At 37.7% G+C, this 72,089-nt stretch overlaps 3 pseudogenes; 2 read left to right on the top strand and 1 right to left on the bottom strand.

The window, feature by feature from the left end:
- The first annotated feature begins 35,465 nt into the window (after positions 1-35,465).
- Positions 35,466-35,549, top strand: LOC135268239 (U4 spliceosomal RNA; annotated as a pseudogene).
- A 24,368-nt stretch (positions 35,550-59,917) lies between these two features.
- On the bottom strand, positions 59,918-61,635 carry LOC135268203 (tigger transposable element-derived protein 1-like; annotated as a pseudogene).
- Positions 61,636-63,583: 1,948 nt separating this feature from the next.
- LOC110569568 (heterogeneous nuclear ribonucleoprotein A3-like) lies at positions 63,584-66,639 on the top strand (annotated as a pseudogene).
- Positions 66,640-72,089: the final 5,450 nt, after the last annotated feature.

Below are 72,089 nucleotides of genomic sequence, written 5' to 3'. Positions count from 1 at the left end.
CTGGATCAAGTGTTCCATGATGCCATGGTGTCCCTCCAAATATCTTTTCTTCAGGGGAATTTAGTATCAATTCCTTTAAGCCTTTAATCTGCCATCCAGAATTTTAGCGATTGCTGTCTTCTCCCCAGGTTCCTTTTCAAGATTTCTACAAATTTCAGGACTCAGACTGGCATGATGCTCTCCTAACTCTCAGGTGACGTATGTTTTCAGTTTTCAGATGAACTCTGTGTTTAGTGGGATATGACTTCATAGTCTTGTTCTCTTGTTTACATTTCATATTTTATGCCTCACAGTCCCTTCCGTACACTATTTTTGTGACAATACTTTCTCCTATTTCATGTTTCAAAGTACGAAATTAAACTTTGTCATTTCATATTTTATATAGCAAATTTCCTTTAAAGGCCTTCTTTTTTGAGACCTGAAATGACAGCACGAGGGCCCTTATAGAAGCAGAGGCAAAGGGATAATGAATAATTTTCTCTGAAATTTGTTGAGTCCAGGTTCTACTGGGCAATGATGGTGAGCCTAGAGCAGCAGAGACTTGAGGTAAATTCCTAAATTCACATTCATGGTTGTAATACTCTGTTCTCACGTTGCTATAAAGAACTACCTGAGACTGGGTAACTTATGAAGAAAAGATGGTTGATGATTGACTCACAGTTCTGCGGCCTGTACAGGACGCATGGATGAGAGGCCTCAGGAAACTTACAATCATGTTGGAAGGTGAAGGGGAAGCAAGCATGTCTTACCATGGTGGAGCAGGAGAGAGAGACAATGAAGGGAAGTGCCACAGACTTTCAAATCATCGGAGTTCATGAGAACTCACTCACCATCATGAGAACAGCAAGGTGGAAATCTGTCCCCATGACACGATCACCTCCCACCACATTCCTTCCCAACACTGGGAATTATCATTCAACATGAGATTTGGGTGGGAATGTACAGCCAAACCACATAAATGGTCATGTGCTGAATCAACCTGTTTATACCTCAGCGTCCTCTATGAAGTAACGTTCATAACATTAGATGACACTTGGCTTCACACTGGGATTCACGAAAAGTAAAGACAAAGGCAAGCGTAACTGTGAAATATGTTGAGCTGCAAAATACCATCAGTAACTGACAATTTACCCGAAGCTGGTGTCACTAAATTAAAGTCAAAACAAATTCTGTCACTAGAATTCACTAGACTGTTTCTTGTTTTCACTCATGTATTCATCTCTTATGCCCCAAATATTTATTAAATGCAACACATATAAGTTAATGTTCTAGGCATCACACTAGCACACAAGATACATGTGATCTCCACCCTCATGGGACTTGAATTCTGGCATGTAAGGGCATTTTACATGTTGGGGAAAAGACAAAAATTGGTAAATAACTACAAATACAGCAGGTTATACATTGTGAACGTTATTGTGAAGGAAATAAAGTGATGTAATGGAAAACATTCAGGTGTGCAGAAAGAGGCTGTGTTGGTTTATTCTTGCACAGTTACAAAAAAAAGACCTGAAACTGGGGAATTTATAAAGTAAAGAGGTTTAATTGGCTCACAGTTTGGCAGGCTGTCCAGGAAGCATCTCTGGGGAGGCCTCAGGAAACTTACTACTATGGTGGATGGTGAAGGGGAAGTAGTTATGTCTTTTTTTTTTTCTTGAGACACAGTCTTTCTCTGTCACCCAGGCTGGAGTGTAGTGACATCATCTTGGCTCACTGCAATCTCCGCCTCCTGTGTTCAAGCGATTCTCCCACCTCAGCCTCCTGAGTAGCTGGGATTACAGGCGTGCACTACCACACCCGGCTAATTTTTGTAGTTTTAGTAGAGACGAGGTTTCACCATGTTGGCCAGGCGAATCTTGAACTCCTGACCTCAGGTCATCCACCTTGGCCTCTCAAAGTGCTGGAATTACAGGCATTAGCCACCGTGCCTGACCGGAAGCAGTTACATCTTACATGGTTGGAGCAAGAGGAAGAGAGGGAAGCGGGAGGTGCTACACATTTTTAAACAAATAGTTCTCGTGAGAACTCACTATCACGAGAATATCAACGGGGGAATCTGCCCCCATGATCCGATCATCCTCCCATCAGGTCCCTCCTCCAACACTGAGGATTACAATTTGACAAGAGATTTGGGAAGGGACGCAAGTCGAAACCGTATCAGAGGCCAATGGCCAAAGAGTAGTGGGGGAGGTAGTGAGCAGAACAAAATGAGAAGAGACTTCATCCGACGGGAAGGAAGGAGTTTGGTCTTATTTTAAGAGCCAGGGGAAGACACTCGATTCTGAATAACATCATTAATCAGTTTAAATTTAAAAAAATCACTCTGGTTGCTATTTAGAGAATCCATTATGGGAGGCAAAAGTGAAAGCAGGGAGACCAGTTCGAAGGCTGTTTTAAAGATGAGAGACAGCAATGGTTTGAACTAGGATGGTGTTCTGGGGATGCAGAGGAGTGGATGGATTCCAGATATAAACTGAAACCAGAACAACACGTCTTAGTGATAGGCTCGGGGAATAAAGGAAATGGGACAATCAAGGATAGAGTCCCTATTTTTGGCTTGAGGATGACGGTGTGTTTTATCAAGCTGGGAACATGTTGAATGGGGAGATCATCAGTCTGTCTTCAGGTTTTTTATGTATAGGCCTAGCAGGTATCCAATGGGAAGAGCTGCCAAGTAGGCAGTTGTATGTTTTGGTCTGTTTCACAAGGAAAAGGTCAGTTCGGGAGATATCTGTCTAGGTGTGTTTAAAGCATGGGGTTGGAGGAATTTCTCTAGGGGGAGTGCGTGAAGCCGAGGTAGCAGGAGTTAAGACTGAGCCAGGAATGGGGGATTTCTACACTTGTCAGTCAGCTGGAACAAGGGTCCGGAAACCACAGCCAATGGGCCAAATTCAGGCTGGGGCCTGTGCCTGTATGGCTAGCAGCTAAGAAAGGCTTTTTATATTTTAAAGGCTTATGTTGAAAACAAAGAATATGCAAGATTGCATGTGTCCCATACTGTTTAAAATATTTATGATCCAGCCTTTTAGAGAAAAAGCTTGTAGACCTCTGAAGTAGAGGATAGGAAGCCAGGAAATGAAACTGGGAAGGAATGCACAGAGATGTAGGAGGAAAATCAGAAGAGTCTGATGTCACGGAAGCTATGAGAAATATTTGAAGAAATTCTGAGAGGCCAAGTAAATTAAAGACAAAGAATGTCGTGAATATCATAGGTGATCATATTAGCTAATGTACATAATGTTACTTTCTGTAAAAAACAATTGCAGCATTTCAATAGCTTAACGCGAGTTTATTTTTTGTGTAATTTCCAGTTGGCTGTGGGTGAGGTGGTGGTTGTGTGTGTGTGTGTGTGTGTGTGTGTGTGTGTGTGTACATGTACACTGTGCTCCATATATTCACATAGGGACACTAGTCCTTTCAATCGGTGTCTCTGTAATACTTTCAGGCCTTGAACTATGAACCTGAATCCTCAGCATAAGGTCTGCATATGCAAGAAGAGAGGAATAATGTGAAACCTTTCAAAGGGCCAGATCGCCTTGACCCACATTCAGCTGGCTAGAGCTTAATCCTATGGAGACACCCAACAGCAAGGGAGGTTGGAAACTGTGGTCTGAATGTGTGCCTAGAAGATAAAGTAGATGAGCTTTGTTGAACACCTAAATGTCTCTGCCACAGTGTTCTCAACAAAAACACCTTCTGCAGTAAAAACCGTGAAACCACTGCTGAGTAGGAAACAGAGACAGCAAACATAAACACCTCTTTCAATAAGTGTAACTGTGATGGGGAACATGAAGTGAGACGGTAGCTTTAGAGGAAACAACGCAGGGTCAAGGGAAGTTTCATGTGGAGGGAAGCGTTGTTATTAACAGCCATCAATTTCTGATGCAATTTTTGAAGCACTTATTATGTACCAGTCATATTTCCAAACGCTTTTCCTATGTGAACTTATCAAATCCTAGCAAGACTCTTAGTTGGTAGGTGCTCTTGTTATTCCTGTTCTAACACATGAGGAAACTGAAGAAAAGAGAGGTTAAGTCACTAGCTCAGCATCACATAGTTATCTGCAGAGATGTGATTAAAACCAAGCTAATAGATTTCCTGAGTTTAATGCTGGGTGTAGTGCTTGGTAGAAAGAAAGAATTAGCTTTTAGAATCAAACAAGCTTGGATTTGAATTTTAGATGTGTTTCATACTAGCTATATGATTTTGGGGGAAGTCATTTAACCTCTCAGTTTTCTCATTTATAGAAAGAAGATAATTTCTACCACAGAATTACTGCTAGTATTAAATAATATACAGTATTTAAAGTACTTTGTATTATGACCAATACATAGTAGAGACATAATAAATGATAACAATATACTAATCAAGAAAGATATAAGTCTGAATATGTTTTTTCCATCTTACATATTATTATAAAAAATTTGTAGCTGGGTGTGGTGGCTCATGTCTATAATTGCAACACTTTGAGAGGCTGAGGAAGGAGGATTGCTTCAGTCCAGGAATTCATGACCAGTCTGGGCAACATGGTGAGACCCATCCCTACAAAAAATTAGAATATTAGCAGGGCATGGTGGTGCATGCCTGTAGTCCCAGCTACTCAGGAGGCTGAGGTGGGAGGATCACTTGAGCCTGGGGGGTCATGGCTACAAGCCATGATCATAGCACTGCACTCCAGCCTGAGTGACAGTGAGACCCCATCTCAAAAAAAAAAAAAAAAGAAAAAAAATCCAGCAACGAATTTAGAAAATTTGCTCTTGCTTTATAGTGCTGTAGATATAAGTGAAAATATCATTATGTATAAATATTTTAAGAGACTTGAACATTGAAAATTAAGTTGTATATGATTTTAAATGTGTACAGTACTTTATACAGTCTCTGTAGCATCTAAAGGGAAACTGAGACAAAGCCACCTGCCGTTTGACAGCAAATTGATGTTCCGTGCCTTTACTGTCACTTATCCCCTTATCTTGAATAAATGTCCCTTTGCTTTAAAAAATGCTAGATGTGGAAGGATAATCTACTAAAAGACCTTACCACCTTTTATATTCCAAAGGTCTTTTGCATTTTATAAACACAAGTGAGTTGATACGTCATGTAGTCGGACATTTCACCTATTAAACCAGGACTTCTGTCTAATAAAATGTGACACCTTCTAAATTCTCAGAGCTCTTTAGGACAAAATGATTCAGAGAAAAAAGCAAAAGATGGCGTAACTTCTGGAGAGTGTAGTGTAATAACACCCGTGGCACGTGGGGATTAAGGGCGCTACAATTCGAGATGAGATTTGGGTGGGGGAATATAGACAAACCATGTCAATGGGGAGCTATGACCAGGGTTTGACCGCAGACCCGAGAGATGAGGTTGCAAAAGCAGAAACTCAGGCTAAAAAGGCCAAGCCCCTGAAGGCAGAAACACGGTGGAAAAGGGATAAGAAAAGTGTCCCTAGCCATGGAGAGGAAGGATTGCAAAGGCAGAAAGATCAGTTGTGGAAAATGAAGGCTTCCAGGTGAGAGCCGAAACAATGAGCCAGACTGCTTGTTGGTTTTTTATTTTGAGACAGAGCCTTGATATGTTGCCCAGGCTGGAGTGCAGTGGCATGATCTTTGCTCACTGCAGCCTCCGCCTCCTGGGTTCAAGCGATTCTCCTGCCTCAGCCTCTCCAAGTAGCTGGGATTACATGTGTGCACCACCATGCCTAGTTAATTTTTGTATTTTTTGTAGAGATGGTGTTTTGCCGTGTTGGCTAGGCTGGTCTTGAACTCCTGACCTAAGGTAATTCACCTGCCTTGGCCTCCCAAAGTGCTGGGATTACAGGGGTGAGCCACCGTGCCTGGTCTCAGATTGCTTGTTATGCCTGGGAAGGTCACTTTATTGTTGTTCTTACCTACAGTTATGTATCCTAGAGAATGGGGCTGGACTGAGCCTGTGTTTGGGGTGCGAGTCAGATTCATAAATGGATGTAAAATCCACGGGGCAAGCCCCTAACAATTACTGGAATAATTTTTGTAAAACATGCAAATCTGATCAGAACTTTCCTCCTTATAAAGCCATTTGATGGCTTTCGTTGCTTAGGGAACAGAGCCCAAATTGCTTAGATTGGTTTTCAAGATCAAACTCCTTCCTTGATATGACCTTGCTTTTTCCCTCAGGTACACCCTGCACCCCATCCATACAGAACTACTCATCATTTTTAAAACATGGCTCTCTAGACTCCCGTGCCATAGGACCTCCTGTTTCCTACACATCCTACTCATATTTAAATATACAAAGAAGGCAAATTAAAAGAAAATTAGAGCAGTGCAAGCTCAGCCAGTGTTTTAAGTTTATTCTCCTAATATTAAATCTGTAAATGTAAGTACTTTAACACATTTGAATGTCTTTTCAAGATCCTTCTTTTTTTTTTTTTTTTTAAAGACGGGATTTCACCATGTTGGCCAGGATGGTCTCGATCTTCTGACCTTGTGATCTGCCCGCCTGGGCTTCCCAAAGTGCTGGGATTACAGGTGTGAGCCACCGTGCCTGGCTCAAGATCTTAATGTGTGTCTTTCACCTTGAGCCAGATACCCTTCTCTGTTTTTCTGTGGCATCTTTGCCTGTCTCTGCTATGGCAGTGGTCATAGTGTGGTATACCTTTGTTTCCTTCTTCATCTTTGTAATCCTGGTGGCAAGTGCTGCATCTGACACTGAGGTGCTCATTACGTAGGTATTGAGTGACTATTAGAGCATCTGTGGACAGTCCTTCCTCCACACTTCAATTGCACATTGAACATGCCCATATTATCACATTTACCTGATACGCCCAGATTGTTGGTTTTCATGTCTGTGTTATCTCTTAACTATAAGCATAGTGAGGGCAGGGGCTCTATTTTTCCTTTCTGTAGATCCTGTACGTGGCACACAGTAGAAGCTAAAAAAAAATGTGCTGAATGAACGAATGAGTGACTACTGTTGGGCACTATGAATAAAATCTCAAGTCAACTTTCAAGAGTTAGATGACCTTTGAACAGAACTTGTGAAGGTTTCAAAACCTGTTACTGTCCATTAAAAGCAAGTAGTCCCAGAAGGTTTTTAGCTGCATAAAAGTTTTCCCATTATTCTTTAATTGGTGTCCAATAGCTAAAACTCCTGCTGTTTTGTCTATTTCCCTGTACAGTAGATATGGATTCTCTTCTGGGTCTCCCTGAAGTGAACAGCAGCATGGAAACATCCTATAGCTTCAATATATTGATTGAAAAACTGAACACTTCATATGACTTTTATTTTTTTACTACTCATATTGTCTTAAAGGTTATGTTTATATGCAGGACATATTTGTAAACGTTTTGAACAGCATTATTCTTGGGCAGGGATGGAAGAGAAATTTCTTAACCCTCTAGGAAGTAATTCTAAAGAAATTATATTCTAATGTCATAAATCATTAAGTAATACTATTTTGAGTCAGTGTCTTGACTCTGGGAAAAAAGTTACAAGTTAAAAATATTATAAACAGGAAAATGTTGAGAAAAAAATCGCAAAAGTTCACATTCAGAAAAGCTACGTGGAAGGTTTTAGTGGTACTTTCTTCTTTCATTAATGGTCTAAAATTGTTTTAATGAATAAAAAAGATAATTGTTAGATACTTATAAGGAGATTATACATCTTAAACTCAAGGAAAATAATCTAGTTTTGACTTAGAAAGTGTGTCTTTATGCTGAAATGCTTCTAGTCATTTTAAGAATGAAATTCCTTGAAATATCTCTGAAAGTACACTCTTACTAAGAAGGCAAATTATAAGATAATTAAAGTGGAAATTCAATTACTCTTTTAAGTTTGTTCCCCCAAAGTTAAATCTGAAACTGCAAATACTTTAAGCATTTTTGCAGTTTTAGTAGGTAACAGTAAAACAGTGGTTGCCTTCAAGAAATTAAATAAAATTGAAAGATAAAACTAAATAAAAGTAAATAGCTGTTATATCCTGCCTGAAATAGAAAGCCTTTCTGTATTACTATGTCATGGATTTATTAGAATATTCCTTTAAAATGTAAATCAAAGATAGCAGTGTTATTAAATTAACATGTTTCATGCTATTCATATTTTTTTGTATCAAGAAAGTTAAGCAGCTCTTTAAAGTGTGGTCACAAGCAGGGGAAAGATACCTTTAGCAAGGTGGATGACAGACGTTGATGGTGGTCAGTGATAGATAAGTTTCAGATTACTGTGCCCTAGGCCGGAAACTTCAGGGTGGCCTCTTTGATGACATCCCAAGGGTGGAGTTGGGGGTGAATTCTTCATTCAACCTATGTGGTGTAGATTGGCCAATAAGGAAACCATGTAATCTAATGTATCTTTAAGAAAACCTCTTAGTAATTTTCAACATGATTATAAGAGCCATCTTAATCTTTAAAGATTTAATCTTTAATCTTTAAATGAGATAAAATTCTGTTTACTTGAATGATCATTTCTTATTACACACCTATTTAGTTCCTCCACACTTGCCTTTGCAACGGCCGGTAACTCTAACTTGGGTGCCTCCAGGGAAAAGAGGATGGCAACTTAAAATGCTTGCTTTGTGCCTAGCAAATGCTATACAGTTGGTTTAAAAGTGACTAAACCAGCTACTCAATTGATTGTTTTGTCTGTGTCGAAGGACCTCAAAGTGCTGTCTGTTGAGCAGGTGGTCCACAGGCTGGTTGGAGCCCAGGGGAAAGAAGTCGCCCGAGGTATGACTGGGCAGTACTGGAAGTTGTAAAGGCGAGAAATGGATCACATAGTTAGAGTGAATTTCCCCGTCAGAGAGGAGAGACTCACAAGCTTTGGAGTTTGTATATTTATCATTTACTAGGGTGGGTCTGTGTCTCTTGTCATTTCCTTACTGTGTTCCTTTAAAATTTTTCCCATTGATAGGTCAACGTGAAGAGGAATATTGTAAGAAACTAAGAAGATGTTATTTATAGGATATTTTATTTCCCACGCTTAATTTGTAGGCTCAAAAAAGAAAAGACAAGAATGAAAAATGTTGACTTATATGATGCCAGATAATTATCTAACTAATATTGTGTCAATTGGTGATTTCAGAATCACCTAGCAAAACAAGATTTGTGATCTTCATTTTGAATAACTGTTATTTTTTAAACTCTTCAGTAGTAATGATTGAGAAGAGCTTCTAGGAAATAGCAATTTATGTCTAGAAGAAAATGTACTGTTTGTGGAGGCAGGCATAAAAATTCTTCATCTTTTTTGTAGCTAAGGAGACATACGTCCTTAGGAAAGTGTCTTTACTATGATATTTGCTTCCTTCGTTTTGGAAATTAGGTGGTGTGCTAAATAATTACTAAGGTCTCTTCCATCTCTTTATAGTCTGTCGATATAATACCTTTTGACTACATTGAATTTTCTTTCTTTTCCCTGTTGGTCCCATCAAATGAACAAAGAAAAAGATTTTAGTGTCCGCTAGATAGTGAAACAAGACATTCAAAGACAAAACAATTTACAAAACTGAAAACTCCTGAATAACAGACTGTCTACACACAATTGCTTTGGTTGTTTTGAATAACTTTATTTGTCAGTGAGTTAATTGCTTTCTAATTCATTAGAGGGGTGGGAGTTGGGAACGAAAACCTCTGATATTTAACTGGGTTGGTGCAATCATGGTGCTGGTAGATCGTTCTGAAGAGACACTATGGAACGTGATTTCAATGAATGCCACATTCTTTATTTATAAATATCTGTCTGGAAATGGCTCTTCAGGCTAGAAGCTATCAAACACATTCTCTGTTAGGAGCAAGGAGTTTCCCTACATTTTCCCTCTTGATGGTCCCCCTCTATGGCTTAACCTCAGCCAGTCAAAATACCAATCGATGTCACTGTGACAGATATTTTTTCTACCATTATAGTGTCTATAAATCAAACGCCATCAGGGTATAACAGAAGATATCGTGACACTACATCATCTTTTGCAATTGCACCAGTGTCAAAGAACAATAAGCATTACTTTAAAGGAAAATATTTTTTTGAAAATAAATTGAGGCAGTATTTCAAAAAGCTGAATTTTGCAGGGCAAAATATGGTTGGAAATATAATCCCTTGTTAGTTGCTGTCATGGATGCTCTTCTCTTTTTTTGGTTATTACTGAGCATGAGAAAGAAGGCATAGTCCCCATATAACAAAGGTGCTCTGGGAAAGACAAGGAGGATAAAAAAAGATGTTTCTTCCCTGTTTACCAACAAGTAGGAAAAATAAGGTACGCACCTAAATAATCTAATACAAGGCAAACAGTGTGTGATAGGAGACTCACAATGCTGTTTGCCAGCCTATAGAAAAGAACAAATGATGGCAGCCGGAATGCCATAGGAGACTTCTTCCTCCCACAGAAGAAGAAGGCATTGAGTGGTAATTGTTGCTTGTGAACAGAGTTTTAATATAAAAGATTCTTGAAAAGAATCTATGAAATACCTAATGCAGATGATGGGTTGATGGGGGCAGCAAACCACTATGGCACATGTATACCTATGTAACAAACCAGCATGTTCTGCACGTGTATCTCAGAACTTAAAGTATAATAATAAAAAAATAAAGTGCCAGCAACAAAGATTCTGGAAAAATAAAAGATAAAAAAGAATATGAATGACCAAGAAGGGCTGAAGAGGGCGAAGAGAGTGAAGACATTGAGTTTGTTCATCGGCCCCCAGGATGCATGTGTGATGAGGAGCTCAGTGAGAGTTCACTTCTGAGTTTTAAGGCAGAAGTGGGATCTGCCAGAGATGCAGCTGAGCCATGAGCTGGTGCATTGTGGTGCCGCCCTGTCAGGAGAGAAAGATAACGTGATGTAGGATTTGAGGTGGCAGTGGGTGATGCTTTTTCTCCTGGCTTTGATGTCAGGTGACAGGATGGCATAACATAGAACCTTGGGTTCTGGGGCCTAGTGTCTGGGCTCAAGTTCCAGCTCTGCCATTTATTGATGAGCGAGCTTTTTTTAAAACATCTCTCTATCTCAGTTTTGCCATCTCTAAAATGGGGATAATGATTTATACCTACCTCATAAGGTTGTTGTGAGGAGTGAGCTACTGCTTACAAAATAAAGGATTCAGAACGGTGCTTGGCACAAAGTAAGCATCATTTAACTAACTGCAAGGTTCTAACGTGCATACTGCATTCAGTCAAATTTTAGGCACGACATCCAGGCCCCACCTTGCTTCAACTACCAGCAGCTGGAGAGAGGCATAGATAACAAAGTTTGAACTTCACACTCAAAAGGTGTCTGGATAACCGCTCAAAATACTTTGATGTTCACAGGAAAACCTTTTGCCTCAAGTCATTGCTAACGTTGGGGCAAGGAAATCTCTAGGGCACAGCTAGGAAAACCCCTTCTGTAGACCACGGAAGGGTCTGGGATGATTTAAATATCTCTGGTTGTGAAGAAGCACAGAGCCTTATATTAAAAAAAAAAAGAAAAGAAGAATCTATTAGAATTTGAGAGAAAGCTGATTACAGATGAATGCAGGAAGGGAATATTAAGAAGATTAAGGATGCCATGTCCAAGCCCCCTTTTCCATAGGGACATTCTAATACTGACACAATCCCAATCAGTAGTACCCAAAGGCTATCCTTACCTCGCTGTGCCTCTCCTGCCAAAGAGTAAACTCAGGCATTGGCCAAAGGTAACAATAAATATTAAAACCTTTATTATCAATGTTTGATAGCAGCATGAAACATTTATATTTATGTATTATTTCATTTTCTAGAAAGATGCAGGTGGTTTTAAAGATGCTATTGCTAGGTCATTTTTAAAAAGAAGGTCTAATTATCTTCTTACCAATTTCCCTTTGTTAGAGCTGAGCAGGGTGTACTAAACAAAGAAAAACTGCTCTGGAAGAAGGGCTGGGTAATTCTTGCTTACAGCTACATAATTTGTTCTGAACCAAGGTCGACAGCATAGAGGCTGTTGTGTTTTGCCTCTTGCTTAATTTTCTATTTAACTTCCTTCACAATCTTTCTGTGATTTAGAAACAAATGTGCGCAGACATTTTGGCAATTACAAAAGCCATTTTCAAATGATAGAAAGCATTAACACGAGAGCTAAGACATTAAGAATTCCTTCGGCGTGGCTGTGGTGAGACCTTGTTCCTTATGTAAATGTCTTTGTGTAATTTGAAAATAAAGAGAAACTGGAGCCCTCCATCTGCCACACTTGTCTATATCAACATAATTATGCTAGTCATTTAACATATTTTGTTATGATAAATGTTGGTCATACACAAATATTTTTAAAATGTGTACTACCATGAAATTAAGGAAAAAAAAATCCCCCTTGTGTTTGTAATCCTACATCCCTTACTGAGCCTGAAAAAGTGGCCAGACCTTAGAAAGAGCCTGGTTTTAGAGTACAACTCACCTGGATTCATTCCCACTCTTACCACTTACTACTGGGTGATTCTGGGCACAATACCTTTGGAGACTTAATTTCCCTGTCCACAGCATAGAGATAATGGCATGTACCTTCCTGTGTGATGGTGAAGATTAAATATGATAAAGTTTATAGAGGCTCTTAGCGTGTTTGGTGGATGGCAACCTGCTTGTTAAATGGTAGGCGTTTTGTAACTACTGACAGTACTCTTTTGAGTTTTAGAGATGGAAATAATAAATTACACTTGTTCAGCATATTTAATTATTCTGTCAGGTCATTTAAAAGTTGCATTTTTGGTATAAATAGGGTATTTAGCTTTTTGAAAGTGTCCAACTATTAAATATTTTTTAAAAATAAGGAATTTAGTCTCTCAAAAATTCCAGTTTTTTTGATTTGAAAATGTGGTATCGGAGAGCTACATAAAGATACAGTTTTAGAGTATACTGTGTGTGTGTGTGTGTGTGTCTGTGTCTTCATCTTCCAACCAGCTCTTTTTGTATTATGTTTAAGTGTTTTTATTCTTACCTGGCTACGCTTCAGTTAAACTCACTGTGGAAAAATGTTAGACATTGGCTTTAATCTGCTTAATAATCTCTCCCCCTGAGTGCCTGGAGGTCTGACACAATGTAAACCATACATATAATAAATAATTAAGTACATGTCTTTAAAGGAGCCGAAAATAACGCTCCTGATAATGACTTCTCAAAGTACAAAGGACCATTCAGCCATCCAGTTGAGACACATGTTAATTAAAAATTGAAAGTCATAAGTAATTGAATATTGATTTAGTGTTCTTGCCCTGAAGGGCATGTTGAGAACTCTGGCAAATTCATATAGGAAAGAAAGCCTTCTGCAGGCATCCAAGGGGAAGAACATGTCTCTGGAAAGCCCTTGTTGAACTGAGACTGGTTGGTGGTCTGCAAGGCTCCAATACTTGTCCTGAAAAAGGACATTTTCCAGAGTTTCTGTCTCTAAGCTTGGTCTTGTCTTTGTATGAAGCACTCATCGAGAGAGATCAAATGCTCATTCAAGGATCCTGGGGGCCAGCCTAATGATCTGGGTTGGTAGGGGGTGAAGGTGTCAGCAGAATGAGACGTGGAAAGTTAGGCTATCAGTGTTTCCATTGCATGGAAACATTTGTCATTGCGCTTCTTGAAGCACAAAGAATATAATTTCAACAATTTGTAATAATTTATTCTGATTTTAAAAGATAAATTCATTGTTTTAAATTTGGGAAAACCAAGGAAAGCATAAAGAAAATTATTTACTGTAAGGTCTGTTCTCGCGGAGGACGAAACGAAGAAACTGAGGCCAGCACGAAAATAATCCAATGCAAGGGAATTTATTCAGGCTCCCAGACGAGGTTCTGTGGCCCGACGGGAGGGGCCGGAGAAGTCGCGCGGACTCTTCTCAGGCACGGGGTTTTATAGGGAGTGGAGGCGTCCGATTGGCTGTGCCCAAGGTGAGTGGGACAAAATGGAGGGGAGTGGGACCCGGATGAAACAAAATGGAGGGGAGTGGGACCCAGATAGAGAGGAGTGGGGCCCAGATAGGACAAAATAGTAGGCAGGGAGTGGGGCCTGGATGGGACAAAATGGTATCAGGTATGTCCTGATGGGGCTTTTTTCCCGGGCTCCCAGAGGTGGGGAAGGAGGCGTGTCCGAGCTCCTGGCAAGGGAAAGAGGCGTGTCCGAGCTCCTGGCAAGGGAAAGAGGCGTGTCCGAGCTCCTGGCAAGGGAGGGGGCGTGTCCAAACGCCCCGCGAGGGGAGGGGGCGTGTCCGAAATCTCCGCGACGCAGCCAGTCTTACATTTACAACCTTACTATGCAGTAGCAATGTCACTTAATGTCTTAGTGAATTTCCTCCTAGTCTTTTTCTTTTCCTTTGCTTATCATTGTTTTACATAACTTTTAGATAATAGAATATATACAGAAAAAATGAGAAAAAGTTAACAGATACAGATGTTGAGTGATTCTTATATTCCACAAAATTATAATAAGAATATTGAAAAGTAATATACTATCCTCTATTTATATAATGTCTTTCATCCAAACCAAGAAACGTATCCATGAGTTGCTTGCTTTTTGACATGTGTGAGCCAGGGACAGATATTATTTACTTTTTTTTTTTTTTTCAACAAGTGTTCCAGGGATAGAAACTTCATCCCATGATTCACACATGATTCACATCTCAGAATTCTGTATTGCTTTCTGTATCATCTTTTTTTTTTTGGTTGGGGGAGGTTATCAGAGAAAAAGTAATTTCAACTGTCAAACAGTTGAACATTCAGGATGAAATATAAAATAAACGTTATATAGCATCATGAAAGTTCAGTGCTGTTGTCGATTGGAAGATTGTGTGTTAGTAGAATTTTGCATAGTTCAACACTTAGGGGATCTTAAAAGATTATGTTTAATAATTACTTTCTTGTAAAGGTAACTGTATAGAAAAGGAGGGGGAGGATGTTGAGAAGGTTAGTGTACATTTTTTCTTTTCTTTCAGTTTATCTGCTAGATTTTAAATTCTGTTTAAAAAAAGCAAAGAAGAAAATATTTTTTCTGATCATAGTGCTAACCCACTGTAGGAAAGCAATTCCTTTAAAATAAAACTGTTGTGGATAAAAACTAAAACTCAGTAAAAGGTGCAAAATTAAGTCTTCTGAGTCTTGAGTGAATTTCTTATATGTTTCAGGCTAGTAAAGGTTTTCCAACTGTACATAGCCTTACTTATTAAAAATTTAAACACCTTACATTAGAATGTTTTGCAGGTTTATGTAGAATATAGGGCATATACTCCCATACCTTCTTTTAAGAAAAATATGCTTTCTCACTATAGGTAAATCATGCTTAAGTTTCTGGTTAAATGAATCTTCAGAAATTGTCAATTTAATCTGAACAGCAAAGATAATATTTAATTCAAAACATCTTTAGAATTGGAATTTTTCTGAACTCTTGACTTCCTAGAAGCCAAAGTTGGTATGATTTCCCTGAAAACAAAATTTATTACAAATAGAACAAGTCAAACTCTGACTTTGCAGAATATCCTAGAATAAAAATGTAAATAATGTGAGAGGACAAAAAATCTCTTGGGTTCATATTACTTTGATTTTTAACCACTTCAGTGCTACGAGATCATAATGAAATAATTGTTTCTTGTTGAAAATTTGATGTACCATAAAAAATGTGTTGTTTTAAATAAAAATAAAGTTCAGGCTGGGTGCAGTGGCTTTCACCTGTAATCCCACCACTTTGGGAGGCCAAGGAGGGTGGATCACGAGATCAGGAGATTGAGACCATTCTGGCTAACATGGTGAAACTTCGTCTCTACTAAAAATAAAAAAACTAGCTGGTTGTGGTGGCACACACCTGTAGTCCCAGCTACTCAGAAGGCTGAGGCAGGAGAATCGCTTGAACCAGGGAGGCAGAGGTTGCAGTGAGCCGAGATCATGCCACTGCACTCCAGCCTGGATGACAGAGCGAGACTCCATCTCAAAATAAATAAATAAATAAGTAAATAAAAATAAGTGATAAGTGATTTAAGTTACAGGATTATTTAAGCTTTTATTTAGACATTCTTAAAAATTTTTTAAACTAATTCTCATTTTGTTGTAACTCTAGATGCAATTAACTCTGTAAGAGCATTTTCTTTCATTATATCTATTTTATTTTACATTAACAACTAAATAATAAATATTTGTTAAATACTTGCTATATGCAAGGTGTTGTGATAAGTGCTATAGAGTGTGCAAAATAAATAAAAGTTATCTATTTGGAGAACTTAAAAAAATTCCCTAAGGGTACAAGACATTAAAATAGGAAATTATTAGAAACAAAGATGTCTATAGTAAAATATTAGTCAAATAAAGTTCTGATAAGTATCACTGAAAATTACTAACATATACAAAAGTATATCTTTAATAAAGTTTTTTCATCTATTAAAAAATAAGCAAAATTTGATAATTTTGTGCCTGGTATAGGCAGCAAAACTATAGATATAGGTATGTGTGTATATGTACCTGGCATTGAGAAGGGATATATAAATTTATACATATATGAATATATATCTAAATCTGTATCTGTATGTCTATATCTAAATGTATGGATAAAATACCAGTGATTAAAAGAAAGTGAATCAGAAGAAAAAAATTTTTAATTCTGGGACGTCTTCACTAAAATTCAATTAGGCATGAACTCTGTGAAGCTATAGCAGAAAGCTTAAGAGAAAAGCTGAAACAGAACCCCAAAAATGCAGTAGAAAACCACCAGGGAAGAGAAAGTAAAAAGTAAAAAGCAGCCAGGTAAGAGAAAGACAGTTTGCATGAATTTAAAGTCTCCATCACACGATTAGTGTTCAAGGCATGTATGATAGAAACTAGAAGGACGCAGCTGAAAACTTCATTGATGATGAACAGTGTGAATGCCCATAATGCAGGGTAAGAGGCAGAGGGTTGAAAATGATGAGAGAGAAAAGAGGTGTAAAGGGGGGTGTCCAGAGATGAAAGACAAGAAGTATTTCCAACGAAAATAGTGAGATTATTTAAATATGTCTAAGACTACTAAGAAAGACCTGTTCTATTAATATATTTTGGCAAATAATGTTTTCTTTAATTAAAAGATTAAACAAAAAGTACTTTACATGTATATAAAGAGAAAAAGGTGAAGTGTAAAATCAGAGTGATTTCAGTCTTCTTTTCTTTAATATCAAAGATCAGAAGACAGTGTAATAGCAACCACAGTTTTGAGGGAAAAAGATTTTGATGCTCGAATTTTATACCCAGACATGTATACATGCTTAAGGGCTCCAAATTTTACCACTCTTGTGCCTATCTTGAAAACAACTGCTTACATCTGTGACCAGACAGATGAAGCAAAATGAAGACTATAAAGATGGAGATGCTGTGATATAAAAGGAAGGCAGTGAATCTCAAAGGTATTTGGTTGTAGAATTTAGAATAAATATTTTTAAATTTTGGGAAAAAGTTCAAGGCCAATTCAAATCTAACTTTTAAAACCCTATATAAAAGGTAAAGATTATTTTATGGCAATAATCAGGTAACTGCTGGAGATGTGAGATGGAAGAAATAAATCTACTGGTAAAAGCATGTTAAACTCTTATTTGAGGGAGACACAAATGTTAGGGAAAAAAGTCAAGGACATAAATATAGATACAAAAGCAAGTATTATGGTAATAAAATAGATTAATTACAATTTTATTTTTTATTGTACTTTAGGTTCTGGGGTACATGTGCAGATCATGCAGGATTGTTGCATAGGTACATACATGGCAATGTGGTTTGCTGCCTCCATCCCCCTGTCACTTGTATCTGGCGTTTCTCTCCATGTTATCCCTCCCCAATCTCCCCACCCACATTGTCCCTCCCCTAGCCCCCCACAACAGACCCCAGTGTGTGATGCTCCCGTCCCTGTGTCCATGTGTTCTCATTGTTCAACACCCACTTATGAGTGAGAACATGTGGTGTCTGATTTTCTGTTCTTGTATCAGTTTGCTGAGAATGTGCGTTTCCAAATTCATCCATATCCCTACAAAGGACACAAACTCACCGTTTTTTATGGCTGCATAGTATTCTATGGTGTATATGTGCCATATTTTCCCTTTCCAGTCTGTCATCGATGGGCATTTGGATTGGTTCCAGGTCTTTGCTATTGTAAACAGTGCTGCAATGAACATAGGTGTGGATATGTCTTTATAATAGAATGATTTATAATCCTTTGGATGTATACCCACTAATGGGATTGCTGGGTCAAATGGAATTTCTATTTCTAGGTCCTTAAGGAATCACCACACTGTCTTCCACAATTGTTGAACTAATTTACACTCCCACCAACAGTGTAAGAGCATTCCTATTTCCACATCCTCTCTAGCATCTGTTGTCTCCAGATTTTTTAATGATTGCCATTCTAACTGGCATGGGATGGTATCTCAATGTAATTTTGTTTTGCATTTCTCTAATGACCAGTGGTGATGAGCATTTTTTCATGTTTGTTGGCCTCAAATATGTCTTCTTTTGAAAAGTGTCCATTCATATCCTTTGCTCGCTTTTGAATGGTTTTGTTTCTTTCTTGTATATCTGTTTTAGTTCTTTGTAGATTCTGGACATTAGCCCTTCGTGATGGGTAAATGGGTAGATTGCAAAATTTTTTTCCCATTGTATTGGTTGCTGGTTCACTCTAATGACGTTTCTTTTGCTGTACAGAAGCTCTGGGGTTTAGTTAGGCCCCATTTGTCTATTTTGGCTTTTGTTGCCAATGCTTTTGGTATTTTAGTCATGAAGTCCTTGCCTGTGCCTATGTCCTGAATGGTTTTGCCTAGGTTTTCTTCCAGGGTTTTTATGGTGTTAGGTCTTATGTTTAAGTCTGTAATCCATCTGGAGTTAATTTAGTGTAAGATGTCAGGAAGGGGTCCAGTGTCTGTTTTCTGCATATGACTAGCCAGTTTTCCCAACACCATTTATTAAACAGGGAACCCTTTCCCCATTGCTTGTTTTTGCCCAGTTTCTCAAAGATCAGATGGTTGTAGATGTGTGATGTTGCTTCTGAGGCCTCTGTTCAGGAGATTTTGGGCTGAGACGATGTGGTCTTCTAAATATACAATCATGTTGTCTGCAAATAGAGACAGTTTTGCTTCCTCCTTTCGTAATTGAATACCCTTTATTTCTTTTTCTTGCCTGATTGCTCTGGCTAAAACTTCCAATACTATATTGAATAGGAGTAGTGAAAGAGGGCATCCTTGTCTTGTGCCAGATTTCAAAGGGAATGCTTCCAGTTTTTGCCCATTCAGTATGATACTGGCTGTAGGTTTGTCATAAATAGCTTTTATTGTTTTCAGATATGTTTCATCAATACCTAGTTTATTGAGAGTTTTTAGCATAAAGGCTGTTGATTTTTTCCGAAGGGTTTCTCTGCATCTATTGAGATAATCATGTGGTTTTTGTCTTTGGTTCTGTTTATGTGGTGGATTACATTTATAGAATTGTGTATGTTGAACCAGCCTTGCATCCCCAGGATGAAGCCTACTTGATCGTGATGGATACGCTTTTGATGTACTGTTGCAATCCGTTTGCCCGTATTTTATTGAAGATTTTTGCATCTATGTTTACCATGGATATTGGCCTGAAGGTTTCTTTTTTTGTTAAGTCTCTGCCAGGTTTTGGTATCAGGATGATGTTGGTCTCATAAAATGATTTGAGAGGAATTCCCTCTTTTTGGATTGTTTGGAATAGTTTCAGGAGTGGTACCAGCTCCTCTTTGTACGTCTGGTATAATTCAGTTGTGAACCCATCTGGACCTGGACTTTTTTTGGTTGGTAGGTTATTAATTGCTGCCTCAGCTTCAGCCCTTGTTATTGGTCTATTCAGGGTTTCAACTTCTTCCTGGTTTAGGTTTGGGAGGGTGCAAGTGTCCAGGAATTTATCCATTTTTTCCAGGTTTACTGGTTTATGTGCTTAGAGTTATTTGTAGTAATCTCTGATGGTAGTTTGTATTTCTGTGGAATTGGTGGTGATATCCCCTGATGTCCAGATTTGATATCATTTTTTGTTGCATCAATTTGATTCTTATCCTTTTCTTTTTTATGAATCTGGCTAGTGGTCTATTTTCTTGATCTTTTAAAAAAAATCCAGCTCCTGGATTTATTGCTTTTTGAAGGGTTTTTTGTGTCTCCATCTGCTCTGATCTGTTATTTCTTGTCTTCTGCTAGCTTTTGAGTTTTTTTGATCTTGCTCCTCTAGCTCTTTTATGTTTGATGATAGGGTGTTGATTTTAGATCTTTCCTTGCTTCTCATGTGGGCATTTATTGCTATAAATTCCGTCTGGACACTGCTTCAAATGTGTCCCAGAAATTCTGGTATGTTGTGTCTTCATTCTCGTTGGTTTTGAAGAACATCTGTATTTCTGCCTTCATTTCATTGTTTATCCAGTTGACATTGAGGAGCCAGTTGTTCAGTTTCCACACTGTATACATATATCATAACATCACTGTGTACCTCACAATTATATACGATTATAATTTGTCAAAGAAAAACACCCCCAAATAGCTTAGTCCAATGGGTCTTGAAATGTGGTCCATGGACCCCTGGGATTCTCAAGACCCCTCAGGTTGTCTTCCAGGTCAATGTTGTTTTTATAAGAGTAATAAGCTACGTAGTTATTTGCCTTTTTTTCTTGGGATTGATATTTGTACTGATGATGCAAAAGCAATGGCAGATAAAACCGCTGGTGTCTTCACATGAATCAAGAGAGTGGCACTCAACTGTGCCAGTTATTAATCAGTATGTTCTTCACTACTAAAGAACATTCTTTAATTTTATTAAATCTTGGCCCTTGAGTATATATCTTTCTGGTATTCTTTATGATAACATCGGAAATACACAAACTTATTTTAAGGAAAAGTATTTGTGCAGTTGTTTCAGTTAAAGCTGAACTAGCTAGTTTTTTTTTTTTTTTCTTCATGGAGCCCCATATTTACCTGAAGAAACTATTGACAAACTATGATTATTTCGACTTGGATTTTTGGTAAATAGTTTTTAAAAACTGAACCACATGAATGTGTTCTGTTAAGAAAAACAACTGATAGTATTTGTTGTCGGTGATACAATTCAAGCTATCACACAAAACTTAAATTTTGGAAAATTCGTATTTGTCACTGGAAACATGGCAGTTTCCCAATACTTCAAGACTTTTCTGATGAAATTAGTGGTGATAACAAATGTGAATTTTTGATATTGTGTAATGAAATGTGTCAACATTTGGAAGATCTACTTAACTGAGTGAACTAATATTTTCCAAATAGCCGATACATGATGTTACAAAATTTTGCATAGGCTTTTCAAAGCACAAGATAGGCTGGGTGCAGAGGCTCATACCTGTAATTCTAGCACTTTGGGAGTCCAAGGTGGGAAGATCTCTGAGCTCAGGAGTTTGATACTAGCTTGGGCAATATGGTGAGGCACTGCCTTTACAAAAAACACAAAAATTAGCTGGGCTTGGTGGTACCTGCCTGTAGTCCCAGCTACTTGAGGGGGTGAGACAGGAGATCACTTGAGCCCAGGGGGCTGAGGCTGCACTGAGCTGAGAGTGCACCACTGCACTCCAACCTGGGTGACAAAGTAAGATCCTGTCTCAAGACAAAAAAAAACAAACAAAAAAGCACAAGATAGATTAATGGATTTTAATGTAAGAGAGTATAAAAACTTCATTGATATGGCTTCAGATTCTACATTGCAAATAACCTTTAAGATACTACTACTTGTTTTTTATTTTATTCTTATACATTTAGAGGGTACAAGTGCACATTTCTTACATTCATACATTGTGTAGTTGTGAAGTCTGGACCTTTAGTGTACCCATTGCCTGAATAGGGAACATTGTACCCACCAGGTAATTTTTCAACCCTCAGTCACTCTCAACCCACCCACCTTTTGTAGTCTCCAATGTCTATTATTCTACTTTACTACCACTTGCTGAGTTTTGGTGTTGTGTGAAAGTAGAATATCTGCAATGATATGAAAAGGCTATTAAAATACTCCTCCCTTTTCTAGCTATATATTAGTATTGTGGAGGAGCTGGATTTTCTTTCTATACTTCAATCAAATGGCTTATCACAATGGGTTAAATGCAGAAGTAGATTTGAGAATGCAGCAATCTTCTAAGCCACATACATTTAAGACATTCACAAAAAAATGCAAAATATTGTCACTCTTCTTTCTAACTTGCTAATATTGTCACTCTTCCTTCTAATTTTTTTTAAATTGTACTTTAGGTTCTGGGGTACATGTGCAGATCATGCAGGATTATTGCATAGGTAAATACATGGCAAGGTGGTTTGCTGCCTTCATCCCCCCATCACCTATATCTGGTATTTCTCCCCATGTTATCCCTCCCCACCCCCTGCTGTCCCTCCTCTAGCCACCCCCAACTGACCTCAGTGTATGATGCTCCCCTCCCTGTGTCCACATGTTCTAATTGTTCAACACCCACCTATGAGTGAGAACACTCAGTGTTTGGTTTTCTGTTCTTGTGTCAGTTTGCTGAGAATGGTTTCCAGACAAATCCATGTCCCTATGAAGGACATGAACTCATCGTTTCTTATGGCTGCATAGTATTCCATGGTACAGATGTGCCACATTTTCTTTATCCAGTCTATCATTGATGGATATTTGGGTTAGTTCCAGGTCTTTGCTATTGTAAACAGTGCCACAATGAACATATGTGTGCATGTGTCTTTATAATAGAACAATTTATAATTCTTTGGGTATATACCCAGTAATGGGATTGCTGGGTCAAATGGTATTTCTATTTCTAGGTCCTTGAGGAATCGCCACACTGTCTTCCACAATGGTTTCACTAATTCGGCCTCCCACCAACAGTGTAAAAGCATTCCTATTTCTCCACATCCTCTCTAGCATCTGTTGTCTCCAGATTTTTTAATGATCACCATTCTAACTGGTGTGAGATGGCATTTCAATGTGGTTTTGAGTTGCATTTCTCTAATGACCAGTGATGATGAGCATTTTTTCATATGTTTGTTGGCCTCATGTATGTCTTCTTTTGTAAAGTGTCTGTTCATATCCTTTGCCCACTTTTGAATGGGTTTGTTTGTTTTTTTCTTGTAAATCTGTTTTAGTTCTTTGTAGATTCTGGATATTAGCGCTTTGTCAGATGGGTAGATTGCAAAATTTTTTTTACCATTTTGTTGGTTGTTTTTCCCATTTTTCAGTTCTCTGTAATGATTGTTTCCTTTGCTGTACAGAAGCTCTGGAGTTTAATTAGATACCATTTGTCTATTTTGGCTTTTGTTACCATTGCTTTTGGTGTTTTAGTCATGAAGTCCTTGCCTATACCTATGTCCTGAATGGTTTTTCCTAGGTTTTCTTCTAGGATTTTTATGGTGTTAGGTCTTATGTTTAGATCTTTAATCCATCTGGAATTAATTTTAGTGTAAGCTGTCAGGAAGGGGTCCAGTTTCTGCTTTCTGCACACTAGTAGCCAATTTTCCCAACATCATTTATTAAACAAGGAATCCTTTCCCCATTGCTTGTTTTTCTCAGTTTTGTCAACGATCAGATGATTGTAGATGTGTGGTGTTGCTTCTGAGGCCTCTGTTCTGTTCCATTGGTCTATGTCTCTGTTTTGGTATCAGTACCATGCTGTTTTGATTACTGTGGCCTTGTAGTATAGTTTGAAGTAAGGCAGCATGACGCCTCCCACTTTGTTCTTTTTGCTTAAGATTGTTTTGGCTATGCAGGCTCTCTTTTGATTCCATATGAAGTTTGAAGTGGTTTTTTCCAGTTCTGTGAAGAGGGTCATTGGTAGCTTGATGGGGATAGCATTGAATCTATAAATTACTTTGGGCAGTATGGCCATTTCCATGATTTGATTGTTCCTAACCGTGAGCATGGAATGTTTTTCCATCTGTTTGTGTCCTCCCTTATTTCTTTGAGCAGTGGTTTGTAGTTCCCTTTGAAGAGGTCCTTTACATCCTTTGTTAGTTGTATTCCTAGGTATTTTATTCTCTTTGTAGCAAATGTGAATGGGAGTTCACTTTTGATTTGGCTCTCTGTCTGTTATTGGTGTATAGGAATGCTTGTGATTTTTGCACATTGATTTTATATCCTGAGACTTTGCTGAAGTTGCTTATCAATTTCAGGAGATTCTTGGCTGAGACAATGGGATCTTCTAAATATACAATCATGTCGTCTGCAAATAGAGACAATTTGACTTCCTCCTTTCCTAATCAAATATCCTTTATTTCTTTTTCTTGCCTGATAGCTCTGGCTAGAACTTCCAATACTATATTGAATAGGAGTGGTGAGAGAGGGCATCCTTGTCTAGTCCAGATTTCAAAGGGAATGCTTCCAGTTTTTGCCCATTCAGTATGATATTGGCTGTGGGTTTGTCATCATAAATAGCTTTTATTATTTTGAGATGCGTTTCATCAATACCTAGTTTATTGAGAGGTTTTAGCATAAAGGGCTGTTGAATTTTTTTGAAGGTTTTCTCTGCGTCTATTGAGATAATCATGTGGTTTTTGTCTTTGGTTCTGTTTATGTGGTGGATTATGTTTATAGACTTGCATACGTTGAACCAGCCTTGCATCCCCAGGATGAAGCCTACTTGATCATTATTGATAAGCTTTTTGATGTGCTGTTGCAATCCCTTTGCCCATATTTTATTGAAGATTTTTGCATCTATGTTCATCATGGATATTGGCCTGAAGTTTTTTTTTTGTTGTTGAGTCTCTGCTGGGTTTTGGTATCAGGATGATGTTGGGTCTCATAATATGATCTGGGAAGGATTCCCTCCTTTTGTATTGTTTGGAATAGTTTCAGAAGGAGTGGTACCAGCTCTTCTTTGTATGCTGTGAACCCATCTGGACCTGGGCTTTTTTTGGTTGGTAGGCTACTAACTGCTGCCTCAACTTCAGCCCTTGTTATTGGTCTATTCAGGGTTTCAACTTCTTCCTGGTGTAGTCTTGGGAGAGTGCAAGTGTCCAGGAATTTATCCATTTCTTCCAGATTTACTGGTTTCTGTGCATAGAATTGTTTGTAATAATCTCTGATGGTAGTTTGCATTTCTGTGGAATTGGTGGTGATGTCCCCTTTATCGTTTTTTATTGCATCTGTTTGATTCTTCTCTCTTTGCTTGTTTATTAGTCTGGCTAGTGGCCTATCTATTTTCTTGATGTTTTCAAAAAACCAGCACCTGGATTTGTTGATTTTTTGAAGGGTTTTTTGTGTCTCTGTCTCCTTCAGTTCTGCTCTTAATTATTTCTTGTCTTCTGCTAACTTTTGAGTTTTTTTGATCTTGCTCCTCTAGCTCTTTCAATTTTGATGATAGGGTGTTGATTTTAGACTTTTCCTTGTTCTTCATGTGGGCATTTATTGCTATAAATTTCCCTCAAGACACTGCTTTAAATGTGTCCCATAGGATCTGGTTGGTTGTGTCTTCATTCTTGTTGGTTTCGAAGAACATCTTTATTTCTGCCTTTTTTAATTGTTTATCCAGTTGACATTGAGGAGCCAGTTTTTCATTTTCCATGAAGTTGTGAGGTTTTGAGTTAGTTTCTTAATCCTGAGTTCTAATTTCATTGCACTGTGATCTGAGAGACTGTTTGTTATGATTTCCATTCTTTTGCATTTGCTTAGGAGTGATTTACTTCCATTTATGTGGTTGATTTTAGAGTAAGTGTCATGTGGTGCTGAGAAGAATGTATATTCTGTGGATTTGGGGTTGAGAGTTCTGTAAATGTCTATTAAGTTCGCTTGGTCTAGATCTGCATTCAAGTCCCAGATTTCCTTGTTGATTTTCTGTCTCGTTGATCCATCTAATATTGACAGTGGAGTGTTAAAGTCTCCCACTATTATTGTGTGGGAGTCTAAGTCTCTTCGTAGGTCATTAAGGACTTACTTTATGTATCTGGGTGCTCCTGTATTGGGTTCAGATATATTTAGAATAGTTTTCTCTTCTTGTTGTAGTGATCCTTTTACCATTATGTAATGCCTTTCTTTATCTCTTTTGACTTTTGTTGGTTTAAAGTCTGTTTTATCAGAGAATAGGATTGCAACTCCTGCTTTTCTTTGCTCTCCATTTGCTTGGTAAATCTTCTTCCATCCCTTTATTTTGAGTCTATGTGCGTCTTTGCATGTGAGATGGGTCTCCTGAATACAGCATACTGATGGTTCTTGGCTTTTTAATTCAGTTTGCCAGTCTCTGTCTTTTGATTGGGACATTTAGTCCATTTACATTTAATGTTAATATTCTTATGTGTGAATTTGATCCTGCCATTTTATTACTGTTTGGTTGTTTTGCCCTTTGGTTGGTGTAATTTCTTCATTGTGTCATTGGTCTTTATCATTTAGTTCTTTTTTGCAGTGGCTGGTACTGGTTTTTCCTTTCTGTGTTTAGTGCTTCCTTCAGGAGCTCTTGCAGGGCAGGTCTGGTAGTGACAAAATCTCTCAGCAATTGCTTGTCTGTAAAGGATTTTATTTCTCCATCACTTATGAAGCTTAGTTTGTCTGGATATGAAATTCTTGATTGAAAGTTCTTTTATTTAAGGATGTTGAATATTGGCCCCCACTCTCTTCTAGCTTGTAGGGTTTCTCCTGAGAGAGCCACTGTGAGTCTGACAGGCTTCCCTTTGTGGGTGACCTGATCTTTCTCTCTGGCTGCCCTTAGCAGTTTTTCCTTCATTTCAACCCTGGTGAATCTGGCAATTATGTGCCTTGGGGTTGCTCTTCTAGAGGAGTATAGTTGTGGTGTTCTCTCTATTTCCTGTTGGGGAAAGTTCTCCTGGATAATATCCTGAAGAGTGTTTTCCAGCTTGGATTAATTCTCTCCATCATCTTCCTGTACACTGATCAAGCAGAGATTGGGTTTTTTCACATAATCCTATATTTCTTGAATGCTTTGTTCATTTCTTTTCACACTTTGTTCTCTTTTCTTGCCTTCTCATTTTATTGCATTGAGTTGATTTTCAATCTCTGATATCCTTTCTTCTGCTCGATCTATTTGGTTATTGAAACTTGTGTATGCTTCACAAAGTTCTCGTGCTGTGTTTTTCAGCTCCAACAAGTCAGTTATGTTCTTCTCTAAGCTGATTATTCTAGTTAGCATTTTGTTCAACCTTTTTTCAAGGTTTTTAGTTTCTTTGCATTGGGATAGAGCATGTTCCTTTAACTCAGAGAAGTTTGTTAGTACCCACCTTCTGAAGCCTGCTTCTTTCAATTCCTCAAATTCGTTCTCTGTCCAGCTTTGTTCCCTTGCTGGTGAGGAGTTGTGATCTCGTGGTGGGGGAGAGGAGTTCTGGTTTTTTGGTGGTTTCATTCTTCTTGCGCTGGTTTGTTCCCATCTTGTTGGATTTCTATAGCTTTGATCTCAGGTAGCTGCTTGGGGTGGCAGCCTTTCCTTCGTCTGCCTGCAGAGGCGCTGCTGAGTTGCCACGGATTCAGTGGAGCTGCTGCATGTTTTCTTTACTCAGGAAAATTAGGCTGGCTTCTGCAATGGTGGCTGCCCTTCCCCTGGCTGACCTCTATCATTCCTGGTCGCTCTCTAACTTGTGTTCTGGGTGAAAAAGTCTGGAGTGAGAGTTTTTTAGCCTGCTGGGCTTTGTGTGTGTGTGTGTTGGGGACCCGTCCTGCCATGTGGGCTGTTTCCACTCTTTCAGTTCCCCTTCTTTCTGGGGGGTGGGTAGCTCCGTCCAACAGGCTTTCTGGCTTTTGCATCAGCCAGTGCTTCCGTCTAGATGTATGCTGACAGCCCTGGTGACGGCTGAAGTTGCTGTTCTGCCCTGTTCAGGCAGCTCGCTGAGGCTTTTCAGCCCTGTGAAGACCTCATGTTCTGTGGGTTGTAGAGGGGTTGGGTGGAGCACTGTATCCGAACCGAAGTCCCAGAGGGGGGAGATCTGTTCTGGTTTTAAAAATGTCATTACTGGCCACTCGCAGTGGCTCATGCCTGTAATCCCAGTACTTTGGGAGGCTGAGACGAATGATCACCTGAGGTTGGGAGTTCGAGACCAGCCTAATCAACATGGAGAAACCCCATCTCTACCAAAAATACAAAATTAGCCCAGCATGGTGGCGCATGCCTGTAATCCTAGCTACTTGGGAGGCTGAGGCAGGAGAATTGTTTGAACCCAGGAGGCGGAGGTTGCGGTGAGCCTAGGCACCATTGCACTCCAGCCTGGGCAACAAGAGTGAAACTCTTGTCTCAAAAAAAAAAAAAGTTATTATTTTTCATAGAACAAAATGTGTATTAATATAAATGGGTTTATTGTTTTTAAATGAATTAATACATATTTTAAAAGTTTTCCTTGAATTTAAAAAATGGTAAATATTTTAAAAGACTGGTGTTAAAGACGTTCTTTGGTTTGAATTATCACTACACTATTGTTGGTGCAACATTGATCAGATTGATCAACAAGAGTTAAATAGAAGGAATAAGATCTAGTGTTTGGCATCACAACAAGGCAACTATTAGTTAACAGTAACTTATTGTATATTTCACAATAGCTAGAAGCAAAAATCTTGAAATGTTCCCAACACAAAGAAATGATAAATGTTTGAAATGATGGATATACCAGTTACCCAGATTTAATAATTACACATGTATATGTATCAAAATATCACAGGTACCCCACAAATATGTATAACTATTATGTATTCATAAAAATTGTATAAATGAGAGTATTGTGAAGAAACAGTATAAATACATTTCATAGTTTGATAATTATTAATGATAAAAGCAAATTTTTATTGAAATTATATCTCTTCAGAAGATGGATGAGCCTGTTTTTCCCTTCGGTTAGTTCATGTGTCTCATAAATGTCATATTTGCTGAAAGAGACAAGATTCAAGAAAAATTAACATTAAAGAAGAGAAGTTTTTGGTGCAGTGCTTTAAAAAGCTGCATTAGTCAGTGTTTTTAGAGAAACTGTACCGTATTGGATCTACAACATCTTCTTGTTGAGTTAATTTAGATTAAGTAAGTGCACTGGGGGAATAAATATACGATGAGAGAAATGGTTGAAAGCAAGCTGGGGACATGCCTAAGAGAAAATTGAGTATACCTGTATCCTGTCCAACATTCGTTTGGAAAAGTAATGACAGTGTTTCATGAATTTGAATATAGTGCAAGAAAATGGAATCCTGACGTGTTTCTTCTATGCAAGATGTCATGTTAAGCTGTCAGAGGTTATTGTGAAACTTTTCACCACTTTGAAAACAAGCAAAACATCAACTGAAAAGCCGAGCAATATCTTAATTAACAGAAACAGAAATTTACTAGACACCTATATCTCAAATGTCCCTCTGCCACTGCAAAGATTATACTTTTTAAAAGCAATGCACCATAATAAGTTTCAGAGGTAGGCCTTTCTTTTGTTAAGAGGGCAAAAGACAAATGTATTAGGTTGAGGCAAATGTAGTTGGAGTTTCTGCCATTAAAAGTAAATGGCATTTTAATGACAAAAACAGAGATGACGTTTGCACCAACCTAATGCAAGGAAGTGGGAAAGGAGAATAGGTGTGATACAGTGGCGGTGGCTTAAGCCATTGCTCTTAAAGCAGAGCAGTTTAGGAGAGTATGTGTGAAATGGGTGGGTCTAGAAACTGATTACCTTAAAACTAAAAGAAATTGCAACATCATTCTTTTAAACCTGTCCTGTGGAATCTAAATATCAAAGCAATTTGGTACTTATTATCATCCATTTAGAAAATTCATGAAAAAAGTCTTCTTTTGTAGTTGAAACATTATTTCTCTTTTCACTTAAATTCATCTTTGATTATTTATGCTTGAAAGCTTTTTATTAATCATGGCAATAAAAGTGCCTTCCACTGGGGAGTAGTTGCACTTCTATTTGAAGACTTCCGTCTTCGAAGTTCATGGTAGGAATGTGAGCGATACCTAGGGAGACGTCTGGTTCTCCTGGTGCCTTCTTGAAGGCTGCCAAACATTGCAATGGGATTCGTTAGTTTTGCTTTTACTTTTGGTGAGTTTTTTACTTTAGAATGAAGGCCGACTAAGGACTACTTATACTTTCTGGAAATTCCCTTGACTTCGATTTGTAGTTGAAATATTATAGGCAAGTTTCTTTCCTCTTTTGCTTTAAGGGAGGGCAGTAGATACGGATTCAACTTAATTTATCAGTAGATTGATCTCAGCAGGAATAATATGAGAGGTTGGTAGAGACTATCTTGATTTGAGGCCCCTTTAACCCCAAACACCTCCCTGTTCAGAGCCTTGGTGCCTAAAATTCTCCCCAAAATTGATGCATTGTCTTAGGCTAGCAATCCCGTTATGAGTTCATTTACTATGTTGCCTTTCTCTACCAATGAAGGGATGGGGCTAAAATAATCCAGGACAGCTGGGTGTGAAAAAAGTGCTGAAGGAAGAGAGAAGCTTAGAGCAAATGCAGCTGGAGAGCTTAAGAAGGGAGGAGAGGCCAAACACAAAGCAACCTGACTTTATGATTTGCCTCAAACTAACGTTGAAACCATTTATTACCAATGAAAAGGCCTAGCATTAGAGTCGAATTTCTATCAGGGAGGATAATACAGAGGGGAGGAAGAGATAATTGATTAAATACCCAAGGAAATTTTGGATGTCACTCCAAATACCTGAAAACCAAATTCAGGTAAGCTGTTACGTCAAAACATTTGCACAGTTTTATATTTTAATACATTAAGAATGTCTTGAATTCCTTATTTTTTTTATAATGAAACCTTTGAAAGGGAGCTGTGTGGATTGTATCTGGAGACAAAACCAATTTAACCATTTAACCTTAAGAGTTTCCCATCTCCATTGATTTGCCACCTTTTAAAAGGTAGAAAAGCCAGTGCAAGATGACAATCTTTAGTAATGATTTTCCTTGGAGGGGCACATTTTCATGTGTCCCAATCTTCGTTTTCTTTTTTTTTTTTTATCCTAATTAAAAAAAATTAACATATAATAATCGTACAAATTCATGGGATGCATTGCAGTGCTTTGATACATACAATATATAGTGATCAGATCAAAGCAATTAGCATATCCATCATCTTGAGCATTTATCATTTCTTTGTGTTGGGAATATTTAATAACCTCCTTCTAGTTATTTGACCAGCCATTTTTATTGCTTTGAAGGCAAGCACAGGTTCTCAATGGCTAAGCCTATGGTGAAACTTATTTTAGTTCATGGTACAGTGAGTGGTGACCAAAAAAGACCATCAGATCCACATATCTCTAGAGATTATTTTAAGTGAACTGGGTCATACATAAATTTATTTTTAGCCACAATATTAAAATCATAGAATTTTAGAGGTATAAGGAAAGTTAGCTATCTTTAGGCATTATCAATATTTCTTATTTTTATAAAATAGAAATGTGCAGTTATAAAATTGCGTCATATATTGGATGTCGTCTTAATATATTAATATTTGAATATATTAAAATTAGAATACAATTGAATCTGTGTATAAAAAGTTAAAAAATTAGAAAATGATTGAGCCCCTAGTGGATTTTGGAGTTCTGAGTCTGTGCCACTTGCTTTGGAATATCAACAAGTTACTTCTTTATGACTCAATTTTCTTATCTGTACAATGGAAACAATATAAACACTTCCTAGAGACATTATAAAGATTAAATGATATACAAATGAAGCACTTAGCACAGTGTCTGACACTTTGTTTAATATATAATATCTAAATTATTATTTTTATATACTAAAAATAAGAATTTTTTTACAGATAATGTGGAGTATATACTCAAGTAATGGAGTATATGTGGAAGTAATTTGGAGATAGACTCAAATGCTTTATCTTTTTAATTGGTGCCTATTTCAAAGGTAAAGAACTAACTATATAAATGTGTCAGCGTAAACTAGAGGCTTGGCTGTGCTCAATGGACTGATATGTACTAACCTGATTATGGCGATGTAGTAAGTGTGCTGGAACAAGTCCAGGACTCACTGAGAGAAAACGAAGTCTTAAGGTGCCAGGCTTTCAACTCATATAATGTGCAGTGATAAAACCTCCCTGGTATATTAATACCTAAAGGTTTTAAAAAATTTAATATGAATCCATCTCCTTTTCGTTTTTAAAATATAAGCCAGGGACAATATTATAATAGCTGTTTATAGAATACTACATTGTAAAGACTTTTTGTAAATGTCCACAGGCGTCCTTAGATGAGAATGAATCTATTTGAATAAAACCAGTAATCTGAAGGTAATTAAAGTGGTTTTGTAAGGTGCAATAAACATCTATTGTTGGGTCTACAGAGCATTAGTTTATGCTATTGTGAAGAAGATGTCTTTTTAGTCCCTGAGCTGTTTTGAAAAATTTCAGAGGCCACAGGTCTGAAAAAAACAAGGACAAGATAATGACTGAAGACACAATTAATCCTGGTGCCATGGCATAGTACAAGCTGTTATAACAATTAAAAAAAAAGCTGTGCAGGGGTTATAAAAAGAAAAGTTAATGCATAGTCTTTTAAAAAATAAAAAGCTTAGATGTAGAGTGCTGAATCGGTAGAATAAACAATAGTTGAGAAACTAAAATAGCATAAGAAAAGACATTATGTTATAAAGGAAGGGCAAATGTATTTAAAACGTTTATAGAAAATTTGAAATCAAATGTGTGATGTGTATGTGAAGGTGAGATTGCATTTAGGTAAACACTTTTGTTTCTTTAGGGGTGACCTCAGTTAATGTTTAGACAGGATTTCAAAAGCTTATGCAAAACGTGACATGTTCCTAATTCAAACTTTTCACCCACCATGTAAAGGAGCTGCACGTTTCAAGAAGCTTGGAAGAAACAGCTTGTGTAGACTCTGAAGGTCAGCTTTTATCTGGCAGCAACTTCTTATTACTTTCAGCTCTTTCACATTTCCTTCACAATGATCTATGTTTATGAGAATAAACAATAATAAACAAGACTCTTCTGGGACTGACTCTTACCCCAGTGGCTTCTAAAATATGATACCTGATGTTGGAAGTTAAATCTCAACTTTTAAATAAATATGAAACATTCAGTTCTCCACTCTGAAGCTGAATGCCCAAGCAGAGTTTTCAGCTGTCTCTGCTGCCCACTCCTTTTTCTGCAAAACAGATTCAGTCAGCATTTTAAGGAAAAACTCATTTTTTATCAGTGGCCATTTCACACAGAATTTTAAAATAAAACAATGGAGTATTCAGTTAGCCCCAGTGACCTCTTCCAGATTCCAGGGTGGGTATTTGATGTCTCTTATTTGAACCCACTCTGACTTCAGGTGAGTAAGAAACATCTCGTGCTTGCATTAAGTTGGGGTGGAGGCATTCATTTGGAGCTGGGCACAGTTAAAACGATTCTTCAATTTGTAGGAAGTAGATGTATTTATCCAAGTCAAGTATCTTTCCCCAGTCTTACCCCCATCATGTGCAACATTTTACACATGGAGACAGTTGCATTGATTCACATATCTTGTGGCATTTCTTTCCTTATCTATCCGAATAGAGGTCACAGAAGTGTCCATGATTCCTTTTAGGCTGGGCACAGTGGTGAATTATAGAGCCTTTGCAGTATCAGACATTTGTCTTACAGTAAACAGGGATGCCTCATCTGAATGACTTACAATTCAAAAACTTCATTTGCAGCCGGGTGTGGTGGCTCACACCTGTAATCCCAGCACTTTGGGAGGCCGAGGCCGGCAGATCACAAGGTCAGGAGTTTGAGACCAGCCTGGCCAATATGAAACTCCGTCACTATCTAAAAAAAACAAAAAAATTAGCTGGGCTTTGTGGTGGGCTTCTGTAGTCCAAGCTACTCGGCAGGAAGAGGCAGGAGAATTGCTTGAATCTGGGAGGCAGACGTTGCAGTGAGTCGAGATGGCACCATTGTACTCCAGCCTGGGCAACAGAGCAAGACTCCATCTAACAAAATAAAAAATGACAATAAAAAAAGGAAACTCCGTTTGCATCATGCACTTAAATCCTTTTTACATGTAATACTTACACTTTTGAAAATGAGTCTCTATGATTTCTCAGTCATAAGGAATTTTTCATCAAAATAGCACTGAATCTGAGCTCAAGCTCTAATATTCACATACCCTTGGAATAGGGTTGCCAGATTTAGCAACAGACAGACAGACAAATACAAAACGATAGTAAAACAAAATGCGCAGTTGAACCTGAACATTGGGTAAATAATATATGTATTTTTTTTAGTGCGAGTATGTACCACACAACAGTGGAAACATAGATATCCTAAAAATATTCAGTTTATCCCAAATTCAAATTTAACTAGGCCTCCTGTATTTTATCTGAAAATCTTACCTTGGAACTGCTGTTGATAACAGGAAAGATTGTCTGCGTTTTACAGCAATTGAGGCCCAAAGGGGTAAAAAAGCTTTTCTTCAGTATCTCAATGAATTGCTGTGTTTTAGTTATTTTACTGTATGGTACTTCTCAGGCACAGCTGAGAAGAGGCAAGATTGTTAAGCGTACTTTCACATGTTCTTATTCTCTCTGAGAAGGCATTTGCCCCTCAGTTTTCTGTTCTTGGCCTGCCATATCGTTCATCAAAATACATATTCAGATAACTGCCAGTGGAAAGGCTCCATTACCTTATTTTCTCATTGTGGGTTAATTATTGATTTACTGGCTTATTCTCCCTTATTAAGTGAACCTAGATTCGTGGAATTTCAGGCATTAATTTGTGATAGGTGAGAGAAAAAACTGGGTGTTGGGATGTGGGTTCTCACAACATTATTAAATTGGGACAAATTCCAGTAGGTTCTAAATATTAATCTCATCAACCTGTAGCTGATTGCTGTATACAAACTCACTTGGCAAACTTAACAAAACGTAGATAAATAACATGTTTGTAATGTTTGTACCTCAATTCCTTGCCCCCGAGTAACTTGGGATGAAGGATTAGAATATATGCTCTACCCTTGCTATTTTGTCATAAAATATTTTTAAATACAACAAAGTTGACAGAATTATACAACGAACACTCATATACGGGCCACCCAAAGGCTATAACTAACATTTTGCTATATTTAGTTTATCACGTATCTTTTCATCTTTCCATCCTTTTATCCATCCATACAAAGTCCCATCTTTGATACATTTCAAAATAAGTTAAACACATCAGTACACTTCGTTCCCAAACATTTCAGCAGGTATAACATGAGTTAGAACTCAATAATTATTTGTGATTTTTAAGGTAAAAGTTACACACAGTGAAAAGTACAAATCTTAAGTGTGCCATTTGGTACATTTTGACAAATATCTTTATATTTATACACACGCACACATATACATATACCTGTGTAACTTACAGATTATACAGATTATATCCGTGTAGAATATAGAACATTATCATGCCAGAAGGTGTCTTCATGGCCTATTCCAGAATAGGCAACTACCATTCTGATTTTCTTTTTTATCATAGATTAGTTTTGCCTATTCTGATCTGCATAGAAACAGAATCATATGATATGTACTCTTGTGTAAGGCTTCTTTCACTCAGCATAATGTTTTTGAGATTCATCCATGTTGTGTGGATCAGTAGTTTGTTTCTTTTGATTGCTGAATAGTATTTAATTTTATAAATATACCAGTGGCAGTATCGTAGCCAACGAGGTTAATCTGAGGCGTGATTATTGCTAATTGAAAACTAAAAAATAAATAAATAAATAAATATACCACAAAATGTTTAGCCATTCACCTGTTGAGGAAAGCTTGAGATGTTTCCAATGATTGGCTATTATAAATAAAGCTGCTATGGACATTCTATTATATGCCTTACCATGGACATGTGTCTTCTCTCACCCTCCTCTATTCCCCTCTTTCCATCCCTTCCCTCCAATTCCCCACCTCTGGAGTAACCACTCAGGAATAGAATCAGCCAGGTTTGGGAAGCATTTTACCAGTGTATGTTATTCGGAAAATATGGATGATCATATCTACTACCTATTTAGGTTTGTTCTAGGGTACAAATCTAGACCGATTTTAGTTTTTCTCTTGGCTTCTCATTTTGTTCTCAGAGCTCTCTAAAGTGTTAGAACCAGTCTACGACACTCTCTATCCCCAGAATATGCTTAGAATAATTCCTCATTGTATTCTGGATGTAAGACATCTCTGATAGGGTCTTTCTCAGAGTCAAATTATACCATGTGGATGAATGTGGCATTGACTTATTTTTCCCTTCACTGAGGATGTATTTAGTAGATGCTATAGGTTTTTCCTGAAAATACAAAGATGCATAAAATGTGGCCCCTGCTTTCAAAGACCTCATAGACTTATAGGGAAATAGACAAGACAAACGGCCATTTTGATACAATGTGACAAATATTTTGGAAGATGTAAGTATAGGGTGCTGTGGGAGTACTTTAAAAATGTGCTTGACCCAAAGTGGAGGGCATCCAGGGGACTGAAGACTAAATCATGTTGGGATGGACCCAGGAGCAGTTAAATAGGCAGGCAGAAGAGGGAAGTATGCTGTGGGTATAAGGGCTACCGTGAGGAAGTGCAGGGGCAGGAGGTTGGAAGTAGCTGGGAAAGATGCTTAGTGGTGGCAGGTGAGGCTAGAGAGAAGGTGGGAGGCTGATGGTGATGAGCTTGTAGATTAAGTGGAAGGCTTTACTCTATATCATACAAAGCTTTTGCGCAGCTATATGTATACACATGAGAAATAGGTCACCGACTCTCAGTTATTTCTGTATCTATTTAGATAAGCTGAAAAGAGCTCCAGTTTAGTGCCTTAAGCAGTTTATTCTTCAAATAATGTTCACAGAGAGGGTAAGGCGTCCAATCGGTGATGCTGGGTGAGACTTTCCTTAAAAAGAGAAAAAAAGAAAATAACTCAGTATCAGGCCACGTTTGAAAGGAAATTTCAGAATCTTTGCTAGAATTGGATAACTGCTGACCCTAGCATCCTTAAATTAACCTCTCAGGAAATGCAAGATTTATAAGTTGTGGGCTTTTTTTTTTTCTTTTGAAATAGGTCTTAATAATTCAAAGAACTTTTTAATGATTTTAAAAGTGCATGTTAAGTACTTGATGGATTGGATCAATCCAGTCTTTGTAGTGCTCTGTGTTGACATCTTCCTCTCTACATATGGAAATTCGACAGATGTACAGAAATGCTACACAGGACGGGATGTTTCTTTATGACATTTCCTTGTGCATCTCATTGGAGAAAAGAAATGTGTATATGCACTTTATAGTGAGTCATTAACTATAAAAACAAGCTTATTCACAAACCCGCTTTGATCTGGATTTCCTGTGATTTATCTTTGCTGTCTTAGCATGTACTGAATTCCTGATTGTTATTAACTCCCCAAATATTTACATCATTCCAGATAATCAATGCTTATCACAGTCAATACAGATGTTACAAGATCCTAGAAGAAAGATGGTGTCAGCATAATCACATTTTAATTATTATAGCATGTGTTTTCAACTGTATCTTTTGTTTACAGCATCAGCTAACAAAGCTACTGTAATATCTTGTTCATGGAAAGTATTAAAATGATTGAACATGTAAATCGTAGCTTTTCCCACCACAGACTTAAAGTAATAATGTGTAACTGCTTGAAGGTACTAATGCTTGTTTAATTAATTTGAATCATGCTGGTAAGACTATATTTTCACTTTCTGTTCCCCTGAGCTTGCGCTCTCTGCAGGATTACTCAACTGTTAATGTAAAACAAATTTGCTTGTGGATGGTTTAATGATATGAGATACTTGATTTGAACTAATACCTCAATTTTGTTAATGAAATCACAGTATGGACTATTGTAAGGGAAACAACTTATTTGGCAAAATTCTGTATGGTTTGTAAATTTTATTTACAAGCATCATGCACTTCACTCTTGTCTATGCTGAAACATAAAATCCTGGAAGTGCTTTGAAATGTGGGATATAAACTTTTCAAACTCTCTCCTGTGTATTTCACAGCCGCTACTCCTGCAGAGTTGAAAAGTACATTTTGGAGAAAGAATGAGCAGGATCAGGTTGCTGGCGCAACATTGTCTAGCTTTTCCTCAGAAATACCTCACCACCTCCTTTGTAAATGGCACCGTTCTGCCAACCTGTGTTCACTTTCACTCTGCTTATTGGAAGAACTGTGGTTTCATGTCGAGCGGTTGCAACAAAGGCAACAGCACAAAAGTTACTCTAGACGGAGGGTGCGACAGCTGGACCAGCCATATCCACTTCCATCAACTCATCTTCACCTGAAAGCTGGATGCACAGGGAGGGTGAGAACTTGCTCATGGTGAAAGTGAAAGATCTGACTTTTTTTCTCCTGCTTTTTACAATGAATGTTTGCTCTGATACAATAACATGCCCTTACTTCTTCCCAGGTGTGAGACTAGGCAAATTGCAAACTATGTTATCATGAAATAAGAGATATCACAGAGACTCTATTTTTAAATAAAATACTAGAGGAAGTATCGGTAATCAAAACTGATGATAGTTATAATGGAAGGAGGCCTGTGATTCTAAAAATCTCCTTTTTTTTTTTTTGGATATGCTGAAATAAGGGCTTATGGAAAGAGACCATGGCTGAGTTAGTAAACCTGGGTTCTGTGCCCAGTACTTCTGCTGAGACTTCAGGAAAATAGCCATCTCTAGAAAGGAGGGAACTCTATCACTAGAAAGATGATAGGTGTGTTCTACTTTCTAGGCCTCTGCTCTCCAAGGGCCTACCTTGGCTACACTCATTTAACTAAGCAAGTTTGTAGAGATTTTTCTTTTATTTTCAGTTCAAGATACTGAATATGCTGGACCTTGTCACAACTACTAGTACAAGATCTGGGGGTTAGTGAAGAGCATCATATGGAGTCTCATTTTTAAAGACAGGACAGAGAACATAAATCAGCATTAGCTGCTTCCTCATGAGAACATTTTATTGCGGTAATGCAGGAAAGTCTCTGAAATGCTAAATGTTCATAAAGGTAGGTGGTAGCCTCTTAAAGTCTTAATGAAAGGTCGAGAATTGTACCTAATTCATGTCATTGACTTAAAGTCAACTAAAAAAAACCCATTTAAAAAAAACCATTCTGGAAAAAATGGGTATAGCATTTACTTAATTTTTTTTAAAAAAGGCAAAATTCTTCAGAGAAACAGTAACACTCTCCCTGTTCTTCCCAGAAGGCCATCGTGTTCCTTAAAACATCATCGTCACTCAATTCCTTTGTTTATCTTATCCAAATCTAGAGTATTACATGATAATTTCACTTTTAAGAGTTTTCCCATCTTTAAAAGTTTTGTTTTTAATTTCAGTAGCTTTAGAGGTACAAATGGTTTTTGGTACATGGATGAATAATTGCATAGTGTTGAAGTCTGAGAGTTTAGTCCCCCATCATCTGCGAAGTGTACATTGTGCTCAATATGTAGTTTTTTATCTGTCACTCCCCTCCCTCTCTCCCCTCTGCTGAATCTCCAGCATGCATCATACCACTCTGTACGCCTTTGTGAACCCACAGTTTAGTTCCCACTTACAAGTCAGAACATATGGTATTTGGTTTTTCATACCTGAATTACTTACTTTACTTAGCATAATGGCCTCCAGCTCCATCCAGGTTGCTGCAAAAGACATCATTTCATTCTTTTTTATGGCTGAGTAGTATTCCAAGGTATCTATATACCACATTTTCTACATTTTCTTTATGCTGTCATCAGTTGATAGGCACTTAGGTTGGCTCCATAGTTTTGCAATTGTGGATTGCGCTGTGATAAACATATGCATACAGGTGTCTTTTTGATATAATGGTTTCTTTTCCTTTGGGTAGATACCCAGTAGTAGACTGCTGGATCAAATGGTAGATCTACTTTTCGTTCTTTGAGAAATCTCCTTACTGTTTTCCATAGAGGTTGTACTAATTTACATTCCCACCAGTAGTATATAAGTTTTCCTTTTTCACTACATCCATGCCAACATCTATTGTTTTTTGACTTTTTAATAATCGACTATCTTTTTGTTTGAAGGAGAGTTTTGCTCTTTTTTGCCCAGGCTGGAGTGCAGTGGCACAATCTCAGCTCACTGCAACCTCTGCCTCCCAGGTTCAAGCAATTTTCCTGCCTCAGCCTCCCAAGTAGCTGGGATTACAGGCATATGCCACCATCTTGGCTAATTTTGTATTTTTAGTAGAGATGGGGTTTCTCCATGTTGGTCAGGCTGGTCTCAAACTCCCAACCTCAGGTGATCCACCCACCTTGGCCTCTCAAAGTGCCGGGATTACAAGTGTGAGCCACTGTGTCCAGCCATAATAATTGGCCATCTTTTAAATTACTTATTTGTTCACCTTTTAAGCTTCCACAGATGAACAAATAAACAGATAATTATGATAAAATGTGGGAAGTAAAAGAGTTAGCATGAGATACCACTGAGAGTTAGAGATCTGGTATCTAAACCAGTTTGGAGCAGAAGTCTCAAGGAAGTCTTTATGGGAGATTGTTGGTTTTGCTATAGGATAAATGAATTACTGGTGATAAGGCTGCTTTTGTGGGCATGGGCATATCTCAGTGTATGAACTTTTCTAGTGACACCCATTTGTAAAGATTTTTCTAGACATAAAACTAAAATGCAAATACATTTTAAAGATTATATACATAGTACAATGAAAGGAAAAAGTTGCAATCATTTGACAGAATTGAAATTCAAATATATTAGGCAACTGAAAGTTTCCTTTGGCATTAATCTTCATTTCGCAGAACAACATTGCTGTTTGCCATTTAGTGAGCTACTCACTGCTTCTGTTTGTGTTAGGAAAGTGATTCAACAATCAAAGGAATCCAGGGTGTGTGAGTCATTTTTTTTTTTCTTTTTAAAAAAATGTAGCTATGCTTGGAGAATCAATTTAAAAAAAATCAGTGCATGTAGAAATGCTGTTTTTCTTCAATATATATTTTGAACCAGTTATGAGAATTTACTAAATTTTTATTATTTTTATTTATGTTAATTTGGAATTAATACTATATTAGTACTTGCAGCAATTTTTTAAAAAATGAATGATAGTATTAATGATAAGTTAATTGAAAACAATTTATTTTAGTTACTTTAAAATAATTACTATTTCATTTATTAAAGTTAGATCCTCCAGGGCATGAATTCCAAATACACGAACCATTTTCTTCCAAATGCTAAATATGCGTTATTGAACTATCTCTTAATTTAAACTTTTCTCTAACTCAAATGTACCTTTCAATGTATCAATACTTTGTTCATTTCTCTTGAACTCCAAGCCTCAAGCAATCCTCTTGCCTCAGCCTCCAAAAGTGCTGGGATTATAGGCATGAGCCACTATGGCCTGGCTAGAAAGGGATATTTCCTGAAATATAAACATCTTCACTCAATTATCACTCAAACACCCTCACTCAATGGGTTATTGAATTAAATTAATTTAATTGTTAAACCATTTCCCAAACTCTTTTTGAGAAAACCGTAGTGTTAATGGGTGTCCAAAGGTGTTACTGAAGTAAAAGTTTCTGTAGTCATATACATGTGGGAAACCCTGGGATAAACAAGTTTTCTTTTTGTAGAATTTTCCATAGTTTAAAAAATACAAATGTGCATTGTGAAACTGTAAGCAAGGACTATAAGAGGCATTACTTTCTAAGCTTATTCAACCATGGAAACGGTTTTTGACCAACTTTGCAGTACTAATGTTCCAAGGTCTTACTGGTTTAGTTCCTTTGTCATCACAAAATGGTGTATTTTCATGGATCTGAAAGAATAGGCAGGGGATATAGAATGGGAGACCATTCTGAGTAAGAAACAGGGAAAAGTACTCAAATTCTCTAGAGTATATAAAAATAGAATAAGCATTCAACTGTTTTATTCCCAAATCTTCTAAATCCTGCTTTTCTTTTTCTGATTTTATATCGTACTATAATGGTATGCTTGTTTATACATATTTAAAGCAGAATAAAAAAAAGCTTAATAAATGATCAGTCCAATGTGCTGTTATCCAAAATAGAAACTTACATTAAGATATATACACATACACATATATACATATATGTATACATTGTGAATTATGAATAATTTGGATTAATATAACATTTTTGCCTGTAGTTCTCAAATCAAAGATATCTTTGTTTTTGAGACAGAGTCTCACTCTGTTGTCCAGGCTGGAGTGCAGTTGCCTGATCTTGGCTCACTGCAACCTCCATCTCCTGGGTTCAAGTGATTCTCTTATCTCAACCTCCTGGGACCATAGGCATGCACCACCATGCCCAGCTGATTTTTATATTTTTAATAGAGACAAGGTTTGACTATGTTGGCCAGGCTGGGCTCGAACTCCTGACCTCAAGTGATCTGCCTGCCTCTGCTTCCCAAAGTGCTTTTTGGAGCCATCGTGCCCAGTTCAAAGATATCTTTATTCCCTGTTTCTGGGCCTGATTTCTCCCCTCTCCCTGTCTGGTGCCAGTATCTTCAACTGTTTAGAATACCAAAGGGTTGAAAAATGATTTAGAAAACACGGGATTTCAGTTCTTAAGCTTTGGTTTGTTAAATGGAAGGAAAATTCCAAACAGCCAGTCATTTTCATCAAGTCGACACTGCTGACCCAAAAGCTAGTGGCTATACATGTTGAAAATAATCCCAAGACGCTTGGCTCACCATGGCAACGTGACTTTGTATTTTTGCATTAGATCGTAACTCTTTGTCAGAGTGGCTGAGAGTTGAACTTTTATTTTGAACAATCAATAGGTATGACAGTTCCCAAATTCCATTATTTACTTCCTAGTGCAAAGAAATAATTATTTGATGATGGCATACTTTCATGATTTTTGTTTGCTCCATCTTTACGGTTAGTTAGGGCTAAAACCATTTCTTATCACTTAAAATGCCACATGTATTTAACAGTTTTCTCAACTGTTTCTCTTTGACATTGTGAAATGAAAGCCACATTTTTTGGAATTACACACCAAACTATTATAAAAATGAAGTGTTAGAAATCAATTCAAATGTTAAATACAAAGGACATCCTTGGCTCATTAAGTGAAAATATCTCATTTAATGAGCGGGAAGGCACTGGAGCACACTGAACCCTGACACAAAGCAAATTATTTAAGTGATAAATTATATTTTATGGGGAGTGTAAAAGTTAATAATACTCAGGGGTATGGTAATAAATGCAGAGGTGTAACTAACTTCATTGACTGCTTTACTTACAAACATGCCATATGTACTTTGTTACTTGAGCTGATCATAAAAAGACAGAACAGAAACCATATAGAGATTCATACAGCTACCTTAGTCCAATTATTTTTCAGTGCATCTTTTATAGAGTATTTTAAGAGATTGTCTTTTTCTTTTTTCTCCTTTCTGTTGTATGCAACATTCTGCTTCTTTCATTTTTGTTTTCACTTTTGGTCAAGTATTTGACCTTGTAGCAGTTAAAGCTGCAGCCTGCGCCTTATCTCTCAGCAAGCCTCATAAAATCAGCCATGCGTTCATCCTCTCTGGTGCCCCACAAATGACCTCAGACTTCACTTCAAGAGGACCAACATGTCCTATGAAGAAATGGGTGGGTTAGCTTTTGTATTGGCACCTCCCTAGCTCTTCTCTTTCTTTTTTTTTTCGTTTTTCTTTATTTTTTTTTTTTTTGCGGTTGTTGTTAAGATGGAGTCTCACTCTGTTGCCAGGCTGGAGTGAGTGGCATGATCTCAGCTCACTGCAACCTCCGCCTCCTGGGTTCAAGCGATTCTCCTGCCTCAGGCTCCTGGGACTACAGATGCACACCACCACGCCCAGCTAATTTTTTGTATTTTTAATAGAGGCGGGGTTTCACCATGTTGACCAGGATGGTCTCAATCTCTGACCTTGTGATCCGCCCACCTACGCCTCCCAAAGTGCTGGGATTATAGGCATGAGCCACCGCGCCCCGCCCCCTAGCTCTTTCTGAAGCAAACATTTCTCTGTAAGGTGGAGTAGATCCATGAACAAACGTGGTCAATACCCTCTATCCATGCTTTGCTAAGATGCACAGAGATCTGTTTACCAAGTGGTCTCCACACAGTAGGAGGGCAGAAAGAGTTGCAGCAAATGTCCAGGTAATTACAGGTACAGGCTGAAACTGAAAAAGGAGCTGCCTTTTTTTTTTTTTCCAGTTTAAATGATACGTATTTTTTTCTGCCTTTGACTCTGCTTTGAAATAAAAAATTTTCATCTTTTTACTTGACCCCTGCCTGGTTTGGGATTATGAAGAAATTCTAATGTCATGTAATTTTGCTTCTGTTGAGGTCGATTCTAGATGAAAATGTAGCTTATTGATGCTACCCGAATGACTTTTTCCCCTGGTTTTGGAAAATAATATCATTTTGGATTTTTTTCTTTTGAGGTGGGGTCTCACTATGTTGCCCAGGCTAGTCTCAAACTTCTTGGCTCAAGTGATTTTCCCATTTCAGCCTCCCAAGTAGCTGGGACTATGGGGATGTGCTATTGTGCCTGCTTAGACCCTTTATTCAAAGCTGATTAGAGTTCGTGGTACTACTTTGAGATTCTTTGCAGAATGGCAAGTAGCAAATTCCTTTAATGCTGAAGCAAAATGGTGTTTCTTACCTCTGACCTTTGATATTCTATTTACTCTGGCTGCTGCTCTTCCTTTTTGTCCATTCAGCAAACTCCAACTGACACTTCAAACCCAGCTCAGAGGTGGACTCTTCTGACCATTTTCTTCTCTCTCTTCAGATTGAGTTATTCTTTCATGCCGCTTGTTTTTCATGTTTGCATTAATGCATTCTCCTTGTATAATAGTTTATCAACTTATATCTCCAGCTATGCTGTAAAATTCATGAGTACAGAAACCATGTCTTGGTTACTGTTGGATATTCAACATCTGTTGTAGCACAAAGAGTGGCCAATAGTGATGGATGGAAGGAAAGAAGGAAGAAAGGAAGTAAGAATGGAAGGGAGGGAGGGAGGAAGGCAGGCAAGCAGGCAGGCAGGCAGAACTTTCTAATTACACATGGCACCTTTGTGCAAAGCTACCACCTTAGAAAAAGACGCCCTTTCCTCTAGACGGTTGGAGCCTTGGGCTAGGGTGCAGGTTTGACTAATGGAAAAGTGGTTGGATTTCAGTCCCTGCTTTTTTTTTTCTCTTAATGCCTAGAAAGAAAGGAATAAAGAGGAAGGAAGGAAGAGACAGATGGTGAGAGAGAGGGAGACAGTACTGTCTTCACTTCTAAACTACGGACTCCTCAAGGGCATAGACTGTGTCTCTGAGTCCTTACCGCCTAGCAGAGTGCCTAGCACATTTACACATATTTACTGAATTGAATTATTGATATTTAAGAGATGGTGTCAGGTTGCTTTATATGTAGCAGGGAACTGAAAGTGGAGAGAATCACGAAGGAGGAGGACAGTTGGAAAATGGAGAAAGATTTGCGTGGCAATGGGAGGAGAGTTTGGGCACTGTGACTAGCTGTTAGCCAGGACTGGAAGGCTGAGCTGAGTGGCCTAAAAGTACTGTAGTGGGTGCCAAGAGTTGCTCTAGTTTTGTAGAAAACTGTTACTAATTTTTTCAGGTTGTTTTCTAGAGACAGAAATTTTAGATTTTTTTTTTTTTAAATCAAAGAAGACCATCCATAAAAAAATTTAGAACCAAATTCTAAAAAGCAGCTACATGTGATGAAATACATGTAAGGTGTGAATTGGTTATCCTAAGAGGATGACATTCATTAGAATTGTTCAAGAATTTTAAGAGTATCTTTTTTTGGCCTGGATTATAATAATCTTTAAAAGCAAATAGAAGTCATTTTGATAGAATAATCTGATCCTTTGAAAGTAATAATTAATCTACCACCTGGTTGCTAATCCCATTTCTGCTATGTCATTGGACAATTTAACTCAAGGAGTTGATTTACTGAACTTTAAAATAGGTATAGCCCTCAGATGTTGTTATGTGATCTAGGTGAGATGATGTTGGTAGTATGCTTAGCAGAGCTTGGTATCAGAATTATTACCAAAGCTTAATGACAAACTATTTTGTAAATAACTTTTTTCACATGCTGTATATACTTTTGCTTTTGCTTACATTGTTCATTTTTCTTTGAAGAAGTTGGTGTCTTCCATTCTCAGTTCACTGGAGCCAATCACGTCTCTTGGCCACCATGATGAGCACTTCACAAAGCCAACCTATTGGGAGCGAACACAGTATCTGTCTGGGACTCATGTGTGTGTGAAGTGTTCCCTTTAGCTGGAGCCACTGATAACCATTTTTTTTTCACTTCATACAGAGGATCTGCCTTAGAAATTTGCCATTGCAAAGATAGCAGAGCCAACTGTTGTAGAGAGATTGTAGGTGACATAGAGCACCTGGATCTGGTCCCTACTGAAGCTACAGCTAGAGGCTAGAACCATCTCTGTACTTTTCAATCTTACACTCTGGTTAAGCTATGTTTTTTTTTTATGATTTGCAAATGAAAGAGTTCCAACTACTTGTAATTTCATTAGGGTAATTTTATAATAGAGTGTTAGTGGCAGTTGGCCTCACCCCACAGAAATGCTTATTGATTTTGGGACTGTTTGACCTCTCCCCATTTAATGTTAATTAATAAATCTATCTTTAGCAACTATCTTCTTTCAAATTAAATTAGAGTTAGAATCCTTAACAAAAATAAAATTAAGCTATTATCAGTGATGATTTATCTAGAATAAAGTATTAACAATTAGATTGTATAGTTAAAAAAAAAACCACATTAAAACACAAACTCCTGTGCTTACCAGACTTCTCCTGGAAAGCTGCCTTAGGGAAGAAACTGTTTCTTTTTTTTTTTTTTTTTTTTTTTTTTGACAGAGGAAAAGTACCCTTCTAATTACATCATATCAGGGAGTATTTGTAAGTTTTGACAAATGCATCAGGGAGTACATGGTATCTACATGAAGTCATTAGTAATGCTAACTTTTATCCCTTTGTACCATTTATTGGTTTTTCAGTATTAAGTTACCATTTTTCCCCTTCATGTTCTGCTCGTTGAAAGCAAGTCAGTAAGTCTAGCCCACACTCAAGGTGAGGGGACCAAGCTGTGTCTCTTGGAAGGGAGATAACTACATATGTCATTTAGAATTCTGTAAGGAAGATTATCTCTTCTCCTCCATTTATTTATTCTGTGTAGACTCATGGATATTTATTCTTTGGGCTGTCATCTAATATCAAATTATTGATTGCTTCATTGTTCTAGTTCTGGCCATTAGGAATTTCTTCATTTTGGCTTCTGTATTTGAAGAAACTGTTTCTTACTCATTTCAATACACCTAGCTCTGGGCACAGTGCCTGCCATGTCACAGGTGGTTACTGAACGCTCGTTGATTTTAACTGACTTGCTTACCCCGTAGGTGGAGGACAGGCTGGCCAGCCTGCCTGCCTTCCTTCCTTCCTTCCTTCCTTTTTTGAGAAAAAATTTAAAAATGTGAAAAAGTATAAAGCCTCATATAATAAGCACCTACATATCCATCTCACGTGAACAATAATTAACGTTTTGCCCTGTTTGTTTCCAGCTTTAACATGTCTGCCTCCTTTGACCTCTTCCATCTTTTTGTCACACCCGGTCTTCTAGGCAACTGCTGTGATCACTTTAGTATTTATCCTTCCTGCCTGTTTCCTATATATTTACACACCATACACATCTGCTAACAATATATGTCACTGCTTTATATGTATGTTTAATAAGCTACATTAATGGTATAATGCTGTACATATTGTTCAACGTGTAATTTTCCATTAACACTGTGTTTTTATGACCTATCCGTTCGGATTCCTTTTAACTTCAGTATAATATCTAATTGAATTCATTCACTGCATTTAATTTATCTTTTGATGAACACCATCGCTTCTTTGTATGTAAAGACTTCTATAAAAATCTGCTTTTTCAAGCAAAGTCACTATACTGTGTTTAAAATTAAGAAATGCAATTTAAGTTTTCAAATAGAATCACTGGGAATTAGAAAAAATTAAACGGAACTTCTGGATGATTATTTTTATCAAACGCAAGTTTTTTATTCAGCTTCTCTGATACATTTGTATTGATACAGATATGTCTTTTCCTATTCTTTCTTTTAAAATGCTTGTCTTTGACTCATGAAAAAATGCCATGACCGTTTGCTCTGGCCTCATTGACCTCTTTGTTGTTTTATGAATGCTCAGGCACATCCCACCTCAGAACCTTTGCTCCTGCTGCGCACTGTGTCTGCAAGGCATCCCTGGATCTGCACATGGCACCCTGTTAAACTCCTAATGGAGTTCAATTCAAATGTCACCATCTCAGCGAAGCCTCTCTGACCGCCCCATTTAAAGCTGCACTCTTCCCTCCCTCGTTGGCACTCCTGAATCCTCTTCTTCTTTGCTGTCTTTTTCTCTACAACATACAATTACTTTCCCTTATACTATATATTCCAATTTTTAAATTTCTTTATTGTTTCTCTTCTCAGTGAGGCTGAGGCTCCATGAAAGTAGAAATTTTATCTGTTTTACTTTTCCCATTGCTGTATCCCCAGTGTCTAGAACAAGGAATGGCAAAAATCTTGCTCTATAGTGTGTTGAATGGATAAATAAAAGGCAGGAATTACGAAAAATACGGAAAGTATGATGTAGAAGAAAGAAAGGCGCTCAATTTTACATCTCATAAGTAACATTTTGTTAGACTGACTTTTAGTGGTTTTAGAGATATATTTCTTACTTAGTTGAGATCATGTAGCATATACAAATTTTGAAGAGAGTATGGTTCTATTGTTTCAGCTGAGTATTTTCAGAATTCTAAAATTATTGAACTTTGTTGAAATGATCATATTCCCTCATTTGGATATACTGTAGGCTGTATACTACCAATCTCTGTTGACTGGGATTCAGGTCATTTAACATGTTGAATTTCGTCAATCACATTGTTATGAGTCTCATTGTTAATAAACTTTCACTTGTATATTTTAGTTTTAAAAACAATATACTTGTGGAAGTAGAACTACTGAATTTGAGCGAATGACATACATTGCTAGATATTTTCTCCCAAAAAGATTGTATCAGATTATTCTCCTGTATATGCTACATAAAAATATTCATTTAATTTCATTCTCATTATTTTAAAATAAAACTAATTTGCTATTTTGATAGGGTAAAAGTAGTTTTCTTGTTTTATTTTGCCTTTCTTTGGCAGACAAGTCGAATAAGAAGAGAAAGAAAACTTTTAGAAGATTGGAATAAAGAACTGATTATGGGCATATGGAGTATGAAGTATCCAAGTGGAGGTGTTGAGTAAGATACAAGATACATGAATGTGGGCTTCAGAAGATAAATCTGCACTGGATATACACATTTAGAAGCTATTGACATATGTGTAATAAAGAAAGGCAAGGAAGTAGATTAGAAGGTCAAGAAAGAGCATGGAGAATGAGAAGAAGAAGCCTTAGAACTGAGTCTGGAGAAACTCTGACTGTTAAATTAGTGAGAGAAAGCAAAGCAGTGTGAGGGGGAAAGGCCAAAGGGTTAGGAGAAAAGCTAAGAGGATGTGATGTCAAGAAATCCAAAAGAAGACTGTTTAAAAGAGGCGGAAGTGGTCAACTATCAATTGCTGTTAAAAAGGTTGAGACTCATGAGCCCGAAGGATTTGACAACATAGAGGCCATTAGCCACCCAGAGGATGCTGTTGTGCCCTGCCCAGATGCCCTTTACCAGGCACTTACATCTCCACTTCTGATACTTTGAATGTTGTTTGCTAAATGCCCCAATGGCTCCCTTTTCTAAAGAATTGTCCTTGTCCAAATGGGGGAAGTTGCATTCCCCCTCCCCGCCTCCCCCCACCACCTGCACAGTGTGCTGGGAAATGTTTAACATCCAGCTTTCTGGGAAAAAATTATTATGTATCTGTCTACTTATATCTTGCCTTACCCTTCCCTTTCCTCTTCCCCTCCCTTACCTTCTTTTTTTAAAAATTATAAATGTAACTGGTATAAAGGTTGTATAGTTTACAATTTACCAATAATAATAAATTATCAAATACTTTCAATTCTGTATGGCCAATTGATTTGCATAGAATGCTGTCCCCTTCCCCACAAACTCTTGTATTCATAGCCTACTGATATATTCAACTGGTGAACAAATGCAGTTCTGACACAAATGCTGGTCAATATTTTTATGTTAATGAGTAGTATAAAATGAAACAACAAGATATATGTCTGAATTTTACTCATCCATTAATGATCTGAATAACTTTGCTGAACCAGATAATATTTTTAAATACCTACGAGAGTATTTCTTTAATTGTTTTGTGCTATTCACAATGTAATTACTAACATTTTCTCTGTCACCTTTTAAAGACTAGATAGATAATCAACAAAACAATAAACCAAGCCCCAGTTTGTACTGTTTGTCAATGTTTACAGCATAAATACCCTCATTATGCTTAATTTCAAGCTACCAATGTGATGTCGCTAAATCTGGAGTTAGAAAGAGAAACTCATTGGCTCACCATGCACCATTATATAGAATTTTTATCCACAGAATACAATAGATGCAATAAACCTCAAGAACATGGGTAAAATAAAATAATAAGGAAGTGATAAGTTTTGAGTATCTTTACCTATGTTTTTATATACTTTATTTAGTTGTACATTCATATACCTGTAATTTAATTTCTAATAATGGCTATGTTCAACAACCAGCTTGCAAAATTTTGAGGACTTTAAAAATTGGCTCTTGCTAGCAATACAGGTCAGTTTCAGTATGCTACTCTCTTCCATTCCACCCTGTTTTCTACAGTCAATGCATGACTTTTATGGCTAGAAAAGCTTGCCTCTCTTGCCTCTGTAGGGCGATTCATAGAACTCCCTGTGGATTTTGCTGAAGCTCGTCTCCAGTTGATAAGACATTCCTGCTTAGATTATTTTCTTCTCTGCCCTATTATGTTTCTTTTACTCCCTTCTTTTGAGAGCATTCCATGAATAAACCATTTGCACAAAAATACCCAACTCAGGCTCTGCTTCTGGGGGAATCTGTCCAAGACATCATCTTATTAGGAATACTTTTGGTAGGATAGAAATCTAATTGAGAGAGTGAGGAGTGAATCTGAAAGTGAAGAAATGTAGACAACTAGAGTACACAGATTATTTGAGAAAAGCAAAAACAGGTGAATGAGCAACTCTGGAGAATGTGGGAGAACTACAAAGCTGATTGATGTTGCTTTACCATGAAGATTAGAAGCTCTGTGAATGCAGGGACTTTGTCTTTTTATTCTCTACTGAACAGCCAGTGCCAAAAATAGTGGGCCTCCCAGAACAGTACTTATTAAATGAATAAATAACACATGGTCAGATCAAGTAATACAAGTTTATGTATTTTTCATCTAACATATTTAAAGTGAGTTCTTCTATGTAAAGCCAATGAAAACTGGGAGGAATGATCATTCATATTTACCTATATATTCAGTTATTTGGACACTCTTTCTTTCTTTGAGTAGAGCTAAGTTTCCATCATGTGCATTTTCTTTCTACCTGAACAACTTCTTTTAACATTTCTGGCAGTGCAGGTCTGCTGATAAAAAATTTTCTCAACCATTGCTTATCTGAATACTTATTTATTTATTTATTTTGAGACGGAGTTTTGCTCTTGTCATCCAGGTTGGAGTGCAATGGTGTGATCTCAGCTCACTGCAACCTCTGCTTCCTGGGTTCAAGCGATTCTCCTGCCTCAGCCTCCCAAGTAGCTGGGATTACAGGTGCCTGCCATTACGCCTGGCTAATTTTTGTATTTTTAGTAGACATGGGGTTTCACCTTGTTGGCTAGACTGGTCTCAAACTCCTGACTTCAGGTGATCTACCATCCTCAACATCCCAAAGTGCTGGGATTACAGGTGTGAGCCACCATGCCCGGGCCATCATTTATTCTTTTAACCATTTGTAAGTATACAATGCACTAGCCTGAAATACATTCATAATGTTGTGTAAACATCACCACTATCCATACCAAACTATTTTCATCATCCTCAACAAAACTCTGTACTCATTAGACAATAAATCTCTGACCTTCTTTTCCCAAGTTCTGGTAGCCTCTATTCTATTTCTATTAATGTGCCCAGTCTAGGCATCTCATGTAAGTGGAGTCATGTAATATTTGTCCTTCTGTGTCTAGCTGATTTCACTCAGCATAGTGTTCTCAAAGTCCATCCATGTGGTAACATATATCAAAATTGTATTCCTTTTTAAATTTGAATAATATTCTATTGTTTGGATACACTGTATTTTGTTTATTCATGCATCTGTTGGTAGATATTTTATCTGTTCCATCTGTCCTTTGTGAATAATACTGCTGTAAACACTGGTATACAAATACCTGTTTGAGACCCTGCTTTTAATTCTTTGTGATATATGTCTAGGTGTGGAAATGCTGGGTTATGTGGTAATTCTATGTTTAATCTTTTGAGATACTACCAACTGTTTTTATAGCAGTGCCATCACTTTATATTATGACCAGCAATGCATAAATATTCCAATTTCTCTAAATCCTTGCTGAAACATATTTTTTATTTTTTTGATTACAGCCATTTTAGTAGATATGAAGTGGTATATCACTGTAGTTTTAGTTTGCATTTTTCTAATGATTAATGATGTTGAGCATCTTTCCATATACTTACTGGCCATTTGTATGTTTTCTTTGGAGATGTATCTGTTCATGCCTTTTGCCCATTTTAAAATTGGGTTGTTTTTTGTTGTTGAGTTTCAGAAGTTCTTTATGTATGAATATTAATCCCTTGTGAAACATATGATGTGCAAACATTTTTTCCTATTCATTAGGTTGTTTTTTCTGTTTCTTGATAGTACCCATTTATGGACAAAATTTCTCAATTTCGATGAAGTCCAGTGTATCTATTTTTTTGTTGTTGTTGCCTGTACTTTTGGTTTCAGATCCATGAAATTATTGCCAAATCCAGTGTCATAAAGATTTTCCCCATAGCTTTCATTTTTGAAAGTTATTTTTTTCTGGATATTGAATTCTAGGTTGTCTTCCTGAAAATAAAAAAAATCTGCTACTGTAAATGCATCATTCCATTGTCCTTTAGCTTACATTATTTATAATGAGAAGAGTAAGATTATTTTTATCTTTGTTCTATGTGTAATATGTCTTTCTGTCTCTGCTTTTTTTTATTGCATTTTAGGTTTTGGGGTACATGTGAAGAACATGCAAGATTGTTGCATAGGTACACACATGGCAGTTTGATTTGCCACCTTCCTTCCCATCACCTATATCTGGCATTTCTCCCCATGCTATCTCTCCCTAACTCCCCACCCTCCGCTGTCCCTCCCCTATTTCCATCTGAGAGACCCCAGTGTGTGATGTTCCACTCCCTGTGTCCATGTGTCCTCATTGTTCAACACCTGCCTATGAGTGAGAACATGCAGTGTTTGATTTTCTGTTCTTGTGTCAGTTTGCTGAGAATGATGGTTTCCAGGTTCATCCATGTCCCTACAAAGCACACGAACTCATCGTTTCTGATGGCTGCATAATATTCCATGGTGTATATGTCCCACATTTTCCCTGTCCAGTCTATCATCAATGGGCATTCGGGTTGATTCCAGGTCTTTGCTATTGTAAACTGCTGCAGTGAACATTCGTGTGCATGTGTCCTTATAGTAGAACGATTTATAATCCTTTGGATATATACCCAGTAATGGGACTGCTGGGTCAAATGGAATTTCTATTTCTAGGTCCTTGAGGGATCGCCACACTGTCTTCCACAATGGTTGAACTAGTTTACACTCCCACCAACAGTGTAAAAGTGTTCCTATTTCTCCACATCCTCTCCAGCATCTGTTGTCTCCAGATTTTTTAATGATCACCATTCTAACTGGCGTGAGATGGTATCTCAATATAGTTTTGATTTGCATTTCTCTAATGACCAGTGATGATGAGCATTTTTTCATATGTTTGTTGGCCTCATGTACGTCTTCTTTTGTAAAGTGTCTATTCATATCCTTTGCCCACTTTTGAATGGGCTTGTTTGTTTTTTTCTTGTAAATCTGTTTTAGTTCTTTGTAGATTCTGAATATCCGCCCTTTGTCAGATGGGTAGACTGCAAAAATTTTTTCCCATTCTATTGGTTGCCGATTCACTGTAATGACTGTTTCTTTTGCTATGCAGAAGCTGTGGAGTTTAATTAGGTCCCATTTGTCTATTTTGGTTTTTGTTGCCAATGCTTTTGGTGTTTTAGTCAGGAAGTCCTTGCCTATGCCTATGTCCTGAATGGTTTTGCCTAGATTTTCTTCTAGGATTTTTATGGTGTTAGGGCTTATGTTTAGATCTTTAATCCATCTGGAGTTAATTTTAGTGTAAGGTGTCAGGAAGGAGTCCAGTATCTGCTTTCTGAGCATGGCTTGCCAGTTATCCCAACACCATTTATTAAACAGGGAATCCTTTTCCCATTGCTTGTTTTTGTCAGGATTGTCAAAGATCAGATGTTTGTAGATGTGTTATGTTGCCTTTGAGGCCTCTTTTCTGTTCCATTCGTCTATATCTCTGTTTTGGTATCAGTACCATGCTGTTTTGATTACTGTAGCCTTGTAGTATAGTTTGAAATCTGGTAGTGTGGTGCCTCCCACTTTGTTCTTTTTGCTTAGAATTGACTTGGCTATGTGGGCTCTCTTTTGGTTCCATATGAAGTTTAAGGTGTTTTTTTCCAGTTCTGTGAAGAAGGTCATTGGTAGCTTGATGGGGATAGCGTTGAATCTGTAAATTACTTTGGGCAGTATGGCCATTTTCACCATATTGATTCTTCCTAACCATGAGCATGGACTGTTTCTCCATCTGTTTGTGTCCTCTCTTATTTCGTTGAGCAGTGGTTTGTAGTTCTCCTTGAAGAGGTCCTTTATGTTCCTTGTTAGTTGTATTCCTAGGTATTTTATTCTCTTGGTAGCAATTGTGAATGGCAGTTTGTTGTTGATTTGGCTGTCTTTAAGTCTGTTATTGGTGTATAGAAATGCTTGTGATTTTTGCATATTGATTTTGTATCCTGAGACTTTGCTGAAGTTGCTTATCAGTTTCAGGACATTTTGGGCTGAGACGATGGGGTCTTCTAGATACACAATCATGTCGTCTGCAAATAAAGACAATTTGACTTCCTCTTTTCCTATTTGAATACCCTTTATTTCTTTTTCTTGCCTGATTGCTCTGGCTAGAACTTCCAGTACTATATTGAATAGGAGTGGTGAGAGAGGGCATCCTTGTCCAGTGCCAGATTTCAAATGGAATGCTTCCAGTTTTTGCCCATTCAGTATGATATTGGCTGTGTGTTTGTCATAAATAGCTGTTATTATTTTGAGATACATTCTGCCAATACCTAGTTTATTGAGGGTTTTAGCATGAAGGGCTGTTGAGCTTTGTCAAAGGCCTTCTCTGCATCAATTGAGGTAATCGTGTTTTTTTGTCTTTGGTTCTGTTTATGTGGTGAATTACGTTTATAGACTTGCATATGTTGAATTAGCCTTGCATCCCCGGGATGAATCCTAGTTGATCATGGTGGATAAGCTTTTTGATGTGCTGTTGCAATTGGTTTGCCAGTATTTTATTGAAGATTTTTGCATCTATGTTCATCATGGATATTGGCCTGAAGTTTTCTTTTCTTGCTGAGTCTCTGCCTGGTTTTAGTATCGGGATGATGTTAGTCTCATAAAATGATTTGGGAAGGATTCCCTCTTTTTGGATTGTTTGAAATAGTTTCAGAAGGAATGATACCAGCCCCTCTTTGTATGTCTGGTAGAATTTGGCTGTGAACCCATCTGGACCTGGGCTTTATTTGGGTGGTAGGCTCTTAATTGCTACCTCAACTTCAGACCTTGATATTGGTCTATTCAGGGTTTCGACTTCTTCCTGGTTTAGGCTTGGGAGGATGCCAGTGTCCAGGAATTTATCCATTTCTTCCAGGTTTACTAGTTTATGTGCATAGAGTTGTTTGTAATAATCTCTGATGATGGTTTGTATTTCTGTGGAATCTGTGGTGATGTCTCCTTTATCATTTTTTATTGCATCTATTTGATTCTTCTCTCTTTTCTTTTTTATTAATCTGGCCAGTAGTCTGTCTATTTTGTTGATCTTTTCGAAAAACCACCTCCTGGATTTATTGATTTTTTTGAAGGGTTTTTTGTGTCTCTATCTCCTTCAGTTCTGCTCTGATCTTAGTTATTTCTTGTCTTCTGTTAGGTTTTGAGTTTTTTGATCTTGCTCCTCTAGCTCTTTCAATTTTGATGATAGGGTGTCGATTTTAGATCTCTCCTTGCTTCTCGTGGGCATTTATTGTTATATATTTTCCTCTAGAGACTGCTTTAAATGTGTCCCAGATATTCTGGTATGTTGTGTCTTCATTCTGTTGGTTTCGAAGAACATCTTTATTTCTGCCTTTATTTCATTGTTTATCCAGTCAACATTCAAGAGCCAGTTGTTCAGTTTCCATGAAGATCTGTAGTTCTGAGTTAGTTTCTGAATTCTGAGTTCTAACTTGATTGCACTGTGGCCTGTGAGACTGTTATGATTTCCATTCTTTTGCATTTACTTCCAATTGTGTGGTCAGTTTTAGAGTAGGTGTGATGTGGTGCTGAGAATGTATGTTCTGTGGATTTGGGGTGGAGAGTTCTGTAAATGTCTATTAGGTTTGCTTGGTCCAGGTCTGACTTCAAGTCCTGGATATCCTTGTTAATTTTCTGTCTCATTGATCTGTCTATTACTGACAATGGGGTGTTAAAGTCTCCCACTACTATCGTGTGGGAGTCTAAGTCTCTTTGTAAGTCATTAAGAACTTGCCTTATGTATCTGGGTGCTCCTGTATTGGGTGCGTATATATTTAGGATCGTTAGCTCTTCTTGTTGCATTGATCCTTTTACCATTATGTAATGTCCTTCTTTGTCTCTTTTGATCTTTGTTGGTTTAAAGTCTATTTTATCAGAGATGAGAATTGCAACTCCTGCCTTCTTTTGCTCTCCATTTGCTTGGTAAATCTTCCTCCATCCCTTTATTTTGAGCCCTTGTGTATCCTTGCATGTGAGATGGGTTTCCTGGATATAGCACACTGATGGGTTTTGGCTTTTTATCCCATTTGCCAGTCTGCGTCTTTTGATTGGGGCATTTAGCCCATTTACATTTAGGGTTACTATTGTTATGTGTGAATTTGATCCTGCCATTTTGATGCTGGCTGGCTGTTTTGCCCGTTAGTTGATGCAGTTTCTTGATTGTGTTGATGCTCTTTACCATTTGGTATTTTTTTGGAGTGGCTGGTACTGGTTATTCCTTTCTATGTTTAGTGCCTCTTTCAGGAGCTCTTGTAAAGCAGGCCTGGTGGTGATGAAATCTCTGAGTACTTGCTTGTTTGCAAAGGATTTTATTTTTCCTTCACTTATGAAGCTTAGTTTGGCTGGATATAATATTCTGAGTTGAAAATTCTTTTATTTAAGGATGTTGAATATTGGCCCCCACTCTCTTCTGGCCTGTAGGGTTTCTGCTGAGAGATCTGCTGTGAGTCTGATGGGCTTCCCTTTATGTGTAACCTGACCTTTCTCTCTGGCTGCCCTTAGCATTTTCTCCTTCATTTCAACCCTGGTGAATCTGACGATTATGTTCCTTGGGGTTTCTCTTCTTGAGGAATATCTTTGTGGTGTTCTCTGTATTTCCTGGACTTGAATATTGATCTACCTTGCTAGGTTGGGGAAGTTCTCCTGGATAATATCCTGAAGAGTGTTTTCCAGCTTGGATTCATTCTCTCCGTCACATTCAGATACAGCTATCACACGTAGATTAGGTCTTTTCACATAGTCCCATATTTCTTGGAGACTTTGTTCATTCCTTTTTATCCTTTTTTCTCTAATCTTGCCTTCTCATTTTATTTCATTGAGTTGATCTTCGACCTCTGATATCCTTTATTCTGCTTGGTCAATTCAGCTGTTGAAACTTGTGCATGCTTCACGAAGTTCTTGTGTTGTGTTTTTCAGCTCCATCAATTCGCTTATATTCCTCTCTAAGTTGTTTATTCTCATTAGCATTTTGTCAATGCTTGTTTCAAGGTTCTTAGTTTCTTTCCATTGGGTTAGAACATGTTCTTTTAGCTCACAGAAGTTTCTTATTACCTACCTTCTGAAGCCTGATTCTGTCAATTCATCACACTCATTCTCCATCCAGCCTTGTTCCCTTGCTGGTGAGGAGTTGTGATCCCTTGCAGGAGGAGAGGCATTCTGGTTTCAGGTGTTTTCATCTTTTTTGAACTGGTTTATTCCCATCTTTGTGGATTTATCCACCCGTCATCTTTGTAGTTGTTGACTTTCAGATTGGGTCTCTGAGCGGACATCCAGTTTGTTGATGATGAAGTTATTTCTTTCTGTTTCTTAGTTTTCCCTCTACCAGTCTGGCCCCTCTGCTCTAGGACTTCTGAGCTCCACTCCAGGCCCTGCTTGCCTGGGGATCACCTGCAGTGGGTGCAGAACAGTAAGGGTTGCTACCAGTTTCTTCTTCTGCTATCTTTGTCCTAGAAGGATACCCACCAGATGTCAGTCTGAGCTCTCCTTTATGAGATGAGTCTGGATATATGGGGGTCAGGGAGCTGCTTGAGGAGACAGTCTGTCCTTTATAGGAGCTCTAGTGGTGAGCTGTGAGATCCATTGTTCATTTGGAGCTGCTGGGCAGCTACGTTTAAGTCTGCTGCAGCAGAACTCATAAACCCCCGCCTTTTTTTCCCCCAGGTGCTCTGTCCAGGGAAGTTATGGCTTTATTTATGAGTTTCTGTTGTGCTGCTGCCTTTTTTCAGGGCTGCCCTGCCCAGCGAGGAGGGAACCTAGTCACAGTCTGCCTGCAGAGGCTTTGCTGAGCTGCTGTGGGCTCTGCCCAGCTGCCTTGTGAACTTCCCTGCAATCCTGTTTATACGGGTGTAGTTAGAACTGCCTCGGCAATGGCAGCCCACCTCTATAATGGCAGACTCTCTCTGTAATGGTGGTCTGCCTCGGAAATGGCAAACTACCTCCGTAGTGGTCAACTGCCTCGGTAATGGCGGATGCCCCTCCCCCACAGAGCTGGACTGTCCTGGCTTCAGTTGTGCTTGCTGTGAAACTGTCAATCCAGATCGTTTCCAATTGTTGTTTTTTTGTGGGGGTGGGACCAGCCAAGCCTGATCACCTGGCTCCCTGCCTCAGAGCCTTTTTTTTTTTGTCTCCCAGGTGTTCCAGTCACCTGTTGAAAAGGTGCCGGGATCTGTGTGATTTCCCATGTGGTGACCCACTGCGCTGGCTGAAACAGCGGCGCTGAGATTCGTGGCACTTTTTTGCCCGGGAATCTCCTGGCCTGGCTCCTTGTTTCAGTCCCCTTTTTAATCAGATGAATGGGCGACTCTGCCTTCCTGGAGCTCCAATCGCCAGCTAAAATGGCACCTGGACCCGTGTATTTTTTAAGAAGAACCGCTGCACCGGGGCACCAGCAAAACAGCCTCGCCGTCCAAAACAGTTGTGCTGGTGACCCGTGGGGCTCCTCTGCCTGGGAATCTCCTGGTCTATGGGCAATAAAAATCCATCTGGAAATACAGCGTCCACTCACCCTCTGTGCTTTCACTGGGAGCTGCAATCCTGAGCTGCTCCTAAGCGGCCATCTTGGATCCCACCTCCTCTGTCTCTGCTTTTAAGCTATTCTCTTATCATTGGCTTTCAGCAATTTGATTATTATATACCTTGGTGTGTTTTTTGTTTGTTTGTTTACCCTGCTTGAGGTTCATTGAGGATTTTGAGCCTGTGGATTTATAGTGTTCATCAAATTTGGAAAAATTTCTTCCATTATTTCCTCATACATTTTCTGTGTTTTCCCTTCCTTTTCTAATTATATATGGGCATACCCCAGGAGATATGGAGGGTTTAATTCAAGATGACTGCAATAAAGCTAATATTTCAATAAAGCAAGTCACACAAACTTTTTGGTTTCCCAGTGCATATAAACTCTAGTTATGTTTACACTACACTATAGTCTATTAAGTGTCTAATAGTATCATGTCTAAAGAAATGATGTATATATCTTAATGAAAAACATACCTTGTTGCTAAAATATGCTAACAATGATCTGAGCCTTTAGGGCTTGCTGGTAGAGAGTCTTGCTTTGATGTTGATGGCAACTGACTGATCAGGGTAGTGGTTGCTGAAGGTTGGGGTGGCTGTGGCAGTTTTTGAAAATAAAACAAAATGAGGTTTTCCACATTGTTGACTCTTTCTTTCACCATAGATTTCTCTGTAGCATGCAATGCTGCTTGATAGCATTTTACTCATAGATCTTCTTTCATTATTGGAGTCAATCCTCTCAAACCCTGCTGCTTTATCAACTAAGTGTGTGGAATCTTCTGAATCCTTTGTTGTTATTTCAACAATGTCCACAGCCTTTTCACCAGGAGTAGATTCCTTCACAAGGACACTTTGCTCCATAAGACACCATTAGAAGCAATTCCTCATCCATTCAAATTTTATCATGAGATTGCAGCAATTCAGTCTCATCTTCAGGTTCCATTTCCAGTTCTCTTACCATTTCCACCACATTTGCAGTGATTTCCTCCACTGGAGTCTTGAACTCCTCAAAGTCATCCATGAGGATTGGAATTAACTTCCTTCAAACTCCTGTTAATGTTGATATTTTGACTTCCCATGAATCACAGATATTCTTAATGACATCTAGAATGATGAATCCTTTCCAGAAGGTTTTCAATTTACTTTGCCTAGATCCATCAGAGAAATCACTATCTATGGCAAATTAGTCTTACTAAGTGTATTTCTTAAATAATAAGACTTGATAGTTGTAATTACTCCTTGATTCATGGGTTACAGATGGATTTTGTGTTAGCAGTCATGAAAACAACACTAGTTTCCATCTAAGCTCTTGGATGTCCAGGTGCATGGTTAATGAGCAGTAATATTTTGAAAGAAATCTTTTTTTCTGAGCAGTAGGTCTCAATAGTGGGCTTAACATATTCAGTAAACCAAGCTGTAAACAGATGTGCTGTCATCCAGACTTTGTTATTCCATTTATAGAGCACAGGTGGAGTAGATTTAGCATAGTTCTTAAGTGCTCTAGTATTTTCTGAATGGTAAATGAGTATAGCCTTCACTTTACAGTCACTGGCTGCATTAGCCCCAAACAAGAGTCAGATTGTCTTCTAAAGCCTTGAAAACAGACACTGACTTCTCCTCTACAATTGTGAAAGTCCTAGATGATACCTTTCTTCAAGAGAAGGTTTTGTTTATGTTAAAAATCTGTTTAGTGTGGCCACTTTTGTCAATTATCTTAGCTAGATCTTATGGATAACTTGCTGCAGCTTCTACGTCAGCACTTGCTGCTTGTTTTATGTCATGGAAACACCTTATTTCCTTAAACTTTATGAACCAACCTCTGCTGGTTTCAAACTTTTCTTCTGCGGTTCCTCACCTCTCTCAGCCTTCACAGAACTGAAGAGAATCAGGGCCTTGCTCTGGATTAGGTTTTGGCTTAATGGGATTTTTTGGTTGGATTAATCATCTATCCAGATTACTCAAACTTTATTTATCTCAGCAATGAGGCTGTTTTGCTTTCTTATCATTCCTGTGTTCACTGGAATAGCACTTTTAACTGCCTTCAAGGACTTTTCCTTTGCATTCACAACTTGGCTAACTGGCACAAGAGGCTTAGTTTTTGGCCTGTCCTGGCTTTCAACATGCCTTCCTCACTAAGCTTAATCATTTCTAGCTTTTGATTTAAAGTGGGAGATGTGGGGCTCTTCCTTTCAACTGAACATTTAGGCATCATTCTAGACATATTAATTGGCCTAGTTTCAATATTGTTTTGTCTCAGGGAATAGGTAGGCCTAAAAAGAGAGAGAGAGAGAATAGCCATCTGTCTGTGAAGCAGTCAGAATACACACATTTATCAATTAATTTGATGTCTTATATGGATGCAGTTTGTGGTGCACAAACTACTTAGAAAAGCAACATAAAATAATCACTGATCACAAATCATCATAACATATATAATAATAACAAAAACACCTGAAATATTGTGAGGTGTATCAAAATGTGACACGGAGACAAGATGTGAGCACATGCTGTTGGAAAAATGACCCCAATAGACATACTTGACAAAAGATTGCCACAGATCTTCAATTTGTAAAAAACATAATATTTGCAAAGCACAAAAATGCAACAAAATGAGTATGCCTAAATACATTAGACCACTTAATATAATACTATTCCACAGGTCATTGAGGCTTAGTTAAGTATTTCTCTAGTCTTTTTTTTTTTCCTGTGACATAGTTTGGATAAGTTTTACTGATATATCTTTAAATTCATTAATCTTCTGCAGTGTTTAATCTTCTGTTTAGTTTATGTAATTTTTCAATTCATATATTTTAATTCTCAGCACTTTATTTAGTTCTCTCATATATTCTCCATTTCTCTCTTAATTTTGTTCTTTTAAACGTGTTGTTTTAAACATGTTTCCTTTTAAATCCTAGAACATAATTATAATAGTTGCTTTAATGTCCTTGTCTGCTGATTTCATCATCTCTGTCATTTGAGGGTCTGCTTTTATTGACTTATATCTCTCCTGGTTATGGATTATAACTTTTTGCATCACTATATCTCTAGTTATTTTTTTTAAATGCTGGACACAATAAATGTTATTTAGTACCTAATTTTGTATCTTCCTTTAAAGAAGGTTAAATTTTGCTTTGGCAGATTATTTGCAGTTTAGCTTGATTCTTTTGCTGTCTGGTTCTGTGCCCTTAAAACTCCAGCCACATCAGCCTCTCTAAACTCTATTTTCTCTCACCTCAACTCTGCAATACCACTGTGTTCCCCCTTTCTGCATTATAATTCAGAAAGAATTGTACTTGAGTTCCCCCTTTCTGCATTACTATTCAAAAAGAATACCTAGATAGAAATCTGGGGCAATCATAGTGCTTGTCATTTTTGTTTCTCTTTTCTCAGGAATACAGCCTTATGTTTTTTTGCTGTCCAGTGTCTGAAAACAGTTGTTTTGTTTATTTTGTCCAATTTTCTAATTTTTTTTTTTTACAGTGGAAAGGCAACTCCTGTTCCAGTTACTCCATCATGGCTTGAAGCAGAAAAGGGGGGTTTTCAATTTGCAAAACATAAATTACTTGAGAAGATCCTCAAACTACCATGGTTAATCTGCATATTTAAGAGATATTTTAGGCGTATAAATTATGGTTCTTGTTTTATACATTTCTATGTCCACTTACTAGGGATTACATCGTCTTTACATATGCATGTGGAATCAGGTATTCATTCTAGCTTCTTATCTTCTACTTTTCTTTCTTATTAGATTTTCTTGGGTTCTGTGTTAATCCTCATATTTAGCTGCAGTAAAAGTTTCCTTCTGTATTTGAATAGTATGTAAATATTATTCTACAAGCCTTACAACCTTTGTTATGTAAACGCCTTTGCTACTGAAGTGTCCTGCAATTTAGCGCTCTACGTATTTGTGAGCTGTTTCTGCATGCTAGGTTTGATTGCCCTTAAGTTTTCATCTTATGCTATATTTCATTCTTGGTCAACTGCCCTCTGAGGAGTCTTAAGTTTTGATTCCATCCATGATCAGAAGGCAGGAGCCTCAGCCTTTGCTACTAATATATTCTCTTCTGAGGTCTTTAAAGCATAATGGAAAAAAAACACGGAGCACTGAGGCTGGATAGATGTAGATTTAAATTATATATACGATATTGAACTTGAGTTGGAAGAGGCGAGTCCGGTCTCAAAATGGAGGGCCATGATCCAAAGGAACCAGAGCAGTTGAGAAAACTGTTTATTGGTGGTCTGAGCTTTGAAACTACAGATGATAGTTTAAGAGAACATTTTGAGAAATGGGGCACACTTACAGATTGTGTGGTAATGAGAGATCCCCAAACCAAACGTTCCAGGGGCTTTGGTTTTGTGACTTATTCTTGTGTTGAAGAGGTGGATGCAGCAATGTGTGCTCGACCACACAAGGTTGATGGGCGTATAGTGGAACCAAAGAGAGCTGTTTCTAGAGAGGATTCTGTAAAGCCTGGTGCCCACCTAACAGTGAAGAAAATTTTTGTTGGTGGTATTAAAGAAGATACGGAAGAGTATAATTTGAGAGACTACTTTGAAAAGTATGGCAAGATTGAAACCATAGAAGTTATGGAAGACAGGCAGAGTGGAAAAAAGAGAGGATTTGCTTTTGTAACTTTCGATGATCACGATACAGTTGATAAAATTGTTGTTCAGAAATACCATACTATTAATGGGCATAATTGTGAAGTGAAAAAGACCCTTTCTAAACAAGAGATGCAGTCTGCTGGATCACAGAGAGGTCGCGGAGGTGGATCTGGCAATTTTATGGGTCGTGGAGGAAACTTTGGAGGTGGAGGTAATTTTGGCCGTGGTGGAAACTTTGGTGGAAGAGGAGGTTATGGTGGTGGAGGTGGTGGCAGCAGAGGTAGTTATGGAGGAGGTGATGGTGGATATAACGGATTTGGTGATGGTGGCAACTATGGCGGTGGTCCCGGTTATAGCAGTAGAAGGGGCTATGGTGGTGGTGGACCAGGATATGGAAACCAAGGTGGTGGATATGGTGGTGGTGGTGGAGGGTAATGGTTACAATGAAGGAGGAAATTTTGGTGGTGGTAACTATGGTGGTGGTGGTGGGAACTATAATGATTTTGGAAATTATAGTGGACAACAGCAATCAAATTATGGACCCATGAAAGGGGGCAGTTTTGGTGGAAGAAGCTCGGGCAGTCCCTATGGTGGTGGTTATGGATCTGGTGGTGGAAGTGGTGGATATGGTAGCAGAAGGTTCTAAAAGCAGCAGAAAAGGGCTACAGTTCTTAGCAGGAGAGAGAGCGAGGAGTTGTCAGGAAAGCTGCAGGTTACTTTGAGACAGTCGTCCCAAATGCATTAGAGGAACTGTAAAAATCTGCCACAGAAGGAGCGATGATCCATAGTCAGAAAAGTTACTGCAGCTTAAACAGGAAACCCTTCTTGTTCAGGACTGTCATAGCCACAGTTTGCAAAAAGTGCAGCTATTGATTAATGCAGTGTAGTGTCAATTAGATGTACATTCCTGAGGTCTTTTATCTGTTGTAGCTTTGTCTTTTTCTTTTTCTTTTCATTACATCAGGTATATTGCCCTGTAAATTGTGGTAGTGGTACCAGGAATAAAAAATTAAGGAATTTTTAACTTTTCAATATTTGTGTAGTTCAGTTTTTCTACATTTTAGTACAGAAACTAACAAAATGCAGTTTTGAAGGTGTTTCCTTGTGAGTTAACAAGTAAAGAAGATCATTGTTAATTACTATTTTGTATGAATTTTGCTAAAGTTAACTGTAAAGAAACACCTGCTGACTTGCAGTTTAAGGGGAATCTATTCTCCCCATTTCCAAACCATAATATGAATGGGCACTGACATGTGGAGAGAATAGATACATGTGTGTTTGCAATGTGTGTTTTAGGTAAATAGGATTGGGTATTTAAATTAGCATTTGTGAATTTAATAGCATTAAGATTACCTTCAAATGAAAAAAAATCTCAAAATTTCGATTTGGTTTTTGTGCATTTTCTTTTAAAATGTAATCATATGATTTTAGTGTGTTAGACTTGCTGAGTCCTAGCTGTGTTTAGAACATCTCCGTTCTACGTTTACCTTGGTCAAATTTGAACTGCTGCCATAGGTTTTGGGTGTAAAGAATGTTTACTGCCCTCCATTTAAATTCAGAAAAGGGGTAGTGGATGTTTTCCCTCTCCTACGTTAGAAACCATTCTTAAAAACTTTTCAAAATATAGGACCATTAAGTCTGCTATATCTGAGCAAATTAGTGAGTACTTTTTTTTTTCTTTTTTAAAGCACAAGAGGCCCATAAATCATCAGTTACTTTCCTTGGTTTAAATTTATCTATATATAATATATATATATATAAGTTTTCAGAGTAAGAGAATAAAAATCGTGCATTATGAAACCCCTAACTGGCTGGCATGCTTTCCTGTTTGTACCCTATACATTTTGCTGGATGAAACCAAGGATAGTTTAGGTATAACTGTCCAAAATAACCTAACTGCAGCCGAAATGTAGCACAGTTGCTTAGTACAAGCTTCTCACTTCCTACAGACCTGAATTCAAATTTGGATAGTCTGAGTTCTTAAATTCCCAAAGAACGCACTGTAACTTCTTGTGTCTATTTCAACATAAATCATGTTGTTACCAATTCGTTTGGAAGGCCCTGGTTGAGAAAAGTTTTAGATAATAAGGCCATATATATATATTAATATAAACCAATGTCTACTGTTTTGCGCCAGCTAGTGCTTACAGGTTCATTCGATCCCTGAGTACGTGCCCTGCTGTTATTCTTTCTTGGTAGTTGAACGTTGAATTCAAGATTCTTTGTTTTGTTTTAAGAAGTACTAAGCAAAACAAGCAATAAAAAGGGGAATGGGGCGTGCTAGTGTTTGAATATGCTCTCTCGTTGCTCTAATTCTGTGCCTCTGTGCATTAATATTTGGATGCATGCAATGCCAGCATGGAAATTGGTCTTCACACATACTGCAGTTTTCCAGAAATACTCACAAACCAATAAATGTAACAGACATTCCATTTGTTAATGGGCATATATGTGAAAAAGCAGTGTAGAAAATAGGCTAATATTAGAAAATGGTTAAGTCCTTAATAACTTCAAGTGTGGTTATATAATGGACACTGTCAATGTTCATAACTTAAACCTTGGTACCTGGTCAAAATAATGCTTGGGAAACATTAAAATTGAGCTAAATTGTCTCAAGTTCTTTTATTCATATAAATAAAGTTTAAAGGAATGGGGAAAAAAATTATATATACATCACTTAATAGCTGTATGACTTTTGGAAACTTATACTCTAAACATCAGTTTTCTATTCTGTTAAATGGTGTTTATTCTATCTGCTTCATAAGGTTACTGTGAATACATACTAGATGTTTAATAAATGCTAGTTCTGTTCTGATTCCTTAAATTGTGCATCTGGTTATGCCAGTTATAGTATGGGCTAGTAGGTACCTTATGGGCTAGTAGGTACTTTAATGAGCCTGTCTTCTCAGCTACTTTGATCATATATTGATTCTTCTGCAAGTTGTAAAATTTCTCTGTGATTCCATTGAGTCTGTTAATATGCTGGACAAGACAATTTACCCATTAAGTGAAGTCTATTTACCTTTCCAAAAGAAAAGTCACCTAAGTTTTAGGATCCCGTTTGGAAGGCGGACCCCAGAAAACCTAGGCAAGACCCTTTGTTCACTCAGTTTTTCTTTTATTTCTACTTTTTTTTTTTTTTTTTGCAATGCATACATTCTAATACGCTCATAAGCATGGTTCTCCAACTAGGTGCTGAGACTGGTGGTAAAAAATAAAACAAAAAAAAAAAATTTATTTGTTTCATACCCTGCAAGAAACTCAGGCTTCAAGGAGCTGGAAGAGCAGAACTTCACAGTGTTCCTTGGTTAAGAGTGAGAATAGCTTATGCCAAAAAAAAAAAAAAAGATGAGGTTTCATACCCAGAGATGTGAGCTGGGACTCTGATTTCAAAGACCCTCTATAATAGTACAATCTACTGGAACTTTATATGAGGATAAACATATTCTATATTTGCACTGTCCAATGCAGAGGGCAGTAGTCAGCTTTTGTGTGACTAGTTGGGGCTACTGAGCATTTGAAATATGGTTAGGCTAACCGAGGAACTGAATTTTCAATTTTATAATTTTAATTAATTTTCATTTAAATATCCACATGTGGCTAGTGGCTACCATATTGAACAATGAAGCTTATAGCAATCGTATTTTTGTTATAGGAATAACTCGTGAAGGATCAATATAACTACCTACTGATGGTCCTATCAATTGGCTTTCTACTGTAGATTCGAAAATGCTACATGTGTAAAAGATATTTTGGTTTGGGAGGCCGAGGCGGGTGGATCACGAGGTCAAGAGATCGAGACCATCCTGGTCAACATGGTGAAATCCCGTCTCTACTAAAAATACAAAAAATTAGCTGGGCACGGTGGTGCGTGCCTGTAATCCCAGCTACTCAGGAGGCTGAGGCAGGAGAATTGCCTGAACCCAGGAGGCGGAGGTTGCGGTGAGCCGAGATCGCACCATTGCACTCCAGTCTGGGTAACAAGAGCGAAACTCCATCTCAAAAAAAAAAAAAAAAAAAAAAAAAAAAGATATTTGGGATAGTATATAAAACAATAAAAAATATTTTGAATATTGCATGTGAGGAAGTCCTATTAATACATATGGAGAGCCTTGAGTTAGAGAAGGAATTCTTGTCCCATAAAATTATGAGTATTCACATTTTTAAGAGTAGTTAATGCCTTCTAAAGATTATTTTATACTGTGTCACTGATTTTTGCACCTCTATCTTGTCTTACCTTTTTTTTTTTTTTTTTAACTTCAAAGAAGTACTTCTAGGCTAAATTAAGTTATTGTAAACCACCTAGGAAAAATGGAGATTTGCGATATGTTGAAAAAAAAAAAAAAACATGTTTAGAATGTGTTACCCAAGGGGAAAAGGTCCTCTTCATTATTGCATTCTTTTTAAAAATCATTTTCTCAAATATTAGGTTGGTGCAAAAGTAATTGTGGTTTTTCTACTGAAAGTAATGGCCAAAAATATGTGATTGAAGTAAAATAATTTCAATAACATATTTGAATAGAATTAAATAATATTTTCAGTCACTTTGATGCATTATTTCACTTACTCCTTTTATTAGCCCTATGAGTAAGTAGAGTGGGTGTTACTATTTCTGTGTTACAGATTTGACAACTGTGACTTCAGAGAAGTTAAGTGACTCACTCTTGGTTCCTGAGGATTTCAACCCAAACGTTTTTGTTCATTGTCTTTTCTTTCTCGCCATATGCGAGTTACATTAGTTAATGAGGCCACTTGATTTTTAAAATCGATAAGTTCTTTCAGTATCTATAAAACATCACGACTTCAATCTTGTGTGGCCTCATCCTTATAATTTTTGTACTTCAAATAGGAGAAAGCTTCGATTCATGTCAGTTGTTTAAAATGAATGGTACACTCATATTTTATTTAATAAATATTAATGGTTGGATTTGGCAGAGGGCAGTGGGCTATTTTAGACCTTTCCTGTAAAGAGGATCATTAGCACATCCCAAAATTTGATTTCTAGAGTGCTTATTTATCAATATTTCTTAGACACTTCAGTTGGTTCTAATTATGCCTCCTAGAACCCCTTTCAGGCAGTGCCGCCTCGGCTAAGTGTATTCCAGAGTGCACTTATTTAGCAGTTTTGTCCTTCAGCACAGGTTTGTTCCATCTTTGAGACATAACTTGATTGTTTTGTTTTGTTTTTTTCTGTCAGCAAATGATACAATAGAAATCCTAAATCAATAACACTTTTTATTCCTACGCAATTGATGCACAACGGCCTTCTTCACATCGAGGTTTAATGCGTGGTAAATTAATTATCTGGAATGAATACAGGGTCAATGGACCTTGGTATGACTGGGATGTGATGTTAAAGTGTTCCATTTCCTCCTCCACTTCACAGCATGCTTACTGTCTTTTGTGCACGTCGGTTGTGTCATCTTCTGCAGTAAACTCCCTTAAGAGTAGTTAATGCCCTCTAGGAATTGATTGATAGAAAAAAATCGCTTTATCATAAATTTGTTAAACATTTACTGCCTCAAGGCAAAAAAAACGGGGACACTTATACTTGTAATACATACAGTGGCATTGTTTTTAAAAGGGGAATTTAATTGAAATTTGGAATTGCCAAAGTGAATAATGCATTTTCTCTTAATTAAAGTCTCTAAAAAGATTTGTGCAAATTCATGTAGGTTTTATTATCTACTAATTCCTTTTGGAAATGAGCACAATGGTTTATTTTCTAGAATTCAGTTAAAAAAAAAAACTCTATCTGTCCCGTATTCTAAATGTAGATATGATGCCAATCCCATTTCCAGTGATATAAAATCAGGCAGGGTAAAGTGGATTTTCCGTCAGAAGCAGAGCAATTAAAAAGCAGAAATTCACTAAGTTTTAAGGTACTCAATTTTCTATTTTCTTTAAAATAAAAATAGGAGAAGCAAACTCCATTATAGTTTCGAGGGTAGCTCTGCTATTAGTAGCTATAGAAACAAGGTAACTAGGTAGTGAATAAGAGAGAAAAAGGGACGGCGGGAGGGAGGGAGAGAGAAATAGAATATGAATAGAGAAAAGAGAACCACAAACCGAACTATAACACTTAAATGCTAACATGATTTAGGTACTAGTGAATTGGCCAACGTCTTTGTCAGTTTGTCAGTATGAACACCTTCTCGTTAATGCCTGGTTTCTCTGGGATTTAAGCATAGAATGTAGCACCCAAACAAAATGAATACAACCATCTTCAAAGTAGAGATGGTGAATAAAAGAGATATAAATACACATGCGCCAAATTGCAGCAAGCATACTGGGGTCAGCTTCGTGATTTTTTTTTTTTTTTTTTCAGAGGCCCTTTCCTTTCCATCAAGTTTAGGGATGGAGAGTGGAACCAAATCGACTTTACTTCCCTTGGCAACGAGGTCAACACCACTTGTAAATCCAACCTTCTCCTATTGCAGCTATGTCAAAGGTGGGGAGCTCAGTGGGACACTGAAATCATACAAGACGGGGCACATTTTCCAAACTCCAACACACCACATGCCTGGTGGAAATGCCTCTGATCCTAGTTTAAGTTTCCCAGGAATATTTTCAGCTTAGACTTTATCCTCACATCTGTCCTGGATCATCAGAGTGTATTACATTGTTGCTTGATCTTTAGAAACAAACACCCTAACAACCAAGCTGGATGCTCTATGTGGGGCAGGCTTTTGAGTCAACAGAGTGTGTTTTCTTGCTAGTCAAGAGCCTTAGAAGACTGAGCAGGTATAAAATACAGCCTCTGTGCTTCTATTTCTAAGAGATAAACCATGAGATGGCCCAGCAGATATAACTGGTAAAACCTAAGCTTTCATGAAAGGAAGCCATACATTTTCAATACATCGTCGTCTTGGGCTACTTAACAGAATAACAAGGAGGTCAGTGTGTACCAAATAACAACCAATGTACAGAAGCAACCAAATAATTTCAGCTTGAAATTATGTATAGTAACAGGCAGTATCATATAATAATGGTCAATAGCTGGGGTTGATGCGTTAAGGCCAGGAGCCCAATCCAGGTAGCCCCCTACCTGGTTTTATAAATGAATTTTTATTGACATAGCCATACTCATCCATTGCCATGTTGTCTGTCTACTTTCTCACTGCCCTGGTGGAATTGAATAGCTGCTGTGATCTGCAGGCTGTTTGATCTGCAAAGCTAAAAATATTTAATATTTAGCCCTTTAACGAAAAAGTCACAGTATCTGTATTTGAATTCTGGCTTCAGCGTTTACAGGCTATGGTACCTGGGCCAGATGTTCATTATGCCTCAGTTTCCTAATCTATTAAATAGGTATGCTGATAGCAATTTCTTTGTAGATTGCAGTGGAGATTGCATGAGATAATGTACCCAATCTTAGGAATCTACCCGGCATGAAGTATCAGATCTCTTCAGCTGCTCCCATGCTCTGTGACTTCCCAGAGAGGGTTCTAGATCCCAAATAAAATTGTGTTTGCTTTCTGTTTTGCAGAAGCCAACTTTATGTTTTTCTAAGAATACTGTTTGTAGGTAGTGATAAAAGAAAAACTTCAGGTGAATTAAATGTAAAGGAGTTTAATTGAGCAGTGAACAGTCTGCACATTGGGCAGCCCCCTAGAATCATAGATTCACAGAGACTTCAGCGCAGCCATTAGGCGGAAGAAGATTTATAGACAAAAAGAGAAAATGATATACAGAAATTGGAAGTGAGGTACAGGACAGCTGGATTGGCTACAGCTCGGGTTTTGCCTTATTTGAATGCAGTTTCAGCACTCAGCAGAGTATGAGTGGTTGAAGTGTGGCTGCTGGGATTGGGCAATACTCAGCTATTGTTATAGGTGCGTAGTACTACGTCAGGCCTCCAATTTTGTCTGTCTATTCAGCTAGGTTACGGTTCATCCACAAGGACTCAAATATGAAAGTACAGAGTCCTTCTCAGTCCATATTTAGTTTGCTTTAACAGTACCAAGACTCTAATTTCTTAAACATAGACATGAAACCAGCCTACTCTTATGAGCCCAACGAGACTACAAGAACATCAGCCTCATGAGATTTTCACTTATT

Source organism: Aotus nancymaae, unplaced genomic scaffold (assembly GCF_030222135.1).
Source record: "Aotus nancymaae isolate 86718 unplaced genomic scaffold, 86718_ANA_hifiasm-v0.15.2.pri h1tg000039l, whole genome shotgun sequence".
In the NCBI taxonomy this organism is placed as follows: domain Eukaryota; kingdom Metazoa; phylum Chordata; class Mammalia; order Primates; family Aotidae; genus Aotus; species Aotus nancymaae.
This window is presented reverse-complemented; position numbering and strand designations above follow the sequence as displayed.